General features: G+C 38.8%; 2 protein-coding genes across 6 annotated transcripts; one reads left to right on the top strand and one right to left on the bottom strand.

Annotated features, from left to right (window-relative positions):
* Nucleotides 1-8,030: 8,030 nt before the first annotated feature.
* Nucleotides 8,031-34,518, bottom strand: CEP126 (centrosomal protein 126). 5 transcript variants are annotated; one of them, XM_026675609.2, is made up of 12 exons: nucleotides 34,022-34,518; nucleotides 30,905-31,024; nucleotides 30,044-30,189; nucleotides 29,766-29,847; nucleotides 23,350-23,539; nucleotides 20,064-22,161; nucleotides 18,404-18,565; nucleotides 14,363-14,487; nucleotides 13,881-13,968; nucleotides 11,694-11,897; nucleotides 10,164-10,228; nucleotides 8,031-8,466 (listed from the first exon to the last, which is right to left on the bottom strand). In XM_026675609.2, exons 1-12 carry the CDS (start codon nucleotides 34,258-34,260, stop codon nucleotides 8,371-8,373), a joined length of 3,615 nt encoding a protein of 1,204 aa, XP_026531394.2. In that variant the 5' UTR covers nucleotides 34,261-34,518; the 3' UTR covers nucleotides 8,031-8,370. The 5 variants fall into 5 exon arrangements, with proteins under 5 accessions (XP_026531394.2, XP_087822308.1, XP_087822309.1 ...); XM_087966182.1 differs by having other exon boundaries at nucleotides 11,694-11,849; XM_087966183.1 differs by lacking the exon at nucleotides 10,164-10,228.
* Nucleotides 34,519-36,083: 1,565 nt separating this feature from the next.
* ANGPTL5 (angiopoietin like 5) lies at nucleotides 36,084-53,754 on the top strand. The gene is made up of 8 exons (XM_026675608.2): nucleotides 36,084-36,236; nucleotides 39,354-39,498; nucleotides 40,638-40,741; nucleotides 42,769-42,862; nucleotides 44,673-44,773; nucleotides 48,500-48,620; nucleotides 50,460-50,645; nucleotides 52,436-53,754. Exons 1-8 carry the CDS (start codon nucleotides 36,135-36,137, stop codon nucleotides 52,744-52,746), a joined length of 1,164 nt encoding a protein of 387 aa, XP_026531393.2. The 5' UTR covers nucleotides 36,084-36,134; the 3' UTR covers nucleotides 52,747-53,754.
* Nucleotides 53,755-68,648: the final 14,894 nt, after the last annotated feature.

The following is a 68,648-nucleotide window of genomic DNA, read 5'->3' as shown; positions in this document are numbered from 1 at the left end:
GCTTTTGATGCCGTGGGCCAAAGGAATTATTGTGAATTCCGTAGTATACTTGGATTTACATACCATATTCTTGGATTTCAGTAAGGCATTTGACAAAGCAGACCATAACCTACTTCTTGATAAGCTAAAAAAAAAAGTGGCATAGACAGCATCACCACAGATGGATTTTGATGGTGACAAATCACATTCAAAGTGTGGTCCTCAATGGAACTACATCTACATGGAAGGAAGGAAGCAATGGGGTACCGCAAGTTTCCATTTTAGGTCCAGTACTCTTCAACTTCTTCATACAAGATTTCGTTGAGGGAATAGAAGAGGAACTCATCAAATTTGCAGGCAAGACTAAACTAATAGGTATAGCCAACACTCCAGAAGATAGGCTCAAGATCCAGAGGGATCTCTACAGACTTGAGCACTGGGTCCTATCTAACAAAATGAAATCCAATGTAGAGAAAAGTAAGGTTTTACACTTAGCCAAGAAAAACCAAAGGTACAAGTATAGAATACGTGAAACCTGGCTCAATAACAGGAACTTTGAGAGGGATCTTGGAGTTCTAGTGGACAATCACTTAAATATGAGCCAGCAGTGTGCTGCAGCTGCCAAAAAAGCCAACACAGTCCTAGGTTGCATTAACAGAGGGATAGAATCAAGAGCACATGAAGTATTAGTACCATTTTATAAAGCCTTAGTACAATCATACTTAGGAATACTGCATCCAGTTTTGATCACCACAATCTAAAAAAGATGTTGAGACTCTGGAAAAAGCACAGAAAAGGATAACAAATATGATTAGAGAGGTTGAAGCTAAAACATATGAACAATGATTGCAGCAATTGGGTATGTCTGCCCTAGTGAAAAGAAGGACTAGGAATGACATGATAGTGTTCCAGTAGACTTACCATCAGAAATTGTGGGTGCTCCATCATTGAAGGCTCTTAGAAAGGGATTAGATAGCCACTTGTCAGGAAAGGTATAGGGTCTCTTGCTTGTGCAGGGGATTGGACTAAACCTCCAATATCCCTTCCAACTCTAAATTCTGTTATTTCTGAACTGCCTTGTGGAATCGGGTCTTGGAGGTACTGTATTACAAAGGTTTCAGTGATAAACCTCTGCACAGGAGCAAGGGGAAACACGACAAATGATGTGTGGCATCATTATGATGCAGACCACAACATTTGCATGCAATGTTACAGTGCAAGGACAAAAGTCTGAGATTTCAGCTATGACCACATACTTAGCCATTTTTGTGTCCCTGCATTTTGTACTGGACACCTATGGTTCAGGCTTATCTGTCAGAAGGCACTGGTGTCTGGGTTTTTGTCTTGCCTTAAGCTGTTTCAGCATCTATATGAAACCCCTACAGAAGGTAGCCTGGAGTTTTGTAAATGGATCTGATATCATTCAGCTCCATACTTGTTTATATTCAATTCCAAGGAATCAACAGCACCCTTGAATGATATTTGTGTTCAATCCTTAGCTAAATGAGGGAGGACACACTGATATTAAATTCAAAGAAAATGAAGCCGTGGATGAAGGCATTTATTGGTAAACAGAAAAACTGGACTTGGAATCAGTGATTCAGCCTGTTTTGGGTGAAGTTGCACTTCTGATAGGAGTGCTCCTTATTCTTTAGCTGTCAATTAAACATTATATTCTATAGAAATAATTTTAAGGGATTCTCTGTCAAAATTGCCCTTTCCTCCAAATATTTCTGTCAGCCTTCAAGAATCCTTCTTTTGCTTGTCTTTCCGGCTGCCATAGAAATGGGGGGAGGGGAAAAAAGAAACGGGGGAGGGAAGATTAATTGGGCTTTGTGGGGAGGAAAGAGTGCTGGAGGCTTGAGATGGTGAACTGTAACACTTGGGAAAACTTTCTTGACTATGCTTACTTGCTTACTGCGCAGCTGTAGCCTCTTATGTATTGAGGCCAAGGTCAACCGTCGTGGGGAGCCAGATGTCTCAAACACCACCCGAAGATGCACCCACATGACATTATACACATCTCAGATTGGATGGCCAGTTTGAACTATTGGGGGTGGGAACATTGGCATAACTTTCTATATGTGATTTTCGTGCCTATTGCCTCAGATCTTGTATTCTTCTGATGCTACCACTTCAATTTTCAGTAAAAGTCCTTTTCCAGGGGTGGGATTCAACCAGTGTTACTACTGGTTCGGTGACTACGTTTTGCATGTGCATGCGTGCATTTGCGGACATGTGCGCCTGACGTGCGTGTGTAAAAAACCTTAAGCTATGCCACCCAGACAGCTGAAAAGCACTGCGCACAGGTGTGCAATGTTTGAAAAGCCACTTTTTTCCTCCTTTTTCAACCTCAGCTGTGCCGTGCAAAGCAGCTGAACTTGAAAAAGCAGGAAATAAAGGACAGGTAAGAACCCGGGTGGGCAGGTGGGCCAAACAGCAGCAAACACAAAACCGGTTCAGTGTCTGCTGCTCTTCAGAGCTACCAGTTCTATAGAGCCATGCAGAACCGGTAGCATCCCACCCCTGTCCTTTTCTCTAAAACAATGGAATCTAAGGTTTTCTTTCTGGGACTTTGACTTGACAGTTCCTTTCAGTGGTGGGATTCAAATAATTTAACAACTGGTTCTCTGCCCTAATGATTTCTTCCAACAACCAGTTCACCAAACTGCTCAGAAAGTTAACAACCGGTTCTCCCAAAGTGGTGCAAACTGGCTGAATCCCACCACTGGTTCCTGTTTTTGTGTGCTTTTCAGTTACCTTAAATTTTCTTTGATGGTAGTTGCCAGTTTATTGTATTCTGTTATATGATGAGATAAGCATTGCTTTGGGGTTTTTTGTTTTTGTTTTTGTACTCTTTGATTAGGCAACTCCATCATTTTGCAGCCACTACAGAAATGATAACTCCTAATTTAAAAAGGGCCTGTCGGAAGAACTGTTTCATAATGGGTCTCTAAAAATCTGTAAAAGTATTTTTAATGCAGTTTTTAGTGCAACACTAGTAAGTATAGTGGCATAATAATTATTTCCATTAATATGTTGTAATATATGTATATTTCAGATTGAAAATATGTTTTTAAGGTGTACTCAGGGTTTGTTGCTGTGTTCCATGTTAATGCTGTTAGCCATCCTGATCATTTTAGGAAACGGGAAACCTACAAAGTAAAATTAAATAAATAAATGACTAAGCATGGATCATGTACTCTGCATGAGATCCACCCACTCAGACCCTGCAATGCTGCCAGCTCAACCATTGAATAAGGAAGATTTTGAGGGTGTGTTCACTTCTCCGACTGGTTGTTCCCGTTCTTTAGGAGAGGAAAGGGCAAGGAAAGGCACTTAGAGGGTGTTGGCAGGAAGTGCAGGTGAATCCACACCTGTTATTGCAAGGGAGAATTTACATTGTCCTTAACTTCAAATGCTGTTCAAGGAAAAGACCATAATTGGGCATTGTCCTTAACTTCAAATGCTGTTCAAGGAAAAGACCATAATTGGGCAGAAGAGCTGGCTACCGCTTACCACTCCAGTCAGAGGGTGTTTTCATCCCTGTTCAAATAACTTCTAGAAAGAAAGGTACCATTTTCAGATCTGGCAATGTAGTTGTTCCAGAAATCCTCAAAAAATGGAAATGCTCTACTGACCTTATTCCTCAGGGCATTAGATGTGAAAACAATAGATTGAAAGCACACCAAAGGTAGCTGGAGCAAGCATGCAAGATTGTTGATGGTATACGTGGATAACATCCAAAGGATGATGATGTTTTAAGTGTTATTGAAGCTCCTTTTAGACCATAAGTGGAGAACTCATGAGAGTTAAACATAACCCCTTTCTTGACCACTGTTAGAACTAGCAGGTAATCCTTGCTTAACAATTGCCCTTCAAAGTTATAACAGAGGTGAAAAAGTAACTTTACAATCAAACCTCGCATTTACAACTATGGCAGTGTCCCTGGGGGATCATGTGATCAAGATTCAGGTGTTGTACAATGGGGGGGGGGGGCATCCCAGTCATGTGACTGCCATTTATGCAGCTGACCTATGGCAAGCAGAATCAATGGAGCAACCAGTGACAAAATTGCTGGTTATGGTAACATGTCTTGCTTAATGACCGCAGGTGGATTCACTTGATGTTTGCAGGCAAATGTCATTAAACTTGTTGTGATCACATAATGTCTCTCTTAACTACCATGTCACTGTTGGAAGAAATATCCATCTGGCTCAGTTCCAAGCCAGGAGGAAGACACTGGAAACATGGAGGCTGATTGGAAAGATGGTTTAAAGATGAAGCAGAACTACCAAGCACATGGTTCTCTGGTGCAGCTGAACCCATGGAGTTGAGAGTGAGGGGTATTTATACCTTCTCTTAGGTTTTGCACCTGAACTTCCTGTTCCTGTGCAAGAACATGTATTCTATTGGCTATTGTCAGACTCCATGGGGCCATGTACAAATCCTAGGAGTTTGTCTGAGCTCCCAGGTTTGGTTGAAACTTGGCTGATGCAATGTCCTTAGGAGATTGTGCAATGTAGTGAGCTCTGCTGCTAGTGGGTTAATCCTATTATGTCCTGAGGGGTCCTGTCTTAATCCCATCACCCTGGAGCTGAAGGTCTTTTTTCTTGTAGACAGGTTGCCCAATCCTGCTAGAGCTATTAAGAAAGGTGGAGGCTGCTTTCCAAGAGCACGTTTCTCCTTTAGGGAAATATAATATTCTGCCTTTTTTTTTAAAAAAAATATTTCTCAAAATATTACATTCTTCTAGAAGCCGGGTGGGTGCTAAGTTTGTACATCACTTAGCAACAAAGTCCCCATTATGGTTATTAAATGAGGATTACCTGTAATTATGATATATTTGAGGCTTTACTATGTTAGAGATGACCTTGCTATTGTGACATTAGGGAAAGAGATTTTCAACTTGTTCTCCTGCTGCAGTGATAGTAGCTTATCTTATATCAATGCTTTCGTTCCATTACAACTTTGGTGCATGCCATTAGCATAGAGGACTGTGGATCAAGTGGACTGTATTGTACAATTAATAGTATCCCAGCCAAAATCCAGAAAATATTTAGAAGACAATCAGGTGGGATACTTCAAATAGTCTGGCAACGTAGAGGAAAAGGGAGAGCAGAGCAGGAGATTAAAGTAATTGCTAGCCCAGTAAAATTTGCCTACTCCTGGCTTACTACAATTCACCCATTGAAGATAGACTATTACTGCTATCATGCATTTCACTTATTTACGTTTTTAGTTTATATGGGTTTTATCTTTTATGATTGTAAGCTGCCCAGAGTTACCTTGAGATAAGATGGAAGGGCCTATGGATTTTATAAATAAATAAATTTAATAGCATTTTATTACATAATGTGCCCCAAACCGCACAATATTGTCAGAGCTGTGAGGTTGTTTACAAAAATAACCTAAGCAACACTAAGAAATGATTAAGATAGATAAGATAATCTTTATTGTCACTTTTTTCCGTGAAAACACTGGCACACAGTAAAAAAGGAAATCCTGATGCCCACTCTCAAAAGAAAAAGAAAATTATTAAAAATTAGTTATCAAGGTAAGTTTTAAATACAGCACCAGTTCATATTGTCATGAACATTTTATGCATATTTGATTAAGCATGGACCTCTTTTTAACATTCCAACTCTTGTACAGTACAAAAGAAAAATGACATTTTGGCTGGCCGCCTATGTAATAGTTCTGAGCCGCAAGTTTTCTTTAAAGTTTTTTTTGCCTTTACATAAATAATTTGCAAATTTATCTTTTCTTTCTCACCTGTTTACATTGGTGCAAATAAAATTTATGAAGTGCTACAAAACAAGGTGCCCAAAACTATGCACACTGTGCCAGGAAATCTCAGCTTTGTTCTTTTAAAAAATGCTGTGCTTGTTCTGAAAGCAAAACAAGTAGAGTTCCAAAATATTTTACTGTAGCAAAAATATGAAGGCCCATTTTTCAACATGACTAAATATTAACAGAATCACAGAACTGGAAAGATCATCCAATCCAGCCCTCTCCCAATGTAGGATAATTATTATTACAGCATCTTCTGTTATTGAGCTATCCAGCCTCTGCTTAAAGACTTGACAAAAAAAAAAAAAAATCCACCTCATTTTTGACCATCTAGAAAAAAATATTTGAAATATTCTAATGTTCTACTGAGTCACTCATTCTATTTGAATAAATTAGCTATGCCTCCTTTTGAAAAACTTTTTATTTTGAAGTGAACATAATGAAAGGCAGGTACACTAGTGACATGTCTTTAGCTGGGTGCCCAGTTTTCCCACGGATGAATCTTCAAATTCTAAAGCCTATAAAATTAAGATTTAACCAAAGTGATACCAAACTGGCAGCAATTTACATAGCCTGGAATATAACAATATTTTCAAACCAATTAGCAGATAGAACAATGTCCCCTGCTTATAGTCCCACTTATGGGATACTGAATTAATCTTGTCAGAAGGTGACAAAAGCAAATGGCGATAGAACAAGATTCATAGCAAGCCAAATGAAGACAAGCTAATTAATCTGAAAGCCAGCAACCCAGAAATATTCTGAAATTGTGAGCACATTCATATATCATGAATAGTCTGAATCCAGGGAGTATTGTAGTTATGCTTCCTGCTAATTCCACATTTCCTGCATTTTGTTAGCCAAAACATTGGCTTGGATCCAGAGTTCCCACAATCAGCATCCGTCTGACATAGCACTGTTATTGTAAGAAGTGGGAAAGCGATTTGATTCCTGACCTGTTTTAGCACTTTGAAAACATACTTCATTGAGTTGTGAGAGCTTCCAAACTAGGGTGGAAGGTATCACGGGGTATATCGCCAATCATGAAAATCAGAAAACATGCTTTTATTCTGTTTTAACTTTTGATTAGGAGCTGCCCAGAGTTGGTTACAAGATGGGCAACGAACTCTATGTTTTAAGTAAATATTGTCTAGAAGGAATAACCTCTGAATTCCACTTTTCCCCATGAAACAGGTATAGAAAGGTCTGCATCTGTTATTTATAGAATGATATTTTGTAATTAATTGATAATTTTTGAAAGGAATAAGGGATTAAGGTCATTTGAATTTCATAATGGATATGAAGTACCGGTACCTGGAAGAGATTGATTTTTGAATCCCTCCTCCAATATCTCTGTTTATTATACTTTGAAATATAATTAAAAAAAAATAAATTGGAAAGTTTCCTTTTCCTCAGTAGGTGAATCTATTCCAATCAGTTGAAAAAAAAAACTTGGAGTTTAACCTGTAAGAGTTCAAATGATGACTAGATTTCCATGAAGATATTTTGAGGATAAATCCAAATTCATTTGTGAGCATGATGGCATATTGCATTTCATATACAGAAGCTGATCCTTAATCCTTTTAAAAATATTTTAATATTTTTAAAACTATTTTAAGATATATTTTCATAAAGATTGAAAAGATAACCAAGTTTTCATTTTGTGGGCAGCGGTTTTAATATAACACTTGAAATATTGTGATACAATAGTATATCAAGAAAACACATGGAAGGGAACTCTTAAATCTTGAATAATGACTAGAAATATTAGCTGTTTTCAGCAGACAATCTTATTTTTGTTTATTGAACTCCCCAAATAATATTTTAAAAATAATATGGTTTTAACTTATTATACTGTATATTAATACAACTTTGAGGGAAAACATTGTTAAAGATGTAAGTATGAAGTGGAATCATATTTTTATGCCAAAGATGGATTTAATAGATGTGTTGTCAACGTTTGACATGTCCCTGTGTTGTAGAACTGAGATTATGGTATGTTTCCACCTAATTTCAATTTAAAGATATGTTCAAAGAATTAGGGTAGCTGTATATTAATACTACTTTAAGTTTTTAAAGTGTTATCACTATTGTACTGACTATCATCACTTCTGGAGTTAGAACTGGAGCAGTAAAAATGGGAAAGAAATTATTAAATTGGTGAGTTTTATCGATAAGAGTTTCATTTTCTACACCATGTGTTTTGAAAATGTAGCAGACATTTATTAGCGCTTAATGAAAACCATAAAGTTAGGAGATGAACTCATACATAATTTTAATCAGTAGCAAAATAATTTCTTTTCCTTTTAATTAAAATTTACAGTAAATTTACAAACATTGCCACTCATTTAAAATTGAGGTATTTCCATTTTTTAAAAAATACAATACATTTTACAGTAAAGTGCATATATAAAATAATTTTTGCCCTAAATGTAAACTAGGTAACAAGCAGTCAATACTTGTGTTACATCTTTATTTTGAAGATTTTTTTAAAAAAAATAGCATTTAAGGCACGTTGTAAATAATTATAAGTTACAAATATAGCAACTGAGAATATATTATATAAATCTCAGTTCAGCAAACTTTATTAGGGCCAAGTCAGTATCTTCTTTGCTTTAGGCTATGGGTGGCATCCAATATGCTCCTATACCTTTGCATGGGAGGCATTATATCCATGTATGAGGGAGATGTGACCTGAAAGAATAAAAAGCAAACTTTAAAATATATATATTAAAACACCCACAGAATTGTAGCAGTAAGAATAGGTTACTTCCTACTACTGTATAAGCCATTTGCAAATATTAATTTATACCCAAGTTAATATGGATAACATATATGCTAGTATAGTAGTAGAAAAAATAAAATACACCAAAAGCTACAAACAACAATCCTAGCAAAAATAATGATGAACAAAAATTAGAAAGTGATGCAACGTATAATTTTATATATGAGTCAAATTGAATTTATTCTAAATAAATAAACATAGATTACAATCCAAATTAATAAAGCTAACTACCTACCAATATTTGAACAGAAATAAAGAAAATATAGGAAGTCTGCAGTTCAGCTGTAAGTCCAATATAAATTTATTTCAAATGTTGAATATCTACTTGTAATATGAAGACTGAAATTTGTCTTATAGTAATATCAATATATTTTTATTCTTTCTTATTCTCTGGTAATTTTACTTGTTGGAATTTAGTCCATTTTAATCATACCATTGATAGCATGGGTAGAATTTTTTTCATCTTCTATTCCCAAGCAGGAAATTGACTGATAGGGCCCCCCCCTGCACCCCCCCCCCCCATCCCTGTCCTATTTCTCTTATTCTTCCTTTCCCTCATGTCCCATTTAGACTACCTTACTTCTTGTAAACATTGGCAAAAAAAAAATATACCAGCATCCATATTGGAGCAGGTAATATTTGTGATTTGCTCTTCTGATTTTCTCATTCTTGTTTTTCCCCTCCCTCATACAATGGAAGTTAACTATAAAAATATAGAGTTTTTTTCTTACTAGGAAACAATTTCATTCTCCCCCTCTTCCTTCCTTCCATGCAGACCTTATTTCAGTTGTTAGCTAAATTGCTGATCTTCCCATTAAAGTTCTATTTGTATTACACTTTTCTTACTTTAGTAATAAATTATGTACTTTGTACTGGTCTCTGGCTCGTAATAGTAATTATCCCTCTTTCTCCCAGACAGTGTGTACAGACAGCCTAATTTCATACGGACTGTTATTCTTTGTCTCTGATAGCCCAATTCCTCTCCATATAAAGTGACTCTAGAAGTAGACACATAGCACATGGAACACACATACATATACTTCGTGATTACAATCGGTTTCTTCTCTACTGTTCCTTTTAACTGGAGGCTGGATATTGAAAACTTAGGGAGTTAAGAGTCAGTGAGAGAAATGGACAAGAAGCAGAAATACAGAGCACATATTTGGTCTGTGTCGAGTTCTCCCTTGAAAGGGAAAACATGATTTGAGGATCTCACATAGCAACAGTTGTCAATTCCTTTAGAACAGGGGTGTCAACTCGCAGTCCACTGGCCGGATGTGTCATGTGCTGGCCACGCCCACACCTCCGGTTTAACAAAGGGGGAAAAATCACAATACATCACGTGTTGACGATGTGACGACATGAGTTTGACACCCCTCCTTTTAGAACATCACATTTGTTGTTCTAAATGTGACCAGACAATACAGGAAATAAACTGTGGTGGATTAGATTGAGAACTAATTTCCAAATCTGTCACTCTAATTCTAACATGGCAAGCTATATGTATTTGAAAACTCACAAGAAAATGTTTAAGTTTTAATGTAGTTAGCTTATGGTATTATAATGTTAGTTAACATTATAATGTTAGTTAAATGAAGATGCTTACCAAAGGGGAAATAGTCTGCAAAACACTTGTAGAAGATGGGTTTTTGTTAATTGTTTCATGAACATCTAAGAGAGTATGAAATAATTACAAAACTTCAATTGTATGGTAAGAAATAACTTGTGGTCTATATAGTCTTTTCCTTGAATATTATGTGATCTATTCTAGACTATTATTTTTTAATTGGTGTATGTGTGAAAAGCATTTTATTTTAGAATCAAACTTCATTTTTATTTTGAAATAACTAATTTTTAATTAAAGGAACTGTTTATCAAACACTATTTAATTACTTATTAAATCTCTTTTGAGTCAAGCTTGCTCCTGTAGCCTTTTTGACAGCCATCTGAAAATGGACTGACAATACCCTTTTCTGGGCTTCCCATTCTAGCCTGCACTCCTGGAAGTCTCCCATCCCAGTAATGCTCAGCCCAGGGCCTGCTGAACTTCTGAGCCATGACAAAGTTGTTGAGTACTGCCCTCTGCTGATACAATGCAGATCTAACAACCAACACAGTTGTATATTTTTATTTTTTAACTTTTAGATGATGTTGATTTATAATCAGCTTTCATTAATCTATCATCCTTCACATGACTTAGATCTGTAGCTCCCCCTCCTCCTCCTCCTCCTCCTCCTCCTCATATTGCTGAATGCTCTACTGCTGTGGAAAATAACCTGATAAACCTTTAAGTCTTCAACAACAGTCCCATACCACCTTCAAGCACTACTATCAAATTACAATTTAAAATGTTATAAAAGGGAAGGATTGCTAAATGTAGGGGATAAATAATATTAACCAGATTTACTTAATTGTATATTTAATAAAATCTACATGTTAATGCAATCATACATTTATTGCATTTTGGTCCTCCTATCCTCTTTTTTTAACAGGATTATCCTTACTACAAATCAGCTGCAGGCTCTGACTCAAAACATGTATTTCTTCCTAATACACAATGAGATAACTTGATAGAAATGGGTTTAAGACAAATGGCTTGTTTCTTTTTTTTATCTTCTTCCTCTTTTCCTCTCCATTAATATTTTCTGCTTAATTTCAGATCTTCTAAACAATAAAACAATACAAAGGGCTACCAGCTGATCCCCAAAGTTTGATTGGTGCACTGATTGTTACCACTGATTGGTGGTAGATTTCTAAATTAGGAGAAAAGTATGTTTTGCCTTTAAAGGCTAATATATCATCGTAATAATACCTGACCAAACAGTACCACAGATTTTAATTTTCCAAGGGAGGAAAATAGTATATCTTATTAGCCATTCAATTCTGCTGGCTTAGAGACTGCTCCTTTGGCCTCACGGTTTAAAATAAAACCTACTCAAAGTAATATATTATGACTAATTTTAATTACTCAAGTGAAACATCCTACCCGCATTTCACATCAAGAGTGACTTTTGGACCTGAAGTTCCTGCTTGGCAATGAACGTTAAGGTGAAAAATAGAATCATACTTGTTTACATTTATGTGACTTGTCAAATCACCTTGGTGCAATTCAATGGATAATTTTCAGAATACTTACTCTGTAGCCGGTGATTGATGCGGTCAAGGGACTGAAGGACTTTGTGCTCTTCAAATGACAGAGCGCTCATTCCTTGCCGGGGTGGTCTATTTCGCACTGCAATCTGCCTATATGGTTGCGATGTATCCAAACCAGCCAAAATTTCACCTTCTGCAGCTGACAAATTCACAAGGTTTTCTGGTATTAGGAACTGTGTAGTACCATCTGAATTTTAGAACAAAAATATATACTGTGAAAAGCTTTTAAGAAAGATGGGTTAGAAATGTCTGGATTGGCTATTGCATTTAGTGTGTTTTTTAAATGTATCTTTCAAAGTTTTGAAACTATTGCAATAGGTTTTTTTAAAACAACTTCCAAAAAAACCAAAAACAAATGTCTTATACATAGCCAGGATAAGTGCAATTGTGGCACTACTAGTATCATATTGGAGGGCTACTGAAACAGAATGCATGAAACATAAATAGACAATGAGTAGTTTTTCTCCCCCTCAAAGTACATCATATTGACTGTTTAAATCATCTCAATTCAGGGCTGGTTTCTGTGATAGTAAGACATATATATCTAATTTAGTGTACGTCAAATGCATACCTTCATCTTTTCAGAGTTTCAGTGTAATGTTTATTTTAAAGTATCAATACAAGACATTCTCAGAATATAATTGGGAAGAAGAAAAATGAATTTGACCAAACGCGAGTTAAGGTTGCTATTAAGATTAAACTCATGGCAGTAAGAGCAGCGAAGAGTCAACATTTCTCCACTCTTATTGCATCCATGGCATGTTGCCCAGAAGCCCTGTTTAGGATCACCCAGACTATCCTTGGAAAAGGTGGCCTGGAGATTCACTTGCAAGGCTGTGGATCTGGAGGATAAATTATTCAAATTTGCTTCTAGTTGACTGGCAAGCATGGTGCAAGTCCTGTGGAAATGCCCAGGGGGTAGATTTACCCAGTTATCTGGAAATGGCTTCATTCAGCTGGACCCTGAGGAAGCAAATAAGGTCCTATGGAATGCAAACACTACCACCAGCTCATTAGATCTATGCCTCTCCTGGCTGGTTAAGGCCAACCAGGAAGTGCTTGGATGGAACCAAGTAATAGTGAATTCATCTTTGTTGGAGGTGGTGTTTCCGTTTCTTTTTAATTATGCGCTAGTGTGCCCTGACTTAAGAAGCATCACTGGATTCCATTATTCTGCAAAAAATTATCCAGTCTCCCACCTCCCCTGGTGAGATTCTGGATGAAATGGATTATCTGGACCCTTTTCAGTCAGGTTTCAGGTCACGATGTGTTGTTGCCCACTAGTGTTCAGCGGAGTTGGCAGCAGATGTGGACAGTGAGGAGGTTGGGGAGGAACATGGGCCAGTCCTGGAGTCTGGGGAAGGCTCTGATGAGTGCTCTGTGTCGGAGGCAGAGATGGGGCCAGGGCCATCTGACAGTTATCAGCTGCTTTCAGAGCTGGAGATCAGTGGGGCAGAAGAACAGCTGGAGCCTGTTCCCAGTGTGCACATGCACAGAGCTGCCAGGAGAAGTGTCAACTCAGGAGTAAAGGCACAGGTGGATGGTGAATGACCCCTCCCATAGGAAATAAAGAGGAGCGAAAGGGGAGTGGTGTTTGCAGGAGACAATTAGTTCATTTAATTAGTATGCAGATTTGTTTGTGACTCTCATAGACTCCTTGCCAAGTATTTTCTGGTACGGCATTGCACTTGGAAGCTATCGGTCTGGCAACTCTCCAAGCCTGATAAGGTCTGTGGTTATCATTCACCTCTGAAAGACTGTTTGCTGGGATTTTGCTGGATGTGAATGATATGAATTCACATTAGCCAAATAAAAAGGGGTTTTGTCAGGACAAGAAGTTTTGTTTTGTGATTTTGTGAAGCCTAGGTCAGAACAAAATGGGACAAAAACAATATTGGTCGCCCTTATGTACTATTTATTGTGGGAGTGTGATGGAGACTGTGCATCCATCCTTGCTCTTCTTGGACTCTTGGCAGTTTTCAGTACCATTGACCATTATATCGTTTTCGGCTGACTTTGGGAGTTAGGGGTAGGTGGCAGAATTTTATGTTGGTTCACCTCCTTCCTCCGAGGCTAGTTCCAATCCATGTTAATAAACGAGAATGACACCTACAGGAATGAATGATGATCTAATTTAGATTCCAAATTAGATTGAAATATGTTGCTTTACCTTCGTCAGAATTATTGACACCACCTGCGACTCGGACTGGCTCGAACATACACTGAGAATGCACTTGCAATGGGGCTTGTGATATATTCTATGTAAAAAAATTATCAAGTTGTTTTTAAAAATGTAATCAAAATGAATTGCAAATCTATTTACAAAAAACATATATAAAATTTAATGTAAAATTTACATAAAAGTTTACTCTCTGTTGTGATTACACGTAATATATGTACCATTAGGTGAAAACAAATGTTAGTTTAAAAAGGCAATGTACTGATAGTGTTACTACTGATAAAAATAACTAATGTTTCTTAATGCTTGTACAATAGAATACACATAAATATCATAGCTTGTTATTATTGCTAGATCCAGGTTTATCTGGAGTCTTTTCCAAATATTTTGTATTTACTCGTGGAATTTTTTAATGTGATATTTTGACCAAAAACTATTTTTGATATTTTGACACAATAATTTATTAGACCTACCTGTCCAGCACCAGTGGATTTCCTTGCTGAAGAGGCTGACATTTGTCTCCTCTGTTCTAAAAGAGCCTTGCGTTTATTTTCATTATTTTCATTAATTTGTTTTCGTCTTGCAAAAGCAAAATGAGCTGAAAGTAATGCAAAAGCCTCACAAAAAATAGAACTGATTATCTTAAATTTGTCTTATCAGGCTATTTTTAACTGTATGTTTTTGTTATAAGCTATTTTGAAAACTCCTATACGTTATATTGCGCATATATAGTAGATTTTCACGGGTGCAGGTATGCGGTTTTGGCGTGTTCAGGTCTTTTCCCATGTAAGATTGAGAGTATCTTGGTGATGTTTTGACAAGGTCCCACTCGCCATCTTCAGGCTGGTGCTTTCGGCTTCGTGCTTTTTTGCCCGCACAAGCACGAAGCCGAAAGCACCAGCCTGAATATGGCGAGTGGGACCTTGTCAAAACATTGCCAAGATACTCTCAATCTTACACAGGAAAAGACCTGAACACGCCATAACCTGCATATACACTGCTCAAAAAAATAAAGGGAACACAAAAATAAGACATCCTAGATCTGAATGAATGAAATATTCTTATTAAATACTTTGTTCATTACATAGTTGAATGTGCTGACAACAAAATCACACAAAAATTATCAATGGAAATCAAATTTAGCAACCCATGGAGGTCTGGATTTGGAGTTACACTCAAAATTAAAGTGAAAAAAAAAACACTACAGGCTGATTCAACTTTGATGTAATGTCCTTAAAGCAAGTCAAAATGAGGCTCAGTAGGGTGTGTGGCCTCCACGTGCCTGTATGACCTCCCTACAACGCCTGGGCATGCTCCTGATGAGGTGGCAGATGGTCTCCTGAGGGATCTCCTCCCACACCTGGACTAAAGCATCCCCCAACTCCTGGACAGTCTGTGGTGCAACATGGCGTTGGTGGATGGAGCGAGACATGATGTCCCAGATGTGTTCAATTGGATTCAGGTCTGGGGAACGGGCGGGCCAGTCCATAGCATCAATGCCTTCATCTTGCAAGAACTGCTGACACACTCCAGCCACATGAGGTCTAGCGTTGTTGTGCATTAGGAGGAACCCAGGGCCAACCGCACCAGCATATGGTCTCACAAGGGGTCTGAGGATCTCATCTCGGTACCTAATGGCAGTCAGGCTACCTCTGGCGAGCATATGGATGGCTGTGCAGCCCCCTAAAGAAATGCCACCCCACACCATTACTGACCCACTGCCAAACTGGTCATGCTGGAGGATGTTGCAGGCAGCAGAACGTTCTCCATGGCATCTTCTGTCACGTCTGTCACATGTGCTCAGTGTGAACCTGCTTTCATCTGTGAAGAGCACAGGGCGCCAGTGGCGAATTTGCCAATCTTGGTGTTCTCTGGCAAATGCGAAACGTCCTGCACGGTGTTGGGCTGTAAGCACAACCCCCACCTGTGGACGTCGGGCCCTCATACTACCCTCATGGAGTCTGTTTCTGACCGTTTGAGCAGCCACATGCACATTCGTGGCCCGCTGAAGGTCATTTTGCAGGGCTCTGGCAGTGCTCCTCCTGTCCCTCCTTGTACAAAGGCGGAGGTAGAGGTCCTGATACTGGGTTCTTGCCCTCCTATGGCCTCCTCCATGTCTCCTGATGTACTGGCTTGTCTCCTGGTAGCGCCTCCATGCTTTGAACACTATGCTGACAGACACAGCAAACCTTCTTGCCACAGCTCGCATTGATATGCCATCCTGGATGAGCTGCACTACCTGAGCCACTTGTATAGGTTGTAGACTCCGTCTCATGCTACCACTAGAGTGAAAGCACCGTCAGCATTCAAAAGTGACCAAACCATCAGCCAGAAAGCATAGGAACTGAGAAGTGGTCTGTGGTCACCACCTGCAGAACCACTCCTTTATTGGGGATGTCTTGCTAACTGCCTATGCTTTCCACCTGTTGTCTATTCCATTTGCACAACAGCATGTGAAATTGATTGTCAATCAGTGTTGCTACCTAAGTGGACAGTATGATTTCACAGAAGTGTGATGTTGTGTTGTTTAAGTGTTCCCTTTATTTTTTTGAGCAGTGTGTGTATGTATGTATGTATGTATGTATGTATGTATGTATGGTATTCAGCTTTGTTCGGGTATTTTCACACATCATTATAGTTGTGCTTTTAAAGTTGTAGCAACGTTTTGGCAGAATCTCATCTGCCATCATCAGGCTTCTGTATAGTGTTATCATTTATAGTGTATAGTGCTATCATTTATTAGGAAGCTAGGTTTCATCTGGGTGCTTCGTTGGGGTGTGTTTGAGCTGGAGGTATCGGGGGGTCTGTTTGTGCCCAGGTGTTTGCCTGGATTGTGGTGTGGAGATTTTTTTTGTTTGAGAGTGCAGGCTTCCAGATAATTGACAGTCTGGTGGAACATGAATAGAAGAGGTGACTCCACCAGACTGTCAATTATCTGGAAACCTGCACTCTCAAACAAAAAAATCTCCACACCACAAGCCAGGCAAACACCTGGGCACAAACAGACCACCCCGATACCTCTAGCTCAAACACACCCCAACCAGGCACCCTGATGAAACCTAGCTTCCTAATAAATGATAGCCGTCCATTTACTCGGAGCCAAGCCGCACTAAAAGCCTCCAATACAGGAAACACAATGTTGCCAGCCAACTAAGACAAAAAAAGCTACAAAAAGACAGAAGATATTAGAAACACCAATCAAGCAGAACACAGCAAACTCCAAGACCAATAAACACAGACCAAGACTCCCAACCAATCAGGATGAAGAAAAAACCATTCTGGCACAGCAGTAGGCTAGCACCAAATTTAAAACAGAAACGGCTGTGAAAGTCTGACTGATAGACAAACACTATACAGAAGCCGGATGATGGCAGATGAGATTCTGCTGAAACGTTGCTACAACTTTAAAAGTACAACTACAATGATGTGGAAAAATACCCGAACAAAGCTGAATACCATACATACACACACACAACACACACACACACACACATATATACATACACATATAGACATATATACATATACATATGTATGTACTATATATATATAAAAACCAGACAAATTACACATAAACCCAAATTATCCCACAGGATCACTCAAAATAAGCGAGAGAAGAAAAGAAATGCATAGATTGCATAATTTCTTTTTTATCTTTAAATTATTTTGGTAATGCTAGATTTCCTAAATTTTATATGTACACAGCCACTTTCTTTTATATGTCAAATTTGTAATGAGGGTATAAGAAAAACAAAAATAAGAAGAACACAGAGAAAAAGGATTAGAAACCAGTGCTCATTTTCTCAACAGATGCACTGTCCTTCTAAAAAATGAAATACAATTCAATCACTGATTTTTGTTTGACTTTGAAGGAGGCATCATTTCTCCAAAGTGTATAGCAGAGCCTTTCTTAGTCTTACTAGAACATAAGTTTTTATTACAAGAAATTGAAAACAGAATCTGCCTTTTTCTTCAAAATATGGGCTCATCCAGTGAATTACATGCTTATACTGAAAGTTATGACAATGGTTAAGGCATGGCAATCAACCACTAGGGTTGAATGCTTTGATTAGATTAACCAAGCAGCATTCTGGTTTATTAATAGCAGCAAGTTCTAGATGTCATTAACAATTAGCAGAGTTGAAAATTGTTAATTATAATCAGTTCAATTCTTTTTTTAAACTTGATCAGCATTTTTAGTCTGAATGTTCTGGAAAAGAGAAACAGAAACAGTCCCAAGTAATGTGCAAAGTAAAGGAAGAAATAACTATTGAATAAAATCATCACTAACAATTCCTCCAATATAAATACCTATTTCCCAATATATATTTCCACAAGTTTTTACACACTAAAAAATAACCTACACTAATAAAAATGGCAGATTTCTAGATATTGCACTGATTAAAATGTTATTTTTTATTGAATTGCATAAAGAGCTCACTGACTAGAAGACATGCACTTAGTTTATCCTTTGGCATTCTTTCAACATAAAAACCTGGCAACAAAAATCTTACCACTTGGTTGGGAAGACATAATAGGATTCACTCTAACACCTGATTTCATATTGCTCATCAGATGGCCACCATCTATAGTGATGTGAGACACATTAGATCTAGCGTGCTGCAAGTCACCATTATTTGAATTATTGCATAAGGAAGCATAATGCTGTGAATCACCTGAAAGTAATAAAAAAAAAAAACCAGAAAATAATCCAATTACATCAGCATAATTCATCTTGAGAATATAGAATTATTATTCTTAAACCAGGAATATGACATTTTAATTTATTAAAAATATAAAAGCATATTTGTCCTGGTACCTGTTTCCTATCAGGTGGGGAGAACTATTATTATTAATGCCATTATTAACATCATTATTTGAATTATTAATAGTAATATTAACAATAATTGCTTTAAGACTAACAGTGTTATCTATGAGAATAAAAATATAGATACTAGAGAGAGATAGTCTGTGGTTGTAGGTAATCCTTGATTTACAACTGTTGCTTAATGACCAAAGTTAAGACAAACTGCCCCAAAGATACTTACAACCTGGTTCCCAAGTTACAACAGCTACCCCGCCCCCCCCACTTGAATCACATACCTGCATTTCAGGCGCTCAACAACTGGCCTGCATTTATAGTCATTTGCAGCAGCCTGGTCAAGCGCCAGGGAAATCAGGAGATTCAGGCAGTTGTAAAGATTTATTGCTAAATTTAAGCTCTCTACAAAAATCTGAGCTACTAATGGCCATGGGAAATGAGTGGGAATTAAGAAAGCATTCAAGATGGGCTGGACTTAGATCTCTTGTAGGCACACAGGGCTGATGATTGATGATGCATTTGAAACACCCTGCCCCCTTTCCCCCAGGCTCAGCCAGGCCATTTCCTCCAATTCCACTGTTACATGACTGTAATTTATTGGCATTTAATTTCTATTTTCAGCAAAAATGGCCGCCAGTGAACAATAGATTAACTTAATAACCATGGCATTCACTTAACGACTGCTGCAAAATAGTCATAAAATCAGGTCAGTCATGTGGGTGACCCTTTTTACACCCTCATGACCAGGCTCATTTTGGCCATAATTTCCAGGATTATTTGTATTCAGCGTCTGGTATTACCAGGCAATGACTAAAAAAACAAACAAACCCCAGAAGCTACAGTTCCTAAAAAACATAGCAATTAAATTGTTAGCTGACATATCCTTCTCTGTGATTTTTTTTTAAACTTGAGATCTTAACTGTCTATTAAAAAATACAAGTGGGGTTTGTTGCTGGATTCTATTTTTGCCACTATAATACGGTAGGCACTCCCAGGGTTGAACCATCTGTTTCACAAGGTGCTTTGGTTCAGTTTCTGGCATGCCACGCCCAGTGCCAATCCACAGAATGGAGTTTAGGATTTCAGGGAAAATCCTTTCCACACCCGAGGTTTGGCTTAATACTCGAAGGGGAAAACAATATATCCATGCTAAAGAGACTACTAAGACAGTAACCTACAATGGGTAGAGTAAGTATATCAACAAGAAAAGGACCTTTGAATTAGAATTAAATTAGTTTCTTTCAGTATATCTGTGAACCTTAATTATTCATTCTCTATGAAGAGATTCTTTGCATGTTTTTAAAAATCAGAAATGTAAACGATTGTTATAAAAACATTGAGATGTATCTTACCAGCAGCACCATCCCTTTGAACCAATGCACGATGCACTCCTTGCCACAAAATTGTGATTTCTTCATCAGTTGGTATACGATCTGGACATAATCCATTTTCTGAGAACATGGGACTTCTCCTTGAAATATTGCTGTAGTGGACAACTGGTGGGATTGAATTTATAATGCACTTTGATTTTGTCAAAGGCTCGTAGGTGTATATACTGTACGAAGGTCTGATCATGGTTATTTGAGAATAAGGGCTACCTGAAGTTGAAGGATCGTCTGTATAACCTCTTGCCAACGTTTGACATTCAGGCAAAAGATTCTTGTCACTCTGACTATTTTCAGCATCTGTGGAAGGCTTAGACAAATTCGATGACTGACTTAAGACATCAGTAGGCTTTTCATCTGTCTTTTTGCTTTGTATAGGCTTGCATGGAGCGTGGGGTATTATGATTTTGCCTGGAGCTCTTACTATCTTAGTAGCTTCACTAGCAGACTGTGGTCGGATAATGGCACTCTTCCGATTTTTAGTTATTATGGTTGAAGATGGGACTTTGGCAGATTTTGGTCTTTTGATCATTTTCATTCTACCTTTCCGTGGATTAGTTTTTGAATTTTTAGGATCACAATTATAAATAAAAGGTATCATTTCTTCACTTCTTGGTGCTATCCATGCTTGTTTAGCAATATGATATCCTTTGGGCACCAAGACGTTGTGTACTGCATTCTCTCTTTCTGAGTTTCCAACAGTAGCAAGTTTGGCAGATATTTGTGAAGTTTCTAAATTATTTTCTGGAAAAACAGAATTGAGCAAACAGGAGGGAATACTTCTCAGATTATTTTTAGAAGCAGTGGTTTTAAGTTGAAAGCTAGGTGCTTGGGGTTTTGCCTGAGATATATCATTAACACAGGACTCCTGATTTTTTTCACTGTTATTAATTTCCACTACTCTGTTAATTTCATCAAACCACCTAAGCTTTTTACAATTCCTTTGAACTTCCCCATCTTTCCCTTTTATTTTTGCCAATTCAACACTGTCTCTAACAGAAGCCACAGGCTGGTGTCCAAATTTGATACCTTTGTTTACAACCATGGCTTTGAAACAACTCAGTTCATATTTAGATTCCTTTTTTAAAATGCTTTTTGGCAGTTTCATCACTTTTCTCTCACACATATTGTCACTGTTCTGCTGCTCAGGGTCAGATGAATTGGTTGCTCCCTCTCCTTGGGGCACAGGTAAAATAATTTCAGCCTCTTTTCCTTCTTCAATGTCTTTGTGCTGATCAGTGCTGTTTTTAGAAGGCTCCTCAAATGTAGTTGCCTCAATATTAATAGGGTCAGAATGCTTTTCGCCTTTACCTTCAGCTACATAATCTGTATCTTCAGTACACCTCGCTGCATGAATATCTTTCCCCTTCTGCATGCAATTAAGTAAGAAGCTGTTGCTGAAATAGGAAGTGACATTCCACTGTTGATTAGACAAATCTACACTGGGATCGAAAGTTTCTGTTGATAAAGTTCTGTTGTTTTCAGAAAGTTCAAAGTTCTCTTGTTCGGAAGCTGCAGGAGAAGGATTAGGGACAAGCCATACTTTATTTAATTTGGCTGCAGGGCTGTCAGCAGGTAAAGGATCCCCTGTGCTAATTAAGTTTGAAGATGGACATATCAACAGAACGCTTTTGTCTTCTGTTTGATTTTGTACAAAGGTTAGATTACCATCACAAGCACAGGCCTCAGATTCTCTCTGTTCAGATGAAGTTGGCACTGATGATTTCAGGTCAGGGTTGCATCTGACTTCATCAGATGGAACAACATTGTATTTAATTAAAATATCGCGGAAAGGGGAGGCTGCCTGAATATTTGAAGTTTTTAAATTTCTAAGCCAATTATTCACATGCTGATTTTTAGAAAAAGTATCATCATGTTCAGCACAGAAGTGTTTACTTCTGCTCCTTGTTCCTTCTGGATGCTGGAAGGAAGACTCCTCTTGAGTAGATAAAGAAGAGGCGTTACCGGGTGCTGTGCAACTTCCATTTTGTTCTTTATCCTCAAGGCTGTCAACACTACAAACACTCCCTGAATGGGTTATTTTATTTACTTCTTGATGAAAATCCTGTACAAGAAAAATAAATAAAATTCAAAGATAATTTAACAGGATTCCATCAAAACAGTTTCAGACAACTTGGAAATTTCATGAAAAACAGTAAGAAATATTTAGGGCAATTTAGTTCAGAGCAATAAAATGACTTCACTGACTGACTGCTAAATTGACTGGTTTATTTCTTTTAGATACCACACAACTTCATTTTTAGGTGCCAGAATTTTCAACATTCAGCATTGGCATATACTTATCTTTATAACTTCATGCCTATAGTTCTTCCATTTTCATTATCATCTATTTAAATTTGATATTTAAAGTAAATCCTTCCTGCAACTAGCTGAAACAATTTCAAATCAATGGTATTAAATGTAATTTTTTTAAAAATAGACATAAGACTTCCTTTTTAAAAGAAAGGGCCGGATTGTTTAAAAACAACATGCACAAATGATCTCTGAGCATCAAAGAGCACACTATTGAAAGGATAGGGTGTCTGGTCCAAAATTGGTTCTATTATTACCATCCACCCCAAAAAAGCACCCACCAAAAATTTAGAACTAAATAATACGGCTAGGATAGAAAAACTAAAATGGATGTAATACACTTTTTATACTAGGAAATGTACAAGTGCTAGCTAGACCATAACATTTTTCGCTGGGGGATTCTGGGACTTGACATCTATAAATATCTATTCAAAGAAAGGCCATCTTTTAAATCTGCTTCTAGCCCTTCGGTAAACTTTGAAAAACTGCACTTCATTGCACTTTGAAAAAAATATTGATTACTTCCCCAAACACTCAAAAGGAGAAATTCCATTGGGTACTGTGTTCCGAGCGAATCTTTTTTTTGGTGATTATACTGTATTAGTCAGATAGATAATATTTCAGTAGGTGTTTAAAAACTACAATTTAATTTTATTAATTAATGTGAGAAAGGGTTATATTAATTTTCTTAGTAATTCTGGGTATTTCTATTGAACTAATCAAAAGCAATTAGAATTTTTTTTTTATAATTTATTTTTTATTACATATAAAATTCCATTTCTAAATAAACAGTGTGTTATCTGGGTATAAATAATTTTAGGAAATAATAGTCATAATAATACTGTTCAAAAGCAATTTGAATATTAATCATGCCTGCTATTAGATATTAGATATTTTGAGAATTCTTGTCTTAAGAATCAAAAGTTACAAGCAATCATACCTGAGAGTTACCAGAATGTGGTTGTGATTGATGCTGCTTTTCATCTAGATTTCGTTGGAGGAGAAGCTGGCCATTGCATGGGTTTATCCTGTTTTTTACCTGCAGTGTTCTGTCATAAATAGCTTTTGCTGAGTTCTGTTTCCATTGAAAAGGACCATTCCTGGTAGCTGACGAATTTGGCCCAATAGAGCTTGGAAGGATGAAACATTATTGTTATTTCTGGATAAGTATATTAGGTTTATGAACAAAATGCCATACTAACTGTTTTAAAACAAATTAAAAGTACAACTTCTAGAAAATAGCAACAGGTAAGTAGATAATTTTCCCAAGACCTGTATTTTACTAATATATACACATACATATACATATACATACGCATACATACATACACGTATATTTGTTTTCTTCTCTTCACTGTCACCCGTCATTGCAAACCTGTTCATGGAAAAATTCGAATCCAGAGCCCTAGCCAATGCCACCCACTAACCCAAACTATGGTTAAGATACATCGATGACACTTTTGTTATTTGGCCCCATGGAAAAGAAAACCTAAACAATTTCCTAACACACCTAAACAGCACACACCCCAAAATCAAATTCACCATGGAAACGGAAACAAATAAACAACTACCATTCCTAGATGTACTAATCTACAAAAAAACAGATGGCATACTAGGACACACCATATACCAGAAGAAAACACACACCAACCGCTACCTCAACGCCCAATCCCACCACCACCCAGCACAGATAAACTCCGTGGCCAAAACACTAATTGCCAGAACCAAACGCCTGGCAGACAAGACACGCATAAAAATTGAACTATGCACCTTGACTAAAGTACTGACAGCCAACGGCTTCCACAAAAGCAAAATAACTGGCCTGATCCACAAAAACACACTGAGACATAATGGAGACCTAGAAGATGAACAGATCTATGGAACAGCTGTCCTGCCCTACATAAGAGGTACTACAGACAAAATCAGTAAGATACTACACAGGCATCACATCAAGACTGCCTTCAAAACAAACAGAAAAATAGCAGCTATCCTAAGAAACCCCAAAGATAAAATTGACCTGGAAAAACAAGGCATATATGATGTCCCCTGTGCATCATGCCCTGCCACATACATTGGACAGACCAATAGAAGAATAAGTACCCGCCTGGATGAACACAAAAATGCAGTAAAAAAGCTGGAACACACTTCCTCACTAGTCCAACACATGAAAGCCACAGGTCATAGCATTGACTTCAATGGCACCAAAACCCCAGCCACTATAGGAAACCCCAGCTACAGAATTATCAGAGAAGCCATAGAGATTGAAAAAAGACCTGAAAGCATGAATAGAAGAGGTGACTCCACCAGACTGTCAATTATCTGGAAGCCTGCACTCACAAACAAAAAAATCTCCACACCACAAGCCAGGCAAACACCTGGGCACAAACAGATCCCCCCCACCCCGATACCTCCAGCTCAAACACACCCCAACCAGGCACCCAGATGAAACCTAGCTTTCTAATAAATGATAGCCGTCCGTTTACCCGAACTAATACCCGAACAAGCCGCACTAATAGCCTCCAATACAGGAAACACAATGTTGCCAGCCAATCAAGACAAAAAAAAGCTACAAAACAGACAGAAGATATTAGAAACACCAATCAAGCAAAACACAGCAAACTCCAAGACCAATAAACACAGACCAAGACTCCCAACCAATCAGGATGAAGAAAAAACCATTCTGGCACAGCAGTAGGCTAGCACCAAATTTAAAACAGAAACAGCTGTGAAAGCCTGACTCACAGACGAACACAATACAGAAGCCTGATGATGGCAGATGAGATGCTGCCGAAACATTTGCAATTTTAAAAGCACAACTACAATGACTTTAAAAAGCTATATATATGTATATATATATATATATATATATATATATATATATATATATATATATATATATATATATATATATATAATGTGTGTGTGTGTGTGTGTGTGTGTATATGTATATATATATATTTTGTATGTATATATATATATATATATATATATATATATATATATGTATATATATGTATATATGTATGTGTATGTTATGGCATTCAGCTTTGTTCAGGTATTGTCCCACGTCATTGTAGTTGTGCTTTTAAAGTTGTAGCAACGTTTGGCAGAATCTCATCTGCCATCATCAGGCTTCTGTACAGATGAGATTCTGGCAGATGAGATTCTGCCGAAACGTTGCTACAACTTTAAAAGCACAACTACAATGGCGTGGGACAATACCTGAACAAAGCTGAATGCCATATATACATACATACATACATACATACATACATACATACATACATACATACATCATACATATATATATATAAAAGCAGGTCTTGGCGTGTTCCGATCTTTTCCCATGTAAGATTGAGAGTATCTTGGCGACGTTTCGACAAGGTCCCACTTGCCATCTTCAGGTTGGTGCTTTCGGATTCGTGCTTGTGTGAGCAAAGCGTGATTGGAGCTGCCATCTCTCTATAAATACTGGTGGGGAGGTTGGCTGTGTTGTCATTTCTTGATTGGTTGATGGAGTTGATGTTTACAGATTGGCTGGCTTTTACGTAAGAACATGTGTGGCTGAGGTATAGGCTGTGTGTCTATCAGCCTCCTGTGTTGTAACTACCTGGGTAATGGGCTGTGTGATGACCTTCTGAGTTCTATTGTTTTGACATCCTGGGTCTTGTGCTGTAATCTCCTGGGTTGTAATGACCTGGGTTATGGGCTGTGTGATGACCTTCTGAGTTCTATTGTTTTGACATCCTGGGTCTTGTGCTGTAATCTCCTGGGTTGTAATGACCTGGATTATGGGCTGTGTGATGACCTTCTGAGTTCTATTGTTGTGACATCCTGGGTCTTGTGCTGTAATCTACTGGGTCGTTGGCTGTGTTGTAGCATCCTGAGGTTTTGTGGTATAACCTCCTGAGTTCCATGATGTGATATCCTGAGAGGGTGGCTGTGATGTGACATTCTGGGTTTTGGTTTGGCTCCAAGTTTGAGGCCTGGCTATGTGTTCATGGCGTGTGTCAGTTTGCTTGGTTTGGGGGTCGGGGTGTGTGGCAGCTGGTGATGTAGTCTGATTTCTGGACGGTGGTTGCCTTTCGTCTATGGGGGTGGGTTTGAGTCTGGTGAGGGAGATTGGTGATGGCATCATGTGTTGTTTTGGGTCCAGTGTTGGTTTTCGTGGCTGGGACTCGTTTGTTGATAAGGGCTAGTTTCCAGATGTCTGGTAGGTGGGAGGTATCGTCCCGTTTATTCATGTTATGGGGATGTTTCTCTATTTCAATGGCTTCTCTGATTATTCTCTTGTTGAAGTGTTCAGTATTGGAGATTAATTTGGTTCCCACAAAATTAATTTCATGTCCTGTGGCTTTAAGATGCTGGAAAAGGGAGGAAGTATTTTCTTCTTTTCTGACTGCGTTCTTGTGTTCTGCGATGCGTGCATTTATTCTCCTGTTGGTTTGTCCAATGTATGTGGCTGGACAATTGTTGCATGGTATTTCATAAACTCCTTGGTTTTCTAGCTGGATCTTGTCTTTGGGGTTTCTTAGGATGTTGGTTATTTTTTGGTCAGTGCCGAAGGCTGTCTTGATATTGTGTTTGTGGAGAATTTTGCTGATTTTATCTGTGGTGCCTTTGATGTAGAGGAGGAGGGCGATACCGTTGTTCTGTTCTGTGTCTCGGTTTCTGGGGGGGTGTCTCCCAGAAATCGAAGATGGTGAGTGGGACCTCGTCGAAATGTCATCCAGCTACTCTCAATCTTACATGGGAAAAGACCCGAACACACCAAGACCTGCTTATCTATATCCATGAAAAGCTACATACATACATACATACATAATGATATTCAGCTTTGTTTGGGTATTTTCCCACGTCATTATAGTTGTGCTTTTGAAGTTGTAGCAACGTTTGACTCTGTGAAAGTGTGACTCACAGACGAACACAATACAGAAGCCTGATGATGGCAGATGAGATACATGTAAGTACCCGCAAAAACTTAAGAAAACAAATATGTATGTATGTATGTATGTATGTATGTATGTATGTATGTATGTATGGTATTCAGGTTTTTTCGGGTATTTTCCCACATCATTATAGTTGTGCTTTTAAAGTTGTAGCAATGTTTCGGCAGAATCTCATCTGCCATCATCAGGCTTCTGTATTGTGTTCGTCTGTATTGTGTCCCAGACGAACACAATACAGAAGCCTGATGATGGCAGATGAGATTCTGCCGAAACGTTGCTACAACTTTAAAAGCACAACTATAATGACGTGGGAAAATACCTGAACAAAGCTGAATACCATACATGTAAGTACCCGCGCTTAACACACACACACACACACACACACATACACATACATACATATATACATACATATACATATACACACAAACCTATGAACGGAACTAAAACTATGCAGCTCTGCTATGTTATGAAATGGTTTCATGATTCTTAAGCATACACATTTAAAAATGAATTTCTTTATTTCTTCTGCCTTCTGTTAATGCGTTGAATTGGAATGTTTGTAGATATTAAACTGAAATTTACTCATTTGATGTAGCATTTTAAATATTGAAAAATAATTTATATCACTGGATTATTTTTTGATGCTGTGTATTTTTAACATATCAGTTTGACCTTTTTAAAGAGAAAAGCATATTACAATAAAATAGTAGAAAAAAATCTTGTATTTCTTAATTATTTTATTTTTAGTAGTTAATATCTTTTCCACTGTAATAATGCATAACTGTGGATTTGAGGATGGTACTTCACCAGCCTAACAAAACAGGTTAAGCCCCTGTCCAAATACATCTAGAAAATCTATAAAAAATATTTTGTTCTTTTAATGTGAAATATATTATTTTTGAACATATAATATGTAACAGAAAATAAGTACAGCACTGTGTTCCTAAATCCATATAGTTGTATTTTTCTCCCTCCATGTCCATTTCCACGTAGTTTTCTTTTTGTTCTATTTTCTTTATGTTCTGGTACCTAGAAACATAGTAACTCTTTCATATAAGTTTGTAATTAAGAACAGTAGTAGGCATTTGATACAGGTAAACCTCACTTACTAATTGCCTCATTGAATGGCTGTTTGAAGTTAAGATGGGGCTGAAAAAAAGCCCTTTAACAATGCCCACATTTGTGACATTTACAGCATCCTCAGTCACATGACCACCATTATAGTCCTCTACCTCACCTGTTGCCCCCCGCCCCCCAGTGGAGAGATTGAAGAGAAAGGGATTAGAAGAGAGTAAACAGACACACAATAGGAAATATATATTGAAAGAAATGTTGTAGCACTGGTAGCTCCGAGTGTGCTATACAAACAACCTCGTTCTCCAATCTTTCCACTGAGGTGGGGGTGGGGAAATGGGCCAGGCATGGCCGAGATTGCCTACAGAGATCACTGGGTTTTCTTTTTCTTCTTCTTGAAGAGCAAAGATTTATTTTGACAGGAACAGAGAAGTCAAGGGATAATGCAATGGGGAAGAATGGCATAACAGGTCAAACTAAACTTCCCAGAAACACAAGAAACAGACTTGAAAGGTCAATATACAGTATGACAAAAATATGGGGTTAAGTGGTGTTTTTTTCCAGTGCCACAATTATCACTGGTAAAATGTTGATTGTGAATGACCATTCAATCAGCCTGATGAAGTTTGCCAAGACCGTACTTAATGCAACCTCACGATTTCACTACACATATTGCCATTGTACTCCATTTTCAACAATAACTACAGAAAGCAGAGTGTGAATGCTGAAATAAACTATTCCTTACCACCTTATCTAAATCTTAGTGAAACTGAATCTGGTGGTTTGTATGGAAATTATAAAAAAAAAATAGAAGAGACAAGCTAAAATAAATATAAATGAACTCAATGTTGTATCTGAAATGAAGAACTTAGAACGTATAAACTTAGTAAGGATCAAAGCATAAAACAGGATAAATAAGAAATTTTATCATGTGTCAGAACACAGGGGTTTATTCAGAGCTAAAGATAATAACTTCTTATGAAATTAGGAGAACTTGATAAATAGTATCTAGTTCCCCAGAAGAATCCGTGAGTACAGCCAGCATAATTAAAACATGAAAGAAAGGAATTTTGGGATTATTTGTGATATTTTAGAGTTCTACTTAACAAATACAGAAAGCAGATAAGCTAAGACATACAAAATCTAATTGTAAGCATAAGAATAACCACAGTGAAATATTGTATTAGCAATCCTCTTTATTACCCTTTCTTTGCACAGTGCTATAGTTGCAGAAGATCAGCTAATTTATGTCAGATATTTTTGTGCAACTATTATTTCATCATCATCATTTGTTGTCTCATCAACCTTATTTCTGAATTAAATAATTTACCTTCCAATGACTCTAGATGATGATAATCCTGAAACCTGAAATTTCTGGGCTTCATCCAATTTATTTTCTGGCTTTCTCTGTCCTAGTGAAAAACAGGCAAAACATTTGGTTAAATATTAGAGTCTTGATACAATATGGATAGTATCAGCATTTTTAAAAAAATGACTATGTGTGTTTCAATGCACTATTCTTTGGGCCACATGTACCCTTGGGTTGCAGCTGCTGTTGCTAAATGCCAGATTAATTTCTAATAAGACTCAACTCATTAATTTACCAACCTCCTTTCTTGCGTTGTGAAGTTGCAAGATGGCTGCGCTGGAATTTTTCAGTTGCTTCCTGATGTTTCAGTTTCCTCTGTAGCAATATTTGTTCTCTAAATTTTTGTTCTTTTTCTTCACTCTCTTTCCATTTTTCTTCAAGTTGTCTATTTAAAAACTATAGCTTTTAATAATAATAACTACATTTTAAGTGTGTCATTTAGAGTCTATTTCATTTAAAACTTATTTCTCCAACTTTATATTTATCTTTTGGGAAAAATATAAGGCAGTAATATAAGATCTAAAGACAATTAACATTATTTACAAAACAAACTCTAAATCTTGAAAATTCTGATTATTTGAAGGCATATGTCCTACCCACAGTAATTTGTTTAGCAGTATATATAGAGTGGTTTAAAGTCTATGCTGAAAATGAATATTTCAGAAGTAACAGCCATATGCTTTCTGATTTTTTTATTATGCAAATTTATTCTAAATAAACCAGGGCTATTACCATAGAAAATAGTTCTGAAAAGGTTCCTATGAGGCATGTTGCACCTTGCACCCATACAAATAAATATATTAACAATTAATTTTTGTGTTTTTAATGATTGTATACCACCCTACATCACCTTTGTAAAATGGGTGGCTATATAAATAATCTAAATTAAATAACTATTAATGTAAATGTTTTATTGATTTAAATAGAGCCACTCAAACAAGACCTAACCGAGATCCAAAATACTTTTCTTATAAAGGAACTGAACCGTGAGAAGCTGCTACTTGCTCTGTCATATACCACACTGGAAAGTCAACATACAGAGAGAACTGTTAATCTACATTACTGTAAAAAAAAGAAAAGCAAATCCGTTATTTACATACCTCCTTCTTTTATTTGTTTCTATAGAATGTTTTCTTGCTCGATTACGAAACAATCTTTGGTCTTTTAGCAACTCATGACGTTCTTTTGATAAATCTCTTTCAAGAAGAACCTTTAGATTTCTGATTATGAGATTAAGAAATTTTAGGAAAAAGTCCTAAAAAACAGAATATAAACTTCTAGTTTTGATAACAATTACAAACTAGAGTAGCTCAGGTCTCCATGAATTTGTCTACCCTCTTTGCATTCTACTGCTTAACTATGAATCTTTTTATTGGTATTGATTCTTCAAATTTAACTTCAAATGATGAACCAGATTTTAATTCAGCTTTCAAACCTTAAGTATTTGTTTTCAGATATTTCCACGCGTGGAATTTGTTTTTCTAGTGTTTACACTAAACAGACACTTTATTTGCACTATTGACACAGTTCATAAATTTCTGTCAAAGCCTATTAATGTATATGGGAAACAAATTTCTGATTGCTTCAATGTGATTCTCTTCATTTATGCAACCAGACTAAAGAGATTCTTTAATAATTCTTCACAATCTTTTTTTTAATTAACTACTGAATAATTAAGTATCAGCAAACCTGGTCCACCTGCTGCTCTGTGTCACTTATAGATGAGTTCAGAAGCACAGTTGTTAAAAATTTGTGAGAAATTGACTGCCTATTCCCTACTCTGATTCCTGCTCTTTCTCCAAGAGTCAATCTAAAAAATGAAATATTAATCCAAGCTCAGTTTAGTGTAAACGTGTATACATTTTGAATAACAAGCCCAAGGCTACTCAACTGGCTTTGTGCCTAATAAAGAGTCTCCCAGTTTCTAGTATGATGCCTTAACCCAAGGGTCTTCAAACTTGGCAAGTTTAAGACTTGTGGACTTCAACTCCCAGAATTCCTGAGCTAACATGACTGGAGGAGGAATTCTGGGAGTTGGAGTCCACAAGTCTTAAAGCTGTCAAGTTTGAAGACCCCTTCCTTAACCGCTACACCAAACTGCCTCTCAATTTTAAGGATTACCCTTCTTCTAACATAATGTATTACACTAAAATCAGTATTTGCAACTGAGTGTCCACTTGACAGGGAGTTCAAACCCATTCTAGCTTTCTGAAGCAATCTGCACATTTTGCATTAATTAAAAATGAATAAAGTTCTTTTATTTACATAAAATATTAATCAACCTTGCACAGATTTATACATGCATGCAAATCCAGAATGTGACCATTTTATTGTAGAAAACTTCCTTTTGACAAGTCAACTCCTCTCCCACATTTATAAAATCTATAAATAGTAATCTTTCAAACTGCAAGGTCAGTAGACAACAGTTATTTGCACATGATAACCCTAAACTATAATTATGAAAAAGGAAGAAAAACTATCTAGATTTTCAATACTATACATGACTGTATATCTCTGTAATATATTTCCTTACATATCTTAGCCACAAGTTAACAGGTTCCAGGTGCTTTAATCTCTCTTTATATGGAAGCATCTCTAGTCCTCTAGTGAATTTGCTTGTCTTTTCTAGCTGAACCGGGGTGGGATTCAACCGGTGTTACTATCGGTTTGGTGATTATGTTTTGTGCGCGCATGCACGCTTCACATGCATGCGTGCCTGACGCACGGGTGTAAAATAACCTTAGGCTGTGCTGTCCAGACACCTGAAAAGTGCTGCACGCAGGTGCAGTGTTGAAAAAGTCTTTTTTCCTGCTATTTCAACATCAGCTGTGCCGCACAAAGCAGCTGAGGTTGAAAAAACAGGAAATAAAGGACAGGTAAGAACCTGGGCAGGCAGGTGGGCCAAACAGCAGCAAACACAGAACCGGTTCAGTGTCTGCTGCTCTTCAGAGCTACCAGTTCTATGGAACCGGGAAGAACCTGTACCATCCCACCCCTGAGCTGAACAGTATCTTTTCAGAAATGATGACCAAAGCTACATACAAAAATCCAAGTACAGTATGTTAGATCACCCTGGATTTGCTTGGATGTTTTCTTGCAGATAGGTACCGTAAACATAAGCATATTTATGAAACAATAACGGTTTAATCCTGAACTCCCAAGTATAGGTAGTCTCAACTTATGATCACAATGGAGCCCAAAATTTATGTTGCTAAGTGAGAAATTTATTGAGTTTTGCCCCATTTTTACAATGTTCGTTGCCATTTTTTTATGTGAATCACTGCTATTGTTAAATTAGTAACCCAGCTGTTCAAGTGAATCTGATTTTCCCATTGACTTTGATTGTCAGAAAGTTGCAAAAGGGGATCATGTGACTCCGGGACAGTGCAACCGTCATAAATGTGAGTCCATTGTCAAGCATCCAAATGTCAATTGCATGACCATGTGTCTGCTCCATGGGTCAAAAGTGTAAAAAATGGTCCTAAGTCCCCTTTTTTTCCAGTGCCATTGTTAACTTTGAATGGTCACTAAACAAATTGTTAAGTTGAGAACTAGAAGCATTCCCTTCTACCGGACTCCAAATAATGATTCCCTAGCAGTCAGGGAATTCTAGGAGTCCACAGGTTTTTGGGTTTTTTTTAAGAATAGAATTCTTTATTGGCCAAGTGTGATTGGACACACAAGGAATTTGTTTGGGTGCATATGCTCTCAAGATACATATGTCCAGAAACATAGGTGTAACACTTAGAAGTAGTCATAAATCATACTAGGAAACATACATATAGGAAACATATAAAAATATATAAATCATACTAGAAAACATATATATAGGAAATATAAAACATATAAATCATACTAGGAAACATATATATAGGAAACATATAAAACATATAAATCATACTAGGAAACATAATAATAAGCTAGGGCCTATGAATTCATACTAGTAAAAAGTCAATAAAATAATAATTTTTAAAAATCGTAAGGATACAAGCAACAAAGTTACACTCATACAGTCATTAATGGGAGGAAATGGGTGAAAAGAAGAATGGGAGGAGTAATAGTAATGCAGACTTAGTAAATAGTTTGACAGTGTTGAGGGAATTGTTTGTTTAGCAAAAGCGCGGGTTTAAAACACGCATCCGACCGCTTGCAATGCGGCCCCCGCCCGCCTGCTTCCCACGGAACCCCGGCTGCCTTCCAGCTATCTGGGAGGATACGTGCAAGGGACGAAGGCGTTCAAGGACCGGCGGCCAAGTCCCCGCGGCGGGGCACTTTCCGATAAGCCTTTCCTCCAGCCTGGAGCAGCCGCGGAGAGGTCGGCTCCGGCAGCAGCAACTTCTGCGGGCGCCCTACCCAAAGTCGGACTGCTGCGCTCTGCCGCCACCGCGGTCGCCGGCCTCCAGGAGTTGGCGTAGTAGCTACCGCCGCCGCCGCCGCCGCCGCCGCCAAGCTCCATCCGCCTTTAGCCTTCCGCCGCCATCCTCTTCTCCGCCCTTACACAGGCCCAGTCATTCGCCTCGGCGCGCGGTGGGTCTGACAGGGTTCGGGCGCTCGCGTTCGGGGCTCCTCGGACCACCCGCAGCGGGGTCCCCGCGAGCCCCACTTGCCGCCTCGGAAGCACCCAGAGAAGCCTCCTCAGCGGGCTCCGGAGCCGCGCGGCCGCCGGGCAGCCATCTTAGCAACCGGCAACGCCGCTTTCGTCGCCACGGCAACCGAGCCCGGCGCTGAAGGGGAGGAGCTTCGGAGAGGGAGGGAGGGAGAAGCGAAAGGGGCTTCCCCAAGCCAAGCTTTCTCGCTCGTCGAAATGGGAGGTTCCGTTTCCCAGAACTCCCTGCGTCATCCGAAGGGGCGGTGAATGGAAGAAGGCGCGCTTCTTCGTTCCTGCCCCTCTTTCGTGTCCCCCGTCCGCCCCTTCCGAATAGAATAAAGAATAGATTGGAATACAACAGGAATAGAAATAAAAATGGAATAATCTTTATTGGTCAAGTGTGATAAAATAAGGAATTTGTCTCCGGTGCATAAGCTCTCAGTGTATACACAACAATAGTGATAGATCATGATCATAGTCATCGTAAAAATACATTTATCATAAAACATTAGATACAACGCTTAGTGATAGTCATGGATACTAAATAAGCAATCAACATAAATCATACTAATAATTAGGATAATAATTAAGCAATTTAAATAGTAAGATACCAAAAATAAGTTATAGTCATAAGAAGAGAAGGCGATAGGTAATAGGGAAGATGAGAGTAATGATAATATTGCCTTTCTAGATAGTTTGACTGTTGTGTGAATTAGTGGCATGGGGGGAAAAAACTGTCCTTGTGTCTAGTTGTTCTGACATGCAGTGCCGTATAGCGTTTTTATTATTATTTCCATGTTTTCACTAATCTCCCAGTTTTACCATGAAGTATGGGGAGACAGTGACAGGTTAAGGGGCAATTGATAATGAGCATCCTATTTGTTGTGTCAGCATCTCGGTATGGTTTGCAGTCAGTGTTATATGAACCCAGATTCTTGGGATAAATTAGTACATTGTGGAGTCCGTTGGTCTCCAAAGCAAAAATATTTGCCCTTTCCTACTGTAATATACCATAAAGATGAGTCATTGCCACACCAGCATATTCTGTTTCTTCCTTCTTCTCTGTCCATTTCTGACACTTTACATTTGGTGCCTGAGGAACAGAAATACATTGTGAGATTTGTTAGCATAACTCTTGTCTTTGCCTTTTAACTAATTTTAATCTCTTGCCTCTTAATTTTTTTTCTTTTTATTTTAACTTTTACATACATTGTTTTATACCTTAACACTTTATTCTACACCACCCAGAATCCCTCTTTGAGGGAGATGAACAGTACAGAAATGTGGCAAACAAAGTAGTCTGTTTCATGGAGTTGTCTTTTGTAGAAGAATTGGCAGTGTCTGGGCATGATAATTCTGTTTAACAAATGATTTTGTTATTCATTTTTTGGCATTGATCCCAAAATAAAATAAACCACATTCAGATAAGGTCACCTATGGATCAAATAGGATCTGCTTTGGGTTAATTATTTGGGTATAGTTATTTTAAAGGTAAAATAATCTGCAGGATTAAATCATGTTATAATTTATCATTGGCTTTAGGAATAAGCTATATATAGACTATCTAAAATCAAATTTATATAAGGTTATGAAGTCTGGATATGAAAGGGTTGGCTTTTTGGCTAAAGTTTCTGCTAAACACATTCCTGCATTCTTAATTCAAGACTTCATTGGCCAGTGGACAGCCTTTTTTCAAGGCAATTTGAAACCGTTTGAAAAATGTTTATTCTTCCAACTCAGACATGATCTACCCTAATAGATCTACCGCACTGATCTTCCTAAATATTATATTTTTCATTTGGACCGATTCGATAGTTCATAGTGTCGAGCCATGTTCTGCAATGGTAAGGTTTGTGTTGTATTGCCTTGATACATGATAGAAACCTAAGACAGCAAATCCTGATTTCAAGTGGCGTTGTTTATTTCATCTCAAACCACTTCAATTGTTTTCAAAGATTTCTGTTAAAACTGTATTGAAGCAACTAGCAACAGCAACTGTGCTTGCTTTTTCCTGTTGATGTAGATTCTGTGAAACTTGTTGAAACTTATTAGGAATTTGGACATTAATTTCTGCAAAGACAGGGAAAGTTACAGATCATTAATAAAAGAAAAACATGAAGGCATTTCTTTTGATAAATTATATGGGAGTGTGACAATCTTTAGTCTAGTTCCTGGATGCATCTGGAAATAAGTGCTTGTTTTATTGCACATTTTTATATTAACAAAGGGAAGTTGTGGACGGGTTTTTTTGGTAATTCTTTTTGTTTGTTATAATTTTATCTGGAGATTCAAACTGGATTTGAATGAAGTTCTGGATTTTTTTAAAGACCAATTTACTTTTTGTCTTTAAGTATGGACTATCTGTTTTAAGTGACTAAAAGTTCTGGGAATTCTTTTTTTTAATTCTATTTTTTTCCTGTCAAAGAAATAGGATTAGGTGAAAAATTTAATTAGTTTATTCTTAGTTTATATATCCCAGTATGTACCTAATTTCAGTCTTTGCCCATTACATTTTGTTATTCCTTTAGGGAATGTGCTTCATATGGTGTTCTGGCATGATACCATTGGCCTCAGAAACTGAAGATACAATGATGAATTTCTATAGAAACAACAAACAAAATGTTACATGAGCAGCCCACAGATATTTAGTGGAAGTCTATCTAGTTGTATTCAGTGGAGTTTTAATCTATACTAAATGCATTTAAGAATTTTCCAAATACAAATTAAATGTTTACTTTCAAAGGGCTATTCTACAATGAATATCACTTACTATGAACTGTTCTAAGGGAATATATGTTTATATGGGGATAAAAAGGCCCAGTAGAAATATTTAAATAGCCAAAGGATTTTCCTCTGATTTTAAAAATAGTTCAATATATTGTTTTCTTTTATTCTAAAAATGAAATAAATATTTAAACAGTTATCATGAACATTTGATTTCAATTCTGATGTAGAAACTCTTCCAAAAAGGTATATTTATATCCCAGAATAGTTTTCTCTAAGCTTCAGATTTTTTAAATCCAGCCTTTTATTATTTTTAAAAATAATTCAAAGTGGCAAACATACCTAATACTCCTTCTTCCTCCTCTTTTTCCCACAAAAGTAACCTTGTAAAATTAGTTGGGTTGAGAAAGAGTGATTGATCCAAAGTCACCCAACCATTTTTCATACCTAAGGCAGGACTAGAACACATGCTCTCCTGGTTTTTAACCTGGTGCCTTAACCACTAGATCAAACTGACTCTCTCCAGATATCTTAAAAAATTAGTTTTTGAAATTTCCCAACAACTATGTTGCCTGGGAATTCTGGCAATGGAAGCCCAAGCACATCTGGAAGGTGCCAAGTTGTATCCTTAACACCTGTTAGTATTCTGCATACACCTACAAGTTTGATACATGAATAGCAATAATACTTAGTTTTATATACCATTTCATAGTGTAGTATGATACATCATATTGGCTTTCAAAATACATTGCAGATTGCAAACATCATCTTGGCTTGCATAGAACAGAGTGAGTATACTTGAGATTAGAATGGGGTTTAGTTTTGCTCATAGTTTACTGGTGAAAATGCGACAGGATGATCGGCACTGTCATGTTAGAAATTCTGTTTAGATAAAGCACCACCAGAGCAAACAGTTTTGGTCACCGCGATGTAAAAAAGACGTTGAGACTTTAGAAAGAGTGCAGAGAAGAGCAACAAAGATGATTAGGGGACAGGAGGCTAAAACATATGAAGAACGGTTGCAGGAATTGGGTATGTCTAGTTTAATGAAAAGAAAGACTGGGGAGACATGTTCCAATATCACAGGGGTTGCCAAAAAGAAGAGAGTCAAGCTATTCTCCAAAGCACCTGAAGGCAGGACAAGAAGCAATGGGTGGAAACCAATCAAGGAGAGAAGCAATTTAGAACTAAGGAGAAATTTCCTGACAGTTAGAACAATTAATCAGTGGAAGAACTTGCCTCCAGAAGTTGTGAATGCTCCAACACTAGAAGTTTTTAAAAAGATGTTGGATAACCATTTGTCTGAAATGGTGTAGGGTTTCCTGCCTAGGCAGGGAGTTGGACTAGAAGACCTCCAAGGTCCCTTCCAACTCTGTTATTCTATTCTAAACAAAGAGTACACTCACCATGTATTTTACTACTCAACTATATTATTGTAACAGGAAACAGGAAACTCTATGTTCTGAATAGCATAGAGTATATACCATAGATCCACACTGTAAATACTGACATCTACTGGCTGAATACTACTGTAGTTTTTGCATAGAAACACATTCCAACAATGAATTCCAACACCTTACCACTTATAAGAATACTTCATATGGCAAGAAGGTGACAGGCTGAAAACGATACCGTACCTGTCTTTATGTGAAAGCTTTAATTAACTAAAGGTAGGATTGGCAGCAGACGTCAGTGTTTATGGATGTATCCAAATGCAATATATCTGGATGATTACATGTTGCAATTTCAGAGGTGTCACTGGTAAACAGCATATGTGAAGGAAAGTCAAAAAGAAGGAGGGAAAGGAAGACATTGATGTTTCTAAAACTAACAGAAAAGGGAAAGACGTAGTCGATCTCAATGAGAAACCAGGAGAGTGTGAGTTCTAGTCCTGCCTTAGGCACGAAAAATGTTTGGGAGACTTTGGATCAGTCCTCTCAGCCCAATTAATCTCACAAGATTGCTATGAGATTAGTTGCTGCTGAATGAAGGTGGTCTGGTCTTGTGAAAGTCCTGTATAAAAAAAAGTATGTGGATGATATGAATGGAAGTAAAAAAAATATATGGGTATATGAGACAAGGGAAATAGTCACTCTCTCAGTTCTGAAAATACAAAGGCTTTTAACTTCCACTGTGTTTATTTGTTTTGCATGATGTTAGACCCCTTGGTACCATACACAGCAGAATTTAAAGTATATTTTTTAAGAAATAAAGTTTTGTTTGATTTAATCTTACAGGGCAATTCCACAGCAACCGTAGTGGCGGAGACCGCCAGTCTAGTAACAAAAAATCTCTCCACGGACAATTTAGAGAAGAAAAAGAGTGAGGCCTCCTCTGATTCTCAACCTAAACTATTAAGGGAAGGAAAACACTATATGTGTCGTATGTATATATTTATTTTAACAACTCTTTCTTGTCATTGGTTATTTGAAGGTCATCAACCTATATATATGCAGAAATTTGGGGATCTGCAACTCATCAATTTAAATCTCTGACAAAGAGTGGTATCACTCTTTGTGATATTGTGAAATTTTGTTTTAATCAATTAGCAACTATTTTTTTTCTTACGCATGCCATATATCCGACATTGTCATGGACTCTCCTATAGATTACTTTTCACAATATGGAATTCTTTACATTAAGAAATAAAATATTGCTTTTTCTCATATAATGTTTCTATCCATATGTGCTAAACTTCTCAACAAGGGCCCACCCAGGGGTGGTATTCTACTGGTCCAGTCCGGTCCAGCCCGGGTGAACCGGTAGCTCCGAGGATCAGCTGGGAGTGAACTGGTTTAGTTTGTTCTGACGATCAGCTGTTGAGCCCACCCACCTGCCTGGGTTCTAGACTGTGCTTTATATCTTGTTTTTCAAGCTTAGCTGATTTGCACGGCACAGCGGATTGCCGCTCATCAGCTGTTTAATACACAGGGATTGCTGGAGAAAGTCAGTAGTAAATGCTCTGCACACACGCAAAGTGCGCACTCACCGAACTGGTTGTTACACTGGTTGAATCACACCCCTGGGATCACCCATATTGGTATTTGGCAGTACGCTACTTGTGAACTGATTTTTTTCAGAGAAAGCCACTTGATAGTTTTTTTTTTTTTACCATGATGATGAAATAAATATCATTTTTCAGACCACTTCATTGTGCTGAAATTCTAATTTGTTTCAAAATGTTTTACATCTAGTAACAGACATTTACAAGTACCATATACTGAAGTATTTGGTTTGTTAACTCAATATTATCTATATCTGACAGATGGTTTTTCTTTTCTGCTATTTATGATTTTTTTCTGGAGCTGAATTACCACCTTTCATTACAGTCCATCTCCATGAAATAAAACAACAAACACAAATTCTGTTTAAAAAGGTTTTTAAAAGGTTTTGCACAGACAAATCCATTTCATATGGCTAACAAAAGAAAAACTGAAAACAATGTTCCACATTGCCTCTTATAAGTATACAACACGTTCTTTTAATTACTTTAACATAGCTGGCAATCTATATGTTTAAAGGGAATCTGCAGAATTCTCTAATTGAATATGCAAGAAGTACTAAGAAAATGATACGGAACATGATGGATGATCACCAATCTTCTCTAGATTATCTCTCCAATCAGGTAATGGCCAGTATTTGCTAAATTGATTTCTTTTGGGGCAACAATAATATAATTGTTTACAACTGAAAATGAAAAGAAATGTAATTAACAAATAACGTGGGCACTTTCTCTGACAACAGCTTTATATTGGAGTGGGGGAAAATATTATTCTGTCTTACAATGTCTGAAAAAACACAATTCCACCCTTGAAAGGCTATGAAAAGGCCATTTATCTCACTGGAATTCTAGATAAGAATCTTGAAATTTGTTAAGAATTCTTTAGTTTGACCACAAATAGTTAGAAACTTTGATTTTTTTTTAAAGAACAGATATGACTTATATGATCAAATATTAGGGGTAATTCATTTAATCCACCTAATTTAGGTTATTGAGGGATTGGGGAGTCAATGCATGCCAAAATCCAAGACTGGGTACAAGGGATATGATTTTCATGGTTGGATGAGGCAAGCAAGTTTTCAAAAATCCAAATTGCCAACAGACACGTGTCCTCAACTTACGACAATTCATGTAGCAACCGTTCAAAGTTACAAGGTCACTGAAAAAAAGTGATAATTTTTCTCTCTTACAACCGTTGCAACAGCCTGATAGTCGTGTGATCAAAATTCAGCCGCCTGGCAACCAACTCCTATTTATGATGGTTGCAGTGTCCTGGGGTCCACCTTCTGCAACCTTGTAACAAGCAAAGTCAATGGGGAAGCCAGATTCACTTAACAGTCATGTTATTAACTTAGCGACTGCAGTGATTCACTTAACAACTCTGGCAATAAAAATTGTAAAATGGGGCAAAATTTACTCAACAACTGTCTCACTTAGCAACAGAAATTTTGGGCTCAATAATGGTCATAAGCCGAGGCCTACCTGTAATGAGGATTCAGGTAGAACAGGAAGTGATACAAAGAAAAGAAAGTCTTGAAACATATTCATTGCTGTTGTCCTTCTTAGAACTCCACTCTTGTACATGCTGTCATAACAGGGTGAAAGAATACTTTCAGAAGCAATAGCAATAGGACTTAGACTTATATACCGCTTCACAGTACTTTCTAGCCCTCTCTAAGCAGTTTACAAAGTCAGCCTATTGCCCCACAACAATCTGAGTCCTCATTTTACAACCTCAGAAGGATAGAAAGCTGAATCAACCTTGAGCAGGTGAGAATCGAACTGCTGGCAGTCGACAGAATTAGCCTGCAATACTGCATTCTCACCACTGCGCTACCATGGCTGGAAGGAACTTCCTAAGGGAAGTTTACCTCAGAATAAAGAGGAACTTCAGCGAACAAGGAGGCCTCTGCTGCAGACACAATTCCTACCTGCCATTCACCCTCCCCAAGATGTTTTTATTTTCAAAAAAGCTTGCACACCTGGCCAAATTGCATAAATACTATGAACTGTGGGGGAAAAGAACAGCCAGAAAAAATAGATAATGCAAACCATTGTGATCTGTGGATCTTTTGTATTATCTCCAACAATAGAGCCCCGTGAATATTTCAAAACCTTTTTTTCCTCTCTCCTTTGAGTAAGGAGGGGCTCCTGACTGGAAAATAGCCCCGAAATTCTTGCATGTAAATCCTTTGGTTTATCATGGCATTTCCCTGGATTGTGGTGCACATCTGTGTATCTGGTCATGTCAACGTCTGCTGCAAATGATTGGAACATTCCTGCCTTTCTACTATTTTCTCGAGCCAATGAAATGCAAAGACAGCTCTAAAATACAATGCCTCAAAGCACTGATTTCAAACATTCAGCTTGAAAAATCTTGGAACTAAATTTTTATGCTCAAGAACTACAGAAAAATGGTTTTCTTTTTTTTTTGGTGGGGTCACCCTAACCAGTCTGCCAAATCCATAACAATGAATTGCTCAGAATTAAGTCCCTTCCCCCCTAAATAAATTAATTGCAGCACAGGAATTATTTAATTTCAGTTGGCTCACATCGAGTGTTAGCATTACAAAGCAATGACCAAAGGAATATACTATTGAGTACCCACATATGTTGAAGATTTTTAAACATTTCTCTTTTTGCAAATGCAGATTAATGAACTTATGAGCCGAGTTATGCAATTAAATGCAGACATGTCCAGAAAACCAATTGATGTATTTCCCCATCGAGCAGTCCAGTCTCATGGTAAAGATTTTTTAAAAAATTCCTGCTTAGATTTTACAGTATTTACTGAAATATATATTGAATAGCATGTTTCTACCATAGCATGATACATCCAATGGAGTGGTTTTTTACTACCGTTTTTGAAGTTTGATGGTTGCTTGCTTCATTCAGAATAGGTCACAAATGCCTGCTCACTATCTGGAATGCAGTGAGAATTTATGGGTCAAAATTACCTATAGCTAATTTTGGAAAAGGGAGCAGAGTAAGATGATTATTAATATTTGACCCATCACCTGCTTCAGGCCCCTAGATTGAATTCCAACTTACGTCATGCACATCGACCTGAAGCCTTGGCAACTTTGATATTTGAAGTGATTGAACCATAGCCTAGGACAGTGATGGCAAACCTTTTCGGCGCTGAGTGCCCAAACCAGAACATGTGCATGTGCACATGCCGGAGCACCAGAAACCCAAAGACCAGCTGGTCAGTGCACATGTGCACACTGGCCAGTTGGTCTTTGGGTTTTCAGCATGCACATGCGCACCAGCCAGTTGGTCTGCACATGCACCAGAAACCTGAAGACCAGCTGGCCTAGCTGGTCTTCGGGTTTCCGGTGCTCCTGCGCACGTGAAGACTAGCTGGCGCACCGGAAACCAAAAGTTCAGCTGGTAATGGTGCACGTGCCCACAAAGAGGGCTCTGCATGCCACCTCTGGCACACGTGCCACAGATACACCACCACGGGCCTAGGACATAGCTTAAAGTTGTAAATTTAAAGCTGATAAAATAACATTTACCAGAACATCTGACAAGCTTGAAGCTTGCCTGTGATATCAGTGGGAACTATACCAGTTGATGGGCTAAAACAATACAGTTCCCCATAATAGACTTTTGTTTCATTTTTAGAAGGAAAGAAAACAGAATAAGAAAATGAAAATAACTGATACACCTAAACAGGATACCCTCTTTTAAATCTTTCTTTCCTTCCTTTCTTCCTCCTGCCCTCCCTCCTTCCCCTTCCCTTCTTTCCTTCAGCATTCAATGAACCATGCACAATTCTTCTTCTCCATTTTTTCCCTGCACAATAACCACCCTAGGAAGAAGTCGAGTCTGAGAGATAATGATAGACTAAATTCATCCATTGACTTTCCATCACACAGGATGGTCTTTCAAGTTCTACTCTAACACCAGCAAGTGCTAAAATCACACAAAATCTACTCAAATCTATGGACAGCCCCAATTCCTAGGGCAGAAAGAGGCAAGTGAGGCCTCTCCTTTTTCCATTACAGAATCTGGGACCTTCATTTAGAGCAGGCATTTCCAACCTTTTGGGTTGCCCTGGCCCACACTGAGTGAAGAGGAATTGTCTTAAACTGCATATAAAATATATAATATAGGTCATGCATATAAAAGCACATAATAATGTTAAAAGTCTATTGTGGGGCCACATTATTTACTACCTGTCAGGGCCACATGCACCCTGCAGACCGCAAGTTGGAGATGCCTGATCTAGAGCTTTGATAATATCGTGGTTTTTTTTTTTAAATAAGGAAGCAATCCCAAAAGAAAATCTTTCTTGAATGCAGGAGTGCAGAACGGTTACAGAAGGATTCTGAAGATTTCCACCTATCATAACTAGCCAGAATCCTTTTAAATTGGGGAGAAAAGAATAGTCCTGTCAGTGGTAAAAAAATAAATATCACCCCACATCTCTCAGATTTACCGTAGAGGGAGTTCCATGTTCAAGAGTTGTAATACTGAACAAATCATTGGTCTGAAAAAAGATCTCTTTTATTTAACTAAAACATCCCTTTGTAATGTTGTCCTGTAGGTTTAGATTGCAGTGATATTAAAGATACCATTGGCTCGGTTACAAAAACTCCAAGCAGTTTATATATAATCCATCCAGAAGGAGCAAGTTATCCCTTTGAGGTAATATTTACTTTTGCTTGATTTTTTTTTTCTTAGGACAGCTTATCCACAGGAAATCTGAACATGGCTGATTTGATTAATCCAGTGTCCTGGCTTCTCAGAATGCTAGACAGAGTTCACACAACTCACAGGCTGAGTTCACACAACTCATTAAGCTTAAAGGGGGTTAGCCATAAAGCTCGAATAACATTCAGGGGCAAAGTTAGGCAAAATTTTGGGAAATCCCCAAAAGAGGAAAATTATTTTGTACAGAATTGTAGTTTTGACAAATCAAAAATATAGGACCTCATGATATCTGGAATCATAAGTCTATCTTTCCCATGCTTTGCTCACCTGCCCACTAACAGAAAGCTCCTGGAGAAAAAGTATTTTCTTAGATAGATGTTTAGCCTTAGGTACTTTATGATTTTATGGCAAAACAGACTCAGAACAGAACTGCGCATAAAACAGTTCCAGAGTTCTATGCTGCCCCATCAACCTCCCACCCTTCTTGAGCCTATCCCAACATTGTTGCTTACAAAATGAGTGACTAATAAAACCCCAAGAAAATGTGCTTTTAATTCAACACATCGATGAAACTATGCAGGAGACTTCATAGAGAAAACGCAACATAAAAAGTGAGCTAATGTTATATTTTCAGAGTTTAATAATAGCAAAAGCAACAGCACTTAGACTTATATACTACTTTATAGCGCTTTACAACCCTCTCTAAGCAGTTTTTACAGAGTCAGCATATTGGCCCTCAAAATCTGAGTCCTTATTTTACCAACCTTGGAAGGATGGAATGTTGAGTCAAGCTTGAGTCGGTCAGGATCAAACTGCTGACTGTTGACAGAATTAGCCTGCAATACAGCATTCTAACCACTGCGCCACCACAGCTCTAATATTTTGGAATGCAATCAATCAATTTGTGATCAACATGATCAACAACTCAACATTTAAAAGATCTCCTAAAAGTTAGAGAATCTAGAAAAGTGCTCATTGATACGAATGGAAGGAGAGTCATGAAAGCGAAATTTTGAGCTCTTTTGAATTAAAGGAAGGTGTAAATGTGGAAATAAAGAAACAAATGATAAAGCTGAAAGGTAAAATGTTCAACCTTTAATTTAAAATAATAATAGATGAATAAATACAGGCTGTAGTCCTATAGAATATTTTCTGGGAGAAACTAGGTTTATATCTGTGAAAATATGCAAGTTGTATTTTCAAACCGGCGTACTTTTAAAATCATTTGCATTTTTTACCCCAAAAGCAATGAATGCATTTTTTCCCCTAGGAGTTAGAAAGCATGGAATGTTTCAGCATACACTGGAATATTTTCAGAAATGACAAAACTTGTTTCAACCAATGTTAACTTTTTCCCAACTCTTAGAAACCAATACCGGTGTCTACAAAAGTTGACATCATCAAATAAATGGAAATATTTAGTCATAAGATTGGATATAGATCAGAAACCAATGGAAAACACATGTTATGACAGCTAATACTGTAAAATGAGGAATGAAATTTCAAGTTTCAGAGGGATCAAGACCAAGAAGTATTAAAACATTTTATAGGTCTCATGGTTTAAACACCAAAGAAATTACCATATTTTTTACACTATAAGATGCACTTTCCACCCAAAAAAGGTGGGTGGAAATGTTTATGCGTCGGTGCCAGTCCTTTGGGGAATATTAGCTGAGCCATGGCAGCAGGGTTCTTTTATAGTGCTGAACCCCATATCTTCTGTCTTTGTCATTGTCCGCCTCTTCTGTCTCTTTTCTGGAGTGCAAAAGTCAATAGGCAGAGCTGGCACACACCTATCTGTGGTCCTCTCAAGCTCTGCCTGATATTTTTTCTTGTTTTCCTCCTAGGTGCGTCTTACAGTGCAGAAAATACAGTATATTCCTGAACACGTAGCAGAAAATAAAACACTCCTTCCCTCACTGAATATGACATCAAACAACCAAATACTTACAATTAAGTTGCTGTTGCTTTTGTGTGCAGCTCCAAATTGTTAAGAATTATTTTTACACTGCAGCAGCCCAGGAAAATTTTCTCCCCTGCTTTCAAAATTGAAGATCCAACCACATATTATTTACTGATCCAATAACCATGGGTTATGATATTCCTTTTCTAAACAGACAAAACTGTGCAGAATATACCATCAGATACACACACACACACACACACACATACATACATGCATACATACATACATACATACATATATGTGGATCTTTGGTTATTCGGGTTTTCTCCCGCGTAAAATTGGAAGTATCTAGGCGACGTTTTGACGAAATCTCATTCGTCATCTTCAGGCTTGTGTCTTCGGCTTTGTGCTTCTCGGAGTAATGTGAGAACAGAGAACAAGAGAACGGCAAAGTCCTCCTCCCATATATAAAAGGCACTACAGACAAAATCAGCAAGATCCTCCAAAAACACAACATTAAAACAGCATTCTGCACAAACAGAAAAGCATCCACCATTCTAAGAAACCCTAAAGACAAAATCGAGTTAGAAAACCAAGGAGTATACGAAATCCCTTGCACCGCCTGCCCCACCACATACATCAGACAAACTAACAGAAGAATAAGTGCACGCATTGAAGAACTCAATCAAAAAAGAAGAACCGATCTCTTCCCCACTCCAACACCTCAAAGCCACAGGACATGAGATTGACTGTAAAAATACCAGAACTATCGCCAAAACCGAACACTTCAACAACAGAATAATCAGAGAAGCCTTAGAGATAGAAACACGCCCACACAGCATGAATAAACGAGATGATACCTCCCGCCTACCAGCCATTTGGAAATCCGCCCTCATTAACAAACGAGTACCTAACATAAAGAATGACACCAGACCCACACCCACGAGGGCCACACAAGATGCTACCACCATACTTCCATGTAGAAAGCAGACTCACACCCACACAGAAGATGAGACACGACCACGGACCAGAAGCCGTACCGCAGCTGCATCACTACCTGCTTCAAACCCCTCCGACCCATACATGAAGTGAACTGATGCCCACCATGAAGATGTGGCACGACCACGAACATGAAGCCAAACAACAGGATCACAGCTCACCAGCTCAAATCCCCCAGCAACTAAGACAAACCTGAGCACAACCAAGCCCCCACCTGAACAGAACATACCCCCAACCAATCAGAACACTGCCAAACCCCCAACCAATCAGAACACCCCCCCACCCAATCAGAACACAGCCAAGCCCCAACCCAATCAAGTCACACCCCCACTAGCAGTTAAAAGGAAGAAGCAGCCGCAAGCTCACATTACTCCAAGAAGCACAAAGCCAAAGACACAAGCCTGAAGGATGATGAATGAGACTTCATTGAAACGTCGCCTAGATACTTCCAATTTTACATGGGAGAAAACCTGAATAACCAAAGATCCATATATTATGTGGATCTTTGGACATTAGAATTTTGTTTCATTTAGGAGGAAGAGTCCATATGCTGTATTTGTAACTTGTGTTAAAAATATAATTCATTAGATTCATAAGGCAAGTTTTCACTGGGACTGCAAGTTGGTTTATTGGATATCCTTAATTTTATTCCCCTGCTAATCAACCTCTGAATTAGGCCAAGTTGAAAGACTGACCTCAAATCACTCAGTGAGGGTGGAAGTCAACCTAGGTTTCCTCTGTTTTAACCCAACATCTTAACTGATGCATCACATTGGCTCATGACAGGATTCTTCTGCCCCCTTTAATCATTTTAGGTTTTGTGTGAAATGGACTTTAGAGGAGGGGGATGGACAGTGATTCAGAAGAGAACCGAAGGAACAGTTGACTTTCAAAGGACATGGTCTGAATATTTGGATGGATTTGGCGACCTTTCAGGTATTAATTTATTATTCGTGCTACACCTCTTCCTAGTTGCTCCAATGTAGCTCAATGTCCTAATGTATGGGTCAAACAGCAGACAATTACAATAAATGTTTGGTGTCAGGATTCCGGCAGTTACTCCAATTAAATCATGAGTCTCGAGCCACACTCCCAAAACTAAAAAGGATTTATTTGAAGTTAACATTCTACGTCTGGCATTAACCTGGGTGTAGCCAACTCTGAGATACGTAATTCACTGTCACCCTTGATCCTGCTTTCCCCCCCACCTCTCTGGGTGTATCATCCAACAAAAAAAGTCCATAGCCAAGAGTCTTCAATCATGCCCTCCAATTAGATTTTTGCGTGGCAGAAGCTTCAGTCATCTAATTAGTCTTTGAAGAAAATATGAATGGAATCTACTTTCGATTCCACACTGCTGCCTGCTCTTTGAACCCCCCCCTTCTTTCTGTTGTCAACTATAACACATGTATACAAAATGTTGTATGAGTTGACATTTGGTTTACAAACATCTGTGGCAGAGGTGGTATTCAACAGGTTCTGACCAGTACTGGAGACCAGTAGCGGAAATTTTGAGAAGTTCGGTGAACCAGAAAATACCACCTCTGACTGGAGATTTATAGTATTCTTCCCCTGCCATGCCCACCAAGCCATGCCCACAGAACCAGTAGTAAAAAACTTTGAATCCCATCACTGATCGGTGGTCTTAACATATGAAAGATTCACAACAACTGCAACCATCTTCATCCTTAAATGATACTAGAGGAGATACCTGAGAATGATCTGAAAGGTCAAGTCAGGCAATTCTATAGAATCCAAATATCAGTTGGGAGAACAAGAACAAGGCCTCCTTTTCTTCTAACACCAGAGAGCTGTAAATGGAAAGTTTAAATAGTGAGTTCACCTTATGAACTGGTGTTAAATGATTTCAAATGCTTAGGGAAATCCATGTTTTTGCAAGCCATGGTCATGTGACACTGGGGAGGGATGATGTCAAAATTTGAAACTGGGTCATAAGTAGGTTTTGGGGGGGTTCATTGGAATCTTGAGCGCTTTCTAAGACTGGTAGTAAGGTGAGGACAATCTATATGCAAACTAGAGTTGATGATGCTGAATAGGACATTGAATGAGGGAAAACAGAAAAAAAAAGCTGAAAAAAGGTAATTAATTATACAGATATAAAAGAATTTCTACAAGTTTCTCACCAGGATCGTATCTGGCCATTTTGCTTCTATTAATCTTTGCAAAAGCATGTATCCACCGTGATTTGTCCTCATTAAGAACAACTGCATTTTTTTTTTTAGAAAAAGTCTATTTCTGAAGGTTTGCATGCAATTATATATAACGTTAAAGAAAAGCTTACATCAGAAGGATTTGCAATAAAAAATAAAATCCTCCAACAGTGCCAAAGAATCAATGATTATTGGCTGAGTTGCACAAATGTGCAAAAGATACATGCAAACTTTATTTATACTTAGATATCTTTTGCAAGGGTATTGATCCTGGAGAAGTGTCCAAATGTTTTGTTGAGGAAAAAATGCCATGCCAGGACTGTTTCTGCACTAATGCGATGTAATGTTTATGTATTTAGTAACACATCCCTCCCTCCCTTGCACTCTACATAGGAAGACAGCTCACTGTGATTTTTTTCTCAGCTCCCCAGACCTCCCACTTTTGATGGCAATTGAGTGATGGGCAAGTTGATGTTCTGCAGACAGACCTTTAAACTTTAGATCTTTAGAATTATTTAATGTCAGTTTCAGAGCAAGCTGCCTGGGAGAGAACATGGGCAAGGCATAAGGATTTTTCAAGTCTATATTCTGTTTTTTTGACTAGGGGAATTTTGGCTCGGCCTCCGAAAGATTTTCCACATAGCAAATCAGAAAGCCACCAGTTTCATGCTTTACATAGACTTGGAGTCTGAAGATGACATGTATGCGTATGCATCATATGATAGCTTTTGGCTAGAGGATGAAGCGTGCTCCTTCAAAATACATCTAGGGCGTTATTCTGGAAATGCTGGTAAGATTTGGAGGGTCAAATAGTCGGTTTTTCAAAGCAAGTTTCTACAATATGGGAAAATAAGATGACGAATAATGTCTGTAGCTGTACTGGATAGTCTAGAACAGGGGTGTCAAACTCTATTTCATCGAGGGCCGCATCAGGGTTGTGTTTGACCTTGAGGGGCTGGGATGGGCGTGGCCAGGGTGGCTATGGCCAGCTCAATGTCACTCAGGTTGGGGGTACCTATAGTGGCCCTGCCAGCAAAAAGGGGTTCCTGAGTGCTGCCCATGGCCTTTGCGAGCTTTGTTTTCAGCTGTGATGGCTTCCTGCAACCCTCTGCCAGCCAAAACGGAGCTCGGGAGTCCCGAGCTCCGTTTTGGCTGGCAGAGGCACTTGTGGGCCAGTTCTTCACTATTTCTAGAGTGGCCCCACAGGCCAGATCTAAGCACCCTGCTGCCCAGATCTGGGCCCTGTGCTTTGAGTTTGACACCCCTGGTCTAGAACCAAATCACAAAGAAAGAATACACCCGGGTCTTTTTCAACCCAACTCTGTGGGCACACCCACAGAACTGGTTGTTAAGAAGTTTGAATTCCACCCCTGCATATGGTGCATGCCTGTGTGTTGATGAGAGAGAGAGGGAGGGAGGGAGGGAGAGAGACCATCCAACCTCACCAAATTCGCCTGCACTTGCTTTATTTTCTGTTGTGAAGAAATGTCTCCCACTTGCACCTGATATGGCACAATATGTCCTGGCAGCATTTTATTTTCTTCCACGTCCTTATGGCGTTGCCTTCATCTTGTGCTCAGTCTATAGAGAAGCAGTCTGATATCCTTAGCTATACAAGTGTTCAAGGAAAGAATGGGGGTGTGTAAATATGGTTTTCCCTTGAAGGGAAACCCAGTCCCTTGATGGCCAGTCACTGGGAAGAAAGGAAATAGAGACAGGATAGGATCTGGCAATGAGGACAAGAAGTTTCACGCTGGTAGCTTTCTGCTGACTCAAGGATAGCAGGACAATGCTCTATATCAGGGGTAGTCAATCTTTTTACACCTACCGCCCACTTTTGTATCTCTTGTTAGTAGTAAAATTTTCTCTAACTGTTAATACAGTTCCACAGTAATGGTGATTTATAAAGTAGGGGACAAAACTGCTACCACCCACCGTGAAAGCTGGAACGCCCACTAGTGGGCGGTAGGGACCAGGTTGACTACCACTGCTCTATATGGTTGGCAAGCAGTTCAATTCCGCGATGGAGAAAGAACCTTTGGTTGCAGAATTTCTGAGTTGTTCCTGTGGTTTATTTGTCACAGCGATTAATAAAGACTCTTTTTATTCTCCTGAGCAGGGTTGTCAAACTCAAGGCCTGTGGGCCAGATCTGGCCCACGGGATGCTAAGATTTGGCCTGCAGGGCACACAGGAAACAGCGAAGGACCGACCCCTGGTTCCTCTGCCAGTGAAAATGGAGCTTGGGAAGGTCACAGGCAGGTCCTCCCAAGCTCTGTTTTCTCTGGCAGAGGATTGCAGGAGGCCATCGCAGCTGAAAACAGAGCTCGGGAGCCCATTTTCACTGGCACACCACAGGCGCTCCTGACATAAGCAACATGGAGCTAACCACACTCATCCTGGCCACACCCACCCAGTCCCCTGAGGTCAAACACAACTCTGATGTGGCCCTCAATGAAATAGTTCAGTGTCTGATTTGCAAATGATTAAGGCTATCATTATTCCCAAGTAGTTAAAGAAGAAGCAAATAGATTGATCTTTGATGACCTTTGTTCTCCCCTTATCTGTTTGTTCCTTCTGAGGTGATGCATTTCGGGGCTATAGAAAAGAAGATAACCAGGATACATTACCATTCAGTACCTTTGATGTGGATAACGATGGTTGCTATCCAGCCTGCTCTCTCCAAGAGCCACCTATCAAGAGCTGCAGTAACTTTAGTGAGAACACGGGCTGGTGGTTTAACCAATGTGGTCTTGCAAATCTTAATGGCGTCCACCGGTTCACAAGGAAGATGCTGGTATCGGGTATCCAGTGGGACACCTGGAAGGTTGATAACAAGCCAGTTAAAATTAAGTCTGTGTCAATGAAGATCAGAAGAACATACTACAGATAACAGGATAACGTCATTAACTTCCAGAAATTAGTCTGTCTAATAGCACTTCTCAGTCTAATATGCATAACATTTTAGTGTAACAATTTATTGAAAGATTGGAGGCTCTTTGCACACTGCATTACTTTGCACCCTTCAGGACAATGGAACTACATTTCCAGCATAAATGCATTTATGATATTTTACTGCACTGCTGAATGCATCAATGACTCACTGTATTAGCATGCCATTACTGGATTGGAAAGCTATGAACACGATAATTCCAACTCCACTCCTTTGCTCGTGCTGATCATCTCTTCTTTAGAATGGTCAGCAGAATTGCAGACCTGTAAATTGAAAATATCAGAGTTACTTTAAGAAAAAGGATATGAAAGCAACATAATTGCACAAGCAATTGTAGTAAATCAGTGAAGGTAGTAAACAATAGGGCCAGATGAGATATGCTTTTTATTTTTTAGTGAATGATGAAAATGGGGGAATAATCCTCAACATGGCTAAATATCTGACTGTGCAAAGATAACATTCAGATTGTGCTTAAAACTTTTTTTTAGAGAAAAGAGAAGAATATAGGTAGCCCTCCTTTAGCAATTGTTCGCAGTTAGGACAGAGATGAACAAGTTTGGGGCTGACCCTTGCATTGATGGCTTTTGCAAGTCTGTAAAGCAAAGGAAAGTTGAAGTAAGGTCAGAAGTACAGTTGGGGGTTCACCTAGTGATCACTTTGCTTAACAAACAAGTTGCTGGTCCCAGCTGGAGTCATTAAATGAAGACAACCCGCCCTGAGCAAAAGACCTTTTATCTTATCTGAGGCTGGTTATTTGCAAAACATAGCTTCTTTGCAGTAACATGTTCTGCTTACATCGTTAATATCTGGAATGTGTTCTGTTCTCTTTAACAAATGCTTTCTTACAGCCTTTTAAAATAAATACTATCACTTATAATTTCTATCCTGTGGCACTATTAAGAGAAAAAAAGCACAGCTGTGATGATAATACAATCCTACTGTTAACAATTCATGACTTATTGAAATTATTGAGTATGTACACCACACTCTACCATAATGTAACTACAAGGACTGGATTCATGCAACATACCTGGCTTCCAGGTGGAATGAGGAATGGGTATAAAAATGTCTATCCGCTTTCTAATATGCTGTTTGGAATTTTTCAACCTCTTGCAGAGATGAGGTAAGAACTCTCAGAATTCCCAAAAACCATTGCTTGGAATCCTGGAGTTCTTTTATTAGAATATTTGGAGAGATCATGTTAGGGGCAGTTATAACATAATGGACATTTTTTTTTATTTCCCTATTTGGTCCCCATGCTAACTTTTAATTTTAATGAAAGCTATTATTTAAAATAATTCTTAGTATTACTGAGCAGCTGAGAAAAAGATGTTTTCTGCATTAAGTCGGGGAATCATACAGCCAGACTCTAACTGACGTGGCAGTAGATGCAGACTGCTTTAAACAGCTGGACAGAACTGAGCAATGTAATCCAAGAAGTTTGCTTTTTCTCTGAAAAGCTTATGGTCTGGATTGCATAGCCTCTGAAATGAACTTAGATGGCAAGCCTTTTAGTCTCTCTCTCTCTCTCTCTCTTTCTAAATGAAGTTAGCTGAATGGTCGGTAAAGTGCATTTATTTACATATTACTGATTGCTGCTGGATCTGCAAAGTTCCTCAGTGAGAAGCAGATATTTAGTGCAGGGAACTGGAATAGGGCAGAGAGTGGTTTTGAAAAGACTTGACAGGGTAGTTTACAGCATTCTTTGGGAAATTAAGGGAGATACCCAGAGGTAGTATTCAGCAGGTTCTCACCAGTTCTGGAGAACCGGTAGCGGAAATTTTGAGTAGCTTGGAGAACTGGCAAATACCACCTCTAACTGGCCCCGCCCCCATCTATTCTCCGCCTCCCGAATCCCAGCTGATCAGCTGGGTTTTCTTTTGTTGCCGTGCACAGGAGAATGGAGCTGGAAAGCAGGTTAGTGGGGTGGGGAGGGAATGGGGATTTTGCAGTATCCTTCCCTTGCCACACCCACTAAGCCATGCCCACCAAGCTACACCCACAGAACCGGTAGTAATTTTTTTTGAATCCCACCACTGGATATACCCTTACAAGTCTCTGAAAGTCTCCAAACTGGAGACCCAATTTGATGTAGTGGTCAAGGTGTTGACTTAGAAACCAGGTGACTGTGAGCTCTAGTCCCACCTTAGGCTCAAAGCCAGCTGGGTGATTTAGGGCCAGTCATTTCCCCTCAGTCCAACTCACCCGGGGTGGAATTCTACCAGTTTGGACCGGTTCGGGTGAACTGGTAGTTCTGGTAATCATTTGGCCTTACCCAACCACCCCTGCCCTTTTTCTGTGCTTTATTTCCTTGTTTTTGAGCACAGCTGATTTGCTGCACGTCAGCTGTTTTACTCACCGGGGATGCAGCAGAAAGTAAGTATTATACCTAAAAATGGTATTTTCTAAATGCTATGCACCAAATACGTGAAGCACGTGTTTGGCACACACTCGCACTCACCAAACTGGTCGTTATACCAGTTGAACCACATCATCTCACAGGGTTGTTGTTGCAGGGAAGGGTGAGGAGAAGGGAAGGAGGAAGAAGTATTATGTATATTTGTCATCTTGTATCAGAACTGCCATCATTGACTTGAGCTTTGCATTCGCTAACTGCCAGCCTGCCATGAACTATGGGGTTGAGGGAGCAGTTGGGAGGGGGGAAGGCTAGCTATCCATCATGTCTTCCAGAGACACCATTTCAAGGTCAAAGTGCAAGGAATGGAATGCAATGACTCATTGAAGAGACAGTTCCTTAAACATTTTATTCAAATATTATTGGCCAATAAGGGTCTAGCAAAGGGGAGGAACTGGGGAGGAACTGAAGGGAAAGTTAACAGAAAATTTTTGGCATGCAAACTTCAGTTCTGGCTCTGCTATATTGTAAATCACTTGGCTTTTAGTAAAATATATTTTTCACTACAAATGGAGCAGAGGGTCTTTCTTGCCTAAAAGACCAAGTTGGGGCAGGTCTGACACCTTGAGTTGTTTATACAGTGGTACCTTGGTACTCAACTGCTTTGAAACTCATCAAATTTGGTACTCAAAGCATTTTGATATGAATATTTTATCCTGATACTCATTGTTTGTTTGGTATTCATTGTTTGTTTGCTACCACTGTAAAGTAATAAAGGTAGGGGGGAAAATTAAAATTGTAGTTAGTGCAAAATGTACTAAGTAGGCTGTTACCTTAAGAAGACATGGAGATGTGGAGGTTGTGTGACGTGAGTGTTAAAGGCAGGGGTGGGATTCAAAATTTTTAACAACCGGTTCTGTGGGCATGGCTTAGTTGGTGGGCATGGCTTGGCGGTCATGTGACTGGGTGGACGTGGCTTGGTGGTCATGTTATTGGCTGGGCGTGGCCAACTCAATATCACTCACATCGAGGCATGCATCTCCTCGCCTGGCCTTTCATGACTGTGGGGATGCTGCAACAGTCATAAGTGTGAACAATGGTCATAAGTCACTTTTTTCAGTGCCATTGTAATTTTGAATGTTCATTCCACACAAGCAATGTACCAGCAAAGGAGGGGGAAAAAATCCAGAGAAGTTCCCGAGACAGGAAGTCTAGTCCTGCCAAGAATGTAAAAAGGGTTAACGAGAGGCAGTTTCTGTAAGCAACACCAGAATGTTTCCTTCCTGCCTTTCTTACAGGATTAGGCCAGTAATTTCTTCTAACAACCGGTTCTCTGAACAGCTTAGAATGTTAACAACCGGTTCTACCGAATAGGTGCGAACTGGTAGAATCCCACCCCTGGTTAAAGGATTTGGACTGATTGCTAATCTCTCTCCAAGCAAGCACTCATTCTGGTGTTGGTGTTAAGTCTGATAATCTAAAAAGCTACAGCCTAAGTATTTGAGGAACTGCCCCTTTCACTGCAAATATAATCAGATTCTAAGAATTGCAGGAGAAGATTTTCTGCAGAACTGGCTGATCTAGCAGCCTATTTATTTTATATGGAGGAAAAATAGGTTTTCCAGCATCTCCTCTCCCCCCACCCATCCGGAATAAATTTTATTCCCTGTCGATCTTTATTTATTTACTTACATATTTTAAGAATTTTACATGGAGTAAAAACACTTTTTTTTAAAAAAAGAAGGAATGAAAGAAAAAAGGAAAAGATTGGGAGGGGGGGGAGAAAAGGAGGTAACCAAATTTATGAAATACAATGACTTCCAACCTTCTCTTCAACAGATAATTACATTCTTATAATCTTCTTTTCCTCTTAGATGTTATCCTTTCAGCCCCTCACTTATTCCACGTCTGTTTTACTCCCCATTGTCTTAATCTTTAGAGGAGCAAGCAAAGCACATCTGTTTTAACCCTAAATTAAACGGAATATTCAGAGATGGTATTTTTATTTGTCTTTTGATGTCTGCTTTTCAGCTTTTCTCAACAGATTTGGAAAGGGTATTGTGAGGCAGGATTTAAATCAAATCAGATCATTAAATACACACAGACTGTATGCCATGGGTTGAAAGGCCAACACGGAAATATGCTCAAAAAAGTGTCTGGTAGAAGTATTTCTCAAGAGCATGGGTGAAATTAAAGCAGTATTTTTAAAGTTTGGTAACTTTAAGTCAGAGGTAGGGAACGATGGCCCCTTTACGACCTGTGGACTTCGACTCCCAGAATTCCTGAGCCAGTTGCTGGCTCAGGACTTCTGGGAGTCGAAGTCCACAGGTCGTAAAGGGACCATCTTCCGCAACCCTGCTTTAAGGTGTGTGAACATCAATTCCCAGAATTCCTCAACCAGCATACTGGCTGCAGAATTCCGGGATTAAACTACACACATCTTAACAGTTGTCAAATCTGAAAAACAGGGCTAAAGCAACGAAGAGCTGCTGGTGATCAGCCAGAGGAAAGATGCACCATAAAGTACAGAAGTGAAGGCCTATGCTTCTTAAATTAATTTTTGATCTCCCCAACCCCCCATGGCTCTGATTTTTGGTTCCAGCCCTGCTCATATTTTAGGACTGTGGCCTCTGATTGAGGTCAACTAATCCTGCATTAGACATTTGAAGTTGTACATTGAGATAAATAATGCCATGTGTGGGAATGCAATTTGGAGAAGTGTTATGGAAGATTTATCTCCCCTATCCTCCCAGTATCTTTCAGATCTTGAATTTTATTGCCATTGTGGTCGGGTTTTCTAATTTAAGAAGAATTATACGTATTGCAAATGTAATTTCATAAGACATTGGGTCTGCAGATGTTTGCTCGTTTTTTTAATTAGCTGCCCATCTAACTACAGGGTAAGTCTGAGCGAGTTACAATCATAAACAGATGATACTAAAACATAAATAAGGGAGGATGGGGAGGATGGGAGCAGATGAGGGAAGTGGGATCTATTTTTAATCTATCAACCAGAGGTGGTATTCAGCGGTTTCTGACCAGTTCTGGAGAACCGGTAGCGGACATTTTGAGTAGTTCGGAGAACTGGCAAATACCACCTCCGATTGGCCCCGTGCCCATCTATTCTCTGCCGCCCGAGTCCCAGCTGATCGGCTGGGACTTCTTTTGTTGCCCTGTACAGGAGAACACTAGAAAGCAGGTTAGTGGGGTAGAGAGAGAATGGAGATTTTACAGTATCTTTCCCTTGTCATGCCCACCAAGCCATGCCCACAGAACCAGTAGTAAAAAAATTTGAATCCCATCACTGCTATCGACCATCTCCACTGTGAAGCTCCCCCATTGGAACCCCAAACTAACTGGCAGAGCCTTTAGGCTCTTACAAAAGATCAGGAAAGTTGGAGTCGAATTTACTCCATAGGGCAAGATGTTCCAGAGCAGGGGTCTTCAACCTTGGCCACTTTAAGGCTTGTGGACTTCAACTCCCAGAATTCCTCAGCTAGCTTCACTGGCTGAGGAATTCTGAGAATTGAAGTCCACAAGTCTTAAAATGGCCAAGTTTGGAGACCCCTGTTCCAGAGGGTAGGCATTTGTTCTCTAGCATAAAGTTACAGCCTTTCTGTTCATCCAATGGCAGATATTTTCTTCAGCCTACATTCAAATTGCAGTAAAGCAACATTTTAGCTTTAAATTATTATGGCTGTGGACTATAGAACCTGAAGTCTCATACATTTTTTTGTCCAGGAATATATAGTTCAGTCAGTGAATAGTATCTGGATTGGCAGAGAATAATTGTCACTCCAGCTGAACTACTAAGTCAGCAGATGGCAGTACAAGCAAGGAAACAGAGTTATATTTTCTTGCATTTATTGTGATTATTGGACAAAGTTGTCCTTTTCTCCCCCTTTCCTTCTGTTTTTTCTCTGTCTAGATTAATTCAAATGAAAAAAATTAATTTAGGGAAGGGAGAGAACAGAGGCACAACATAATCTCTTAATATTTATAGAAATGTTATCTGACATTTAAAAAGCTGTACAAATTCATTATAGGTAGTCCTCAACTTCTAACCATTCATTTAGTGACCATTCCAAGTTATAATGACACTGAAAAAAAGTGCCTCATGACTGTTTTTCACACTCAGAACCATTGCAGCATCCCCATGGCCATATGATCAAAATGTGGATGCTTGGCGATTGGCAGGTACTTATGATGTAACCAGGGGTGGGATTCAAATTTCTTAACAACCGGTTCTGTGGGTGTGGCCTAATCTGTGGGTGTGGTTTGGTGGTCATGTGACTGAGTGGGCATGGCTTGCTGACTGGGTGTGGCTTGGTGATCAAGTGACTGGCTGAGCATGGCTTGTATGTAAATATTGTAAATATTTATGTAACTATTGAATTTTTTATTTAAAAAAGGAACAACTTTTACCCAAAATCAGGCAAAGCAGTCAGTCAGATTGAGTTGCTTGCAGAATCACAGATTCACTCACCGATCTACCTTTCTGCACTCTGCTGCCTGAGTCTGTCACATAAAATTTGCTTGCACAACGCAGGCAAGTTGGATGGTGCGCATGCGAGATAAGGAGTGACTGGGCAGAGAGGGGAGAGGTGAGCAGGGAGGGGAGGGGCCAGCCAGTGGCGTGATTTGCCAGTTCTTCAAACTGCGCAGAATGGTAACAACCGGTTCTATAGAACTGGTCCGAACTGATAGAATCCCACCCCTGGATGTAACAGATAACAGATAATCAGACTTGGAAGGGACCTTGTAGGTCCTCTAGTCCAACCCCCTGCCCAGACGGGAGACCCTATACCATTTCTGACAAATGGCGGTCCAATCTCTTCTTGAAAGTCTCAAGTGATGAAGTTCCCACAACTTCCGAGGGCAACTTCTCTTCTACTGGTAGATCGTTCTCATTGTCAGAAAGTTTCTCCTTATTTCCAGGTTGAATCTCTCCTTGTTCAGTTTCCATCCATTGTTCCTTGTCTGGCCTTTGGGTGCTTTAGAAAATAGCTTGACTTCTTCCTCTCTGTGGCAGCCCCTCAAATATTGGAACAGAGCTATCATGTCTCCCCTGGTCCTTCTCTTCACTTGACTAGCCATGCCCAGTTCCTGTAACCGTTCTTCATATGTTTTAGTCTCCAGTCCCTGAATCATCCTGGTTGCTCTTCTCTGTACTTTTTCTAGAGTCTCAACATCTTTTTTATAGTGCGGTGACCAAAACTGGATGCGGTCCAGTGGTGGTCTTACTAAGGCTTTATAGAGTGGTATTTAGTACCTCATTTGATCTTGATTGTATCCCTCTGTTAATACAACTTAGGATTGCATCAGTTTTTTTGGCTGCTGCTGCACACTGCTGGCTCATATTTAGCTGGTTGTCCACTAAGACTCCAAGATCCCTCTCAAAGGCACTGCTGTTGAGCCTGGTTTCACCCAGTCTATATGTGTAGTTTTGGTTTTTCTTGCCTCAGTGTAGGACTTTACTTTTCTCTACATTGAATTTCATTTTGTTAATGTGTACAAACCATATTGAATCAGGATGCAAAGCTGTGTTGGCTCCATTCAGAGATCATTCCTGACCAATGAACAGCAATTAAGAGAGATGGGGAGGTGCAGTGGTGGGATCCTGCTGGTTTGGACCAGTTCTAGCAAACCAGTTGTTCCGGCAATCAGCTGGCCCCGCCTACCCGCCCCTGCTCTATCCTGTCCTATATTTCTGTGTTTTTCAGTTCAGCTGATTCAGGCAGCACAGTGGATTGCCACACCTCTATTTTACTTGCCGGCGGTGCTCTAGTAGGTAAGATGTAGAGGCTAAAATTGGTGGTTTTCGAATGCTGTGCTTGCACGCGAAACACGTGCTCTCAGAACCGGTTGTTAAACTGGTTGCAGCCCACCACTGGGGAAGGTATGCAGTAAAGATATTGGACTAGCAGAGTGGTGGGATTCAAATTTTTTTACTACCGGTTCTTGTGGCTTGGTAGGTGTGACTTGGTGGGTGTAGCAGGGGAAAGATATTGTAAAATCTCCATTCCCTCCCCACCCCACTAACCTGCTTTCCAGCTCTGTTCTCCTGTGCAGGACAATCAAAGAAGACCCAGTCAATCTGCTGGGACTCGGGAGGCAGAGAATAGATGGGGGGGTGGAGCCAGTCAGAGGCGATATTTGCTGGTTCTACGAATTACTCAAAATTTCTGCTACCAGTTCTCCAGAACTGGTCAGAACCTGCTGAATACCACCTCTGGACTAGCATTAGGGAGACCCAGATTCAATGGAAGTTCCTCAGCCATAGACCAATCACTCTCTCACTGATGAATCGATCTCATCTAATTGTGAAGAAAAATTGGAGGAGTGAAAAACTTGTGCATTGCTTTGATTCCCCAAAGGGAAGATGGGATATAAATTCAACTGTAGGAAGATGTATGTTGCTCCTGGCTGCAGACTGGGAAGTTCCAAGAAAGATCCTGGGGAAAAAAGTGATACTTCTGTATTCTTGCCCAGAAAAGCGCATTATAATTTTGTAAGTCTTTGTAATGCAGGTTGATTTAAGCGGGGGAAAACACAAGAAAAAAAATGGTTGCACTCTTCCCACAACAAATCTTCAAATGAAAGTGGGGTTGCAAACGGTTTCAAAATTAAGGAGAATATTTGTAGCTTGGGATTGAACTGAGGTACAAATGAATATAGCTCATTCCATTTACTAGCACTGATGATGTTACCTAGTTTGCAAGAAAAGTTTGCAAGATGTTACCTAGTCTGCCAGAAAACAGCCAATTGCTGAGAGCACCAAAGGCTGCTGTTTCACATAACCGGCCAATACAACCTCTGACTGGCCCTGCCCCTGAGTCATCTATTCTCTTTTACAGTATCCTTCCCCTGCCATGCCCACCAAGCCACGCCCACCAAGCCACGCCCACCAAGCCACGCCATGCCCACAGAACCGGTAATAAAAAAATTTGAATCCCACCACTGATAGATGGCAACATTAATCAAATTGATCACAGTTCTCTCTAATCATTTTGTACTTTGCCATATTGTGCAAGCACAGTATATTAGTTGATTTAGCAATCAAGTTGAGTTCATTTTGATAAGTCAGTCACTGCATCAGAGAAGTTTACTTCCTAATGCAGCCTTTACTGACCTGCTTCCTTTTATTATGGATGGACTGGATTACAAGTCCCATGATACCCACTTGCATAGACAGAGGTCATGCTAGTTGAGCACGATGTAAATTATAGTTTATACATCTGGAGGGTCAGAAGGAATATATTTAGGGTTACAAAGGGATCCAGAATGAATTTCAAGATGTTAGAAGAAAGTTTTGGAGCTATTTATGGAAAGCTTGAAATAGAAATATGTTTTGCATGTTATGGATTTAGATAATATCAAGTGTTGGAAACTTTTGCAACTTAATTTCACTCAGGAATTTAGATATTTTGGTTCTTCAAAGTTAAAAGGAACAAAACAAAACTTCAGTTTTATGTTTTTTAAAAAAATATTTGAAGTTGGTGTTTCATTTATGGAGATAATATGATTGTAACTTTTAATATGAAGATTCCCTACAAAAATATTCTCAATTTTCTTCAAATAAATGTAGGGACATTAATAACTGAAAGAGCTCCAAGCTACAAATTTAGGTAAAAATACTTGGAATGGAAGCCCATTTGTTTTCTCTAATAATTAGGACAGCACTCCATTTATTATGAGGAAAACATGGGTACAAAAATACAATTACATTTATACCATTCACTGGCTCAGTCTAATGCTTTATTTGTTAAGTTTGGAGAATAAGGAGACCAGACATCTGACCAGTGACTTCAACTCTTTAATAATAACAGGAATCAGAATGGAACAGAGCAATGCTATGGGCAGCAGTAACCCTTTTATAGGGTTAGCTGCTGCCTTATTAACCAATGAAAATGTGCAATCAGTTCAAACTACTAACCAATAAGAACAGTCCCAAAAGTGGCCAATCAGGGACTGGTTCTGGCCCAATCCCAAGTTGTTGTATAAGGACCAATCAAGTGTGCAGGTTTTCAACCCCTAATTTGCATTTAGGTTATTCACTTTTGTTGATTCACAACATTATTCCTGAGAATATTGATGTGAAAAAGAAACAAACACAACTCAAGGGTTCGAAATATGTGTTAATAGACCAAATATCACTGTGAATCCATCTGAGGGTTCAGAAATTGTATATTACAGCCCAAATATTTGATTAGAATTACATCTACCTGTCCTAAGGAAGACCACCAGAGGCATTGGGGAGAAGAGAGGTTGCTTGCCTAATTAAATAGTCTTATTGATTGAAATAATTAACCCAGTAAAAGTTCATTTTGGTCCTAAACAGCCTTATTTTTTGGGGGGGGGAGGAATAAGAATGACTTAAAGGTCATTGACTTACGGCCATAATTAAGACAAGACTTTGGTTGTAAGTTGTTGTGATTGTAAGTCGAGTCATCATGTGACTGAACTCAATTTTATGAACTTTTTTATGACAGCCAGTAAGCGAGCTCCACTCTCGCCTCACAATCACAAGGCTGTGAGTTCGATCCTAGGTAGAGGCAGATATTTCTCCCTTTGGGCACACTGAGAATATATCTGCTGAACAAAACTCTGCATTGGTGACAGGAAGGGCATCCGGCCATTAAAACACTCTGCTAGCTCCATTCAGTTGCCCAGGCTCCATCCCTCAAGATTATGGGGTCGTTAAAAGAAGATGATGAAGTAAGTAAGCCCTACAGTTGTTAAGTGAATCACACAGTCATATGTTCAAATTTAACTTATCCAATGGGTGTTTTTTTCTGGAAAATGGCAAAAAAAAAAAAAAAATATTGTAAAACATGAACATTTGGCTGTGAGATATGGCAATTAGTCTCGTAAATGTGAGCTGGTTGACCAGTGCCTGAAATGTGATTATATGATTGTGAAGGTGATGCCACAATCATAATTTTGAAGCTTCTGTGGAAACTTCATCTTCACCACCATTTTAGTTTTCCAAGATCATCCCATTGGGGAAATAGACCAGAAGGAGGCGGGGAATAAGTCTAATTGTGCAGCAGTGTTGACTCTGATCTGATCACATCATCGTATTGTGGATTCCAATTTTTTTGCTCCAGTTTGGGAAGAAGATAAAAAAAGAAAGTGAAATAGCAGCCTTTCTCCTTTCTTTCTAATTGGAAGGACTAAGAAAATGACAACTAAACAAGTGACCCTGTCAATCCAGATCAGATGGGACATTCTGCCATGACTAATTATAACAACTCACCGAGCACCCTAGTGTTTTGCATGATGGCTCTTTTCCTGAAAAAAGGGGAGGTAGTTAACTTTGCAAGTAAAAAGGCAGAAAGACCAGCAATGAAAAAAATTAAAAATAAAACAAATTCTAATCAGTTTGGTCTTTGGCTCATCTGATAAAGAAAAAAAAGTGTGGGGTTTTTGTCTCTCTCTAGCCAATCTACCTATGAAATAGTTCTATCTGATCAGTTATTAATTCATTTGAGTCCATTTCTGTTGTGTTCACTTTGCCTAGAGTGGGATATACAGGAAAAAAAGTTGTAGAGGATAGGTCTACAAAGGAATAAGTTGCGTATGTGAATGCGAACATACTGTGTGTGCCTCTTTGAATCAGTTTTGAACTGCAGGGTTCTTAGGCAAGATTTCAGATATGTGCCATTGTTGTTGTTATTAATTCTTCTTCTTCTTCTTCTTCTTCTTCTTCTTCTTCTTCTTCTTCTTCTTCTTCTTCTTCTTCTTCTTCTTCTTCTTCTTCTTCTTCTTCTTCTTCTTCTTCTTCTTCTTCTTCTCTTCTTCTTCTTCTTCTTCTTCTTCTCTCTTCTTCTCCTCTCCTCCTCCTCCTCCTCCTCCTCCTCCTCCTCCTCCTCCCTCCTCCTTCTCCTCCTTCTCTCCTCCTCCTCCTCCTCCTCCTCCTCCTCCTCCTCCTTCTTCCTCCCCCGCTCTTCCTCCTCCTCTTCCTCCTCCTTGTCCCACCTTTATTACTTTGTAAGTAACTCTAATATTCCTTCCTCCTCCTACATTCTCAGCCTTCCATCCTTTTCAAGGTCGGTAAAATGAGGACCCAGATTGTTGGGGGCAATATGCAGACTTTGTAAATGGCTTAGAGAGGGTTGTAAAACTGAAGCAGTATATAAGTCTAAGTGCTATTGCTACATTCTCCACAACAACCACCCTGGAAGGTTGATTAGGCTGAGTAACAGTGGCTTGCTAAAGGTCACCCACCTGGCTTTGTGTCTAAGACAGGACTAGAACAACCTCCCTGCTCAGTGCCTTTGACTACTGCAGTGACTATGAGCCACAGTAGCGCAGTGGTTAGAATGCAGTATTGCAGGCTACTTCTGCTGGCTGCTGGCTGCCTGCAATTTGGCAGTTTGAATGTCACCAGGCTCAAGGTTGACTCAGCTTTCCATCATTCCAAGGTTGGTAAAATGAGGACCCAGACTGTTGGGGGCAATATGCTGACTGTGTAAACTACTTAGAGAGGATTGTAAAAGCACTGTGAAGTGGTATATAAGTCTAAGTGCTATTGCTACTACACCAATGTTTCTCAAATGTCAAGTTTGACATTTTTTGTAATCTAATTATAGCAAGCTAAAAGCTACTTTCAAGAAAAAATCCTTCTGGAACACCATGCCAGCCTGGAATAGATTAGCACAACTTTTTAGAAAGTTGTTGAATCCTGGATATTTTCCCAGGCATGAGGAAGTTGGGTTGGTTGCTGGTTTCCACAGTTGTCACAGTGTGTTGTTTCAGATACACTTTTTATTTTGTTGCTTGTACAGTTTTAACATTTTCTTAACTGCTCAGATTCACAATAGCAAGACTAATGACCCTATGAATTTAATAAATACATAAACTAATGCAGCTTTTTGAAATATATAGAATGGGTCATCAATCAGCCCAGTTTTAAACAGCAGGAAGTGACTTTAACCACCCTGATAAAATCCAAACTACAAAGAAAAGAACAAAGATCTGATTCGCCCTTGATCTAACAATCATCTCAACTTTTTTTTTGCTAGCTTAGTCCATTTCAGATATATTTGGGTGACTATTTCCAGCATTGCCAGGCAGCATTGCCAATGGCTACCAATTTTGGAAGTTGTAATCCCAAGATCCAAGACAACACCAGAATGGAAAAGGCAACTATAATAGCATAGAGAATGAGTGATATTTATATTTCTGAGACTTACTGAGAAATAGGTATTTACTCTACTCGTTGCTGCTTTCTCAAGAGGTAATACAATCACAAAATTGTAAAAGCAGAAAGGTTTGCTTTTGTACTATATTACAAACGTTGCCATCTTAGATGCACGTATCCCTCCTGTATTTGGTCCTGACATACATTAGAACAACTATCTTCATGTGCACCCACACTGTGAACAAACACCATGGGAATTTGTGTACTTCTAACAAGCAACAATCTAGGATAACACTCCAGGAAGGCCAACAAACTCAAGAAACAACTTTCCTCTTAGAAGTTGTACAGGAGATGGAAGATCATTACAGCCTTGGCAACAGACTCATGTTGCTAAGAATAAAATCATTTATAAGAAAGATTTTAGAAAAGGAAAATTTCTTGAAAGGTCAACATTTTGTAGGGCCTAGTAGCAAATTTGTTATAGCAGCAATGAAAAATGCTTGATAAACAGAACTTATCTAGCTCTGAAATATGCCAACCATACAGTTTTACATACTGAAAGATATCAATCACATTTTTTTTTAAAACAAGATTGCCATTTCTAAAATTACCAATGCTGGGAAAATGCATGTTTCTTATTTAGATCTGAGCAGCTAAGGAGATATTTCCTGTGAAAGCAGCTTGCTTTTTTCCCATGAGTAATTTTGACCCTTTCCATTTGATTTCTGTGTGAGGATGGGATTAACAAGAATAACTAAACAAATACTTTTAAAAAAAGCATAAATGCGCCATGGGAATAAAATAGCAATATTCTTTTCAGTATTCACACAGACACATGTTATTGTGGAAAATATGTTGGAATCTTTAGCCTCAAATGATGATACTTGTAAGTTTCATATTGGGTTCATGTTTCAGAGAATTGCTTTGTTTCCTGTATATTACTCATAGGATGCTTTGGTTCCTACCATCACTAAGTATTTAATTATCTAGGTTTCTAATACATTGGACCAAACACTGTACAATAATCTATATCTGTATATTTATATATCTATATTTATATAATCTATATCTATCTTCATTTTATCTCTCTCTCTCTCTTTCTCTCTCTCTCCATCCATCCTTCTATCCATGACTATGTACAACACACAGAGTTAACATAACAAAACTCAAAACCAATACAAATAAAGAGCCAAAAACAATGAAACAAAAACATTAAAAACAAATTTAAATTTAAAATGCCAACTGACAGCTTTTACAAACAATACAGTATCTTTCAGGCTTCATCCTTCACAAGATCCACAGGTCATGTTTTCAGGGTGTTCCAATAGGAGTTGGGCCCAATCTAAGTGGTGGAGGTGGAATGATGTTCCAGATGAGACTTTTGGAGGTGGAAACATTCAGTGGTGGGATTCAATTTTTTTTTACTACCAGTTCTGTGGGCGTGGCTTGGTGGGCATGGCAGGGGAAGGATACTGTAAAATCTCCATTCCTTCCCCACTCCTGGGGGAAGATTACTGCAACATCCTATTGCCTCCCCGCCCCACTAACCTGCTTTCCAGCTCCGTTCCCCTGTGCAGGGCAACAAAAGAAGACCCAGCCGATCAGCTGGGACTTGGGAGGCAGAGAATAGATGGGGGTGGGGCCAGTCAGAGGTGGTATTTGCTGGTTCTCCAAACTACTGAAAATTTCCACTACCAGTTCTCCAGAACTGGTCAGAAACTGCTGAATACCATCTCTGACCAGATCAAGACTGTTATATTTGTAGCCTCTTATTTGTAGATCCACTATCACTGTCAACTTTGTCTGGGTCTTGTCTGATAAAACCTATTATTCTTCTGCCATTTCTTCCGAAACATATTTTGGAAAGTAAATATCACCAGTGACATTGTTAACCTCTGATTCAATTTATTAAAAGTATCCTTTAATATTTCCAATGTTATAATATTTTGCATCCTTCTGTAGCTACTAATCAGGTTTATGTATTCTTTTCCTTTAATTAAAGTCTTTAGTTCCCGCCTGTTTCCAATTATTAAAACTGTTTATCTTTTTTACATCTTGGAAAAAAAAATGAAAAGTTGATTTTTACATTGGTATTCCAAAGTCTTGTTTCAAATTTATCTGAAACATTTATAATTTTCCAAAATCAAGGCCTTAAAATTAACTTTTTGCTGTTTATTTCCATTTTTTAATAGTTCTTAAGCTTTTTGTTCCGAACTAGCAGACTCGTAAGCCTGAAACTCTAATTGTTTTCCTTCCACGGCAGGCTCGTAATCCTGCACTTTTGATTGGTCCGTGAATAGCCGATCGTGATTGGTCGTTTTAGACTAAGCCGATTGGCTA

Source organism: Notechis scutatus, chromosome 5 (assembly GCF_049901735.1).
Source record: "Notechis scutatus isolate UNSWTSFEM ecotype Mainland chromosome 5, rNotScu1.2, whole genome shotgun sequence".
Taxonomy (NCBI): domain Eukaryota; kingdom Metazoa; phylum Chordata; class Lepidosauria; order Squamata; family Elapidae; genus Notechis; species Notechis scutatus.
The sequence above is the reverse complement of the archived record's forward strand: the minus strand, read 5'-3'. Positions and strand labels throughout refer to the sequence as shown.

Excerpts from the sequence above, each read along its gene's own strand:
- CEP126 (XM_026675609.2), bottom strand. The coding sequence starts at position 34,260 with ATGGAGCTTGGCGGCGGCGGCGGCGGCGGCGGCGGTAGCTACTACGCC. Across the intron at positions 13,969-14,362 it reads AATCCACTGGTGCTGGACAG|AATATATCACAAGCCCCATT; the intron begins GTAGGTCTAATA and ends TTTTTTACATAG. Across the intron at positions 8,467-10,163 it reads TGCAGACTATTTCCCCTTTG|GTCACATCTCCCTCATACAT; the intron begins GTAAGCATCTTC and ends TTATTCTTTCAG.
- ANGPTL5 (XM_026675608.2), top strand. The coding sequence starts at position 36,135 with ATGATCTACCCTAATAGATCTACCGCACTGATCTTCCTAAATATTATA. Across the intron at positions 39,499-40,637 it reads AGGAAAACACTATATGTGTC|GGAATCTGCAGAATTCTCTA; the intron begins GTATGTATATAT and ends ATATGTTTAAAG. Across the intron at positions 40,742-42,768 it reads TAGATTATCTCTCCAATCAG|ATTAATGAACTTATGAGCCG; the intron begins GTAATGGCCAGT and ends TTGCAAATGCAG.